Below are 67,167 nucleotides of genomic sequence, written 5' to 3'. Positions count from 1 at the left end.
CAGAGGATTTGCTGGCAACTTTATACAGGTCCTAGAAGTTGGATTGAAGATGGTTGAGTTCAACTTTCTCACAGCTGTAGCTAGTACTGTTATTTATTATTTAACTGGAGGATAGGATTGTGATGTGACATTGTAGGGTGACAAGGTACCTCTCAGCATAATGAATTTGGGCGTAGCTATTTTGACGCGCGTGTGACGAGCCTTGACGCGGCACTGACGCGCTATTCCTACAGTACACTATCTTAACGCTGGGGCCCCCTTCACCCTTATGCACTACTATGAGTGGGCAACCCCACAGCTGATTCTCCACAGAAGTGCTGTTGGCAGGCCAGCCAGTCGTCAGCTCATGCAAAGAAAGAGTGGCAACACTTTACTGTAAGAAGGATAGTCAAACCTTTAATTTCTAAATCTTCAAACTAACTTTTCCATTCATGTCAATATGCCATTCCCTTCCGTGTTGATGACGATGTGTTTTCCACGAATTCGTCCACATAATTTGTCTCTGATGCCATCCCGTTACGTGTCATCTCCTCATCTGCTCGACAACGAAGCTGTTCGTGTCCAACAACCTAGAATCTGGTACCGAGATTGACTTCCTGTCATAATGTGTCGATCTGGAAAGTGTATAATGCCAGCTCATTGGCATAGGATAGCAGGGTCCCTGATCCATCATGATCTGGTGGCACGTCTAGGTCTCCGAGGTCCACAGGCTGTATGTTGCAAATGCTTCAAAGTCTCGTCGTGCCTGTCCGTTCCGTTCCATATCCAAGTGATCTCTCTTCTTCTGTACGTTATCATGACGGGCAAAAAATATTTTCCTCAGTACTCTCTTGTCGATGGAGCCGATGACGAGGTTGCAAAACTTCTCCATAGGAGTAAAGAAACAAGGCCTCATCCAAAATCTCGCTTCCTTCACGTATCTCTGTGGCTCATACATGGTGTGCTGATATTCATAACGCTACTCTTCTTCACGCTATGGGCATGGGCACCTTCGAAGGACGACATACTCCTGTATTGTAGGTGGACAGACGGCATGACAGAAATACCTTTCTGACCCATCACAGCTCCAGCAAACGAAGCTATTGAATCTATAGGCATTGTGAGATTCAACGGAACTTGGGATCGTCCTTCGCCGTATCGCGGCAGTCCGTCTCCAGATGTCGAAGCAGCTTGGGATAGAGTAACTGCCGATGGTTAGCACATTGTACTTTCAAGCTACTCCTATCAAGGTAATTACTGACTGACAACCTTTTCAGGGCGCCTAATGTCTATAACGCCCGAACAACTACTCGCAATAGGTGAAGAACCCGCCCCATTCATGGCTATGTGTCCGGAAGAGTACGGCGGAAATTATCTGGCGACAGTAGAGGTCATTCACCAGCTCCATTGCATAGTCAGTCGTAACAGGAGGCTACTCGATCTTCACTCACCCCTTATAGAACATGGTTCGCCAATCCACTTGGGGTGACCATTACACAGCAAACGATTCTGACTTCATCAAAAATCCTAGCAGATGGCTCATCCATCTTGGTTAGCATACTGTTACATATCTTCCTGCATCCTACCTGCTAATGTTGTACATCAGATCACTGCATCGAAATTCTCAGACAGGTCATCATGTGCCACTCTGATGTAACAATGGTTACTTATGATTGGGTTGAGGGACTCGATGATCCTTACCCAAACTTCAGTGTCCCTCATCAATGTAGGGACGTCGAGAAGATCTTGGATTGGATAGATGTACATCGTGTTCACCTCCCCTCGTCCAAGTTGGTCCGCCTAGAGGGTAATGTTGACCTCCCTTCCCCCCCTTAATTGTATTCTCGACCATAGAGGATCCACAGGGGGGGCATGATATCACATCACGAATGTAACTATAAGAACGTATAACTTTGCTATGAACTGAGTTCCATAGTACTTGAACGCTGTCACACAATAAACTCCCTTCGATATATATTGTAAACTCGAAAGCAGTCGCGACTTCTACTAAAAAAGGTAGTTTGATGATTGTCGGGAGAACGGGCGTAATTAATAAAAATGTCTGCTAACATAGTTTACGCAGTAGCTAGCCTGATGCATACGGTACGGTGTACATTGATCTCTGTCCTACATATTTCCTTGCATAGTATCCGTGGTACCAGAGAGAACTTGGACACATCCCTCAATGCGCTGCTCTTCTATAAGTTTGTGTTTTCTGTCGTGCAGAGGTAGCAAGAACAAAAGGAAAAGAAATGTTTGCTTTATCGAAGCAATTAGCTTTCGGGTGGAATTCACCAAAGGGCGATCCGGCCTAGATACGGTTCCAAAATTGTACAAGACTCAGAGAGAGCCAAGATGAGCTGCAAATCCTATGGCATTAGTAGGAGCGAGAGCAACGCAGCGAAGTGAGCCCAAATTTCTGACATCATGGCCAGACATCACGTTACCCTGGGAATCCGCTCAGTATCCAAATTCAAACCCAGTACAACTACCACTGGCAGTTCCGCGACGGCTTGCCAGTCTACAAAGTAGCGGCCCATAAAGTGAACAGCACCATAGAAGGAGCACACTTTACAGCTGGGACTGATGAATTTGCTTATGACTTGACGACAAGACCGACCATTTGTGGCCCAATTTGAACACTCCTACCCATCCACTCGAAGCTCGCCGATATCCTCCATGGCTAGTACTACTGTTGCATGCGGCAGCCATGTAGCTATAGCTAACGCCCATAATCTAGAGAGGGGTTTGAACGTCAAATCCCGCATTCCAAGCCTAGCTGTATATCCGGCATATTGCCATTCCGCCGTCATGTAATCAAAACACAGTGATAATCTATAAGGTTCGTGTGTTATTTTCATGATCTCTTTTTCTCCCCTTGCTCTTTCAATGTGCAAACGTGGCGAGCCAGAGTGGAGTACCAATACTATTAGCACTCCACCTTATCATTCGGCCCGTCCCAGACAGCTGGCACCCTAACTCATGACGAGAAAGAGTGATCTGACGACGGGATCCGAGATCTGAGGATGACAATGTGGACCTTGCTTAATTAAGCATTGCTGCATGAAGCGTTCGGGTCAAGGTCTAAAACCCCACAGTCAATTGATTGCATCATTTATCATAATACTCGTCAGACAGTGCTGCTACAGCCTCTGCCGTGATGCACCCACAAGTCACGAGCTGGCAACCCATGATGTGGCGTATGTTTCATGAATCGAAGTCCAAGTCATTCATGACAAAAAAACCCATTTTCAGAGCTTTGGATAGTACAATGCACAGTTATCATCATATCGTGCCACGTCGTAAACCAGCTGGTTTAGCGAACCTACGACAAGGTATAAGAAGGATCCCTGATTTTCGAGGTATGCAGTGACAAAGATCTAAACTTTACTCCTCTCAACTTCAAACATGCAGCGTTTCTTCCTGCTTAACGCACTTGCCTCCATGGTGGCTCTGGCAGTCGCATACCCCATGTCAGGAGAGATTATGGGACCTTGTGAGTATTCATGATGTCAGTAGCATTATAGTTATTAACATAACATGCAGCCGTAGCCAAGCGCGAGGATGTGGCCCGTGGCAAGTATTATTAACCGTCAGTTGATACCATGATGCTGACATACCTATTTAGCCGAAGACGAGGCTGCTGGGGTCTATTTCCCTATTAGCTACGACGACGACGACAAGAAACGCGGCAAGTATTATTGACCGTCAGTTAAAACTACAATGCTGACATGCCTATTTAGCCGAAGACGAGGCTGCTGGGGTCTATTTCCCTATTAGCTACGACGACGACGACAAGAAACGCGGCAAGTATTATTGACCGTCAGTTAAAACTACAATGCTGACATGCCTATTTAGCCGAAGACGAGGCTGCTGGGGTCTATTTCCCTATTAGCTACGACGACGACGACAAGAAACGCGGCAAGTATTATTGACCGTCAGTTAAAACTACAATGCTGACATGCCTATTTAGCCGAAGACGAGGCTGCTGGGGTCTATTTCCCTATTAGCTACGACGACGACGACAAGAAACGCGGCAAGTATTATTGACCGTCAGTTAAAACTACAATGCTGACATGCCTATTAAGCCGAAGACGAGGCTGCTGGGGTCTATTTCCCTATTAGCTACGACGACGACGACAAGAAACGCGGCAAGTATTATTGACCGTCAGTTAAAACTACAATGCTGACATACCTATTTAGCCGAACATCAGTAAACGCTTGAGTTCTTGATTTTGTAGCCGTGGGAGTTATATGAGGGCCTAATTATTTTTCTGCCAAAGATGAGTATGTATAGTGCGAGAAATTTGATTTGTTCATGGCTTGTCATGTATACTTGCCAATATAAGTCCAGTAAGAGGAGTTCACGACAAAGTCGTAACATGCCGCCATCACTACTAGCAAGGGATGAGAGTGCCATCGTGTTCATGCTGTTGAGCAATCTCACTTGATGTCGTTTATGCTTGGTATTAGAATGTCATTCAAGGCTTTCCCAACTTAAGGACAGACACTCTAGCACTGGTGAAGAAATATATATTTGCCTGGTAATTGGTGACAAAATTGAGACTCGCAGCCAGCAATAGACAGGACCGCACTCGTGTTGATGCTGTTGAGCTTTTCCAGTCACTATCACTTATTCTTGAATTACAATGCTATTTAAGACATTCCAACGGGCAGTCATCAGGAAAACCCTCCCCCTCCAAATCATGATAATCTCCTCTAAACTAGAATAATTCTCGATAATTATCTCAAATCATCGGCTTTAGAACGACTAGGAAGATTATCTTGTTTAGAAGTACTTTCTTACTGCCTTATTTTTAAAGAATAATTATCACAAATTATGGGGAGGGGCAGCCATGTCAAAAAAAGTGTGACATTATGTAAGCGAATATCGTCCGAATACATGGTCAACAAAATCACAGGAGGGTAAAGGTATATACGACGGTGATATACAAAGCACAATAGGTGCGCGGAAGTACCAAGATTATGTTTTGGAACATTGTAAGCATTATATGAGTATTGAAAGTCCAGAATGACCTTACTACAAGCCTTCTTCGTCATCAGAGTAGTGATGCGGAGGTTCGGTTCTGAACCGCGGTTCGAACCGGACCTTTCGTGGACTGGACCACGGTCCAGTTCAACGTTCAGAGTATAGGCTGAACTGGACCGATGGTCCAGTTCAGCGTTCAGCATTCCTTGAACACGTTGAACGTGTCCGAACCTTTTTGAACTGCTTCCATTTTAGGCTACTCACACATACGAGATGACATCACCCACACATGCAATACACTGAACATGACATGATTACTCGCGACTTTTTCGCTTGGAATCCGATTCACAAGGACCATGCCACACTGGCAAGGTCCGTGAAGGTTTGTTTGCCTACCACTAACCCAAACATCACAAAGGAAGAACCTGATAAGGTATGGAGACTTTGATTAATTTGGTTTAGTGCTAATGTATTTGTTAACAGGTCATTTTTTTTCTAGGGTAGCTACATGAATTGTTCGGCACTCATGAACTCGATGGAAGTTAAAATGGATCAAATTCAAGGTAAGCTCAACTCTGTTCAAGCTTTCCCCCTCACAACATGGCTGACCAGTGTGGTCTGGGTGCAGATGGAACTCTCCTCGACACCAGTCAAATCCGATGGTACAACGATCCCGACGACGATACTCCACTGCCTGTGCTTCCCGCTCAGGCACGTCGCTCGACTCGTATCCCACGCCCTGCACCCAAGCTTGTTGACCCCAACAACGCTGTCTTGCGCAAATGCAAGGCTAGCAGGTCAGTGGCTACGAGTGAGGGCTCTGAGGAGGAAAGTGAAGGAGACCAGGATAATGGGGTAACTACAGATGCAGCTACTGACATGGATCATGAGACAGATATCGACGGCATCATCCCCTCCGAGTCTGAGTCAACATATCAAAAAACGAAAGAAATGGGTAATGCGGACCACCAGGTAAGCTAAAGTCTAAGTGTTGTCTTTCATCTGTTAAGCTAATTATTTCTGCAGGGTGCAAAGCGGCACAAAAGCGATTTGACTGCAGATGCCCGGACCATATTCACTCGTGAGGCCAAGGCCATAAATCCTGATACTGGCAAGGAAGAGACTGGCCATTGGTGTGAGGTTTGCAAAGCGAAAGGAGTAACACACAAATTCTGTTTTTTAAAGGGCAGTGTTACTTCACTGCGTGCTCATATACGCAGGTAAGTAATCTTTTGTCCACCTGTTTTCATAGCTTGATTCATATTATCTTCAATCTAGACACAAGGACCATGTCAGGATTTACAAAGAACGCTGCAGCAAGCGTGGTATCAAGCCACACGACCAAGCCCTCCCTTCGGATGACCTAGTACAGTATGTCTTTTAATATATTTTGCATTGCATGCCACTCAGCCGAGTTCCAACCCCCTAGCTCAAATCAGACAACCTTAGACCATACCATTGCATGAGAGCAGCGTACACCGACATTCACGACTGCCGGGCTTCTAGACTACATCGTTGAACTTATTGTCGCAGAAGATGAAGTCTTCTTACTGGTGGACAAGGGTACATTCCGGCGTCTTCTCACTTATGCTCGTCCAGGCCTGTCTGACAAAGATATTCCCCATCGTGATAAAGTGCGGGAGGAGATTCTTAGGCGGGCTAAAATGGTGGAGTCACATATTTGTGAACGTTTGAAAGACATCAATGGGCACATTTCCTTTATGTTTGACACGTGGATGTCAGAAGCCAGTGACCCATACTTGTCAGTCACTGGATACTACATCTCAGCACCAGCCAATGCCCCACATGAGTGGGAGCTTCAGAGCGAGCAGCTTGCATTTACTGCTATTGAAGGGAATCATTCTGGGCGAAATATTGGCAGCATACTTACTCAAGTTGTGGACCATTATGATTTACGCAACAAGGTAAGCAAATACTACAGCCCGTGCTGCCTCACACTTGCCCAATTTGGACTTAGATTGGGTGGTTCACAGCCGATAATGCAACAAACAACGATACAGCCATTGAATTGCTTGCAGAAGCCATTCCTGAAGCCAAGATCGATGACTATCATGAGCGTAGGGTCTGGTGAGTTGTATTTTCTATGGAAAACATATTTTTACTTAACTTTACTATACAGGTGCATGGAACACGCTATTAATTTGGCAGCGGCCCATTTCGCAAAGGCCATTACCTCAACGACAAGCTCACAAGTTGACGAAGACTTGGAAGATGACATTTCTAACACGTCAGATGCACTCAGTAAGGCCCTGGCACTCATTTCACAGGTATGTAAGCTTGTAGTAATATCTAAGCACCGAAGTTGATGTTTATTTATTAGGTTCGAAAATCGCCTCAAGCCCGGGCCTTTTTTGTAGATCCTGCGCAGAGACCAATGTACCAGTCCTTGAGCTGGTTCAGTGGGTCCGCACCCACTGGGCATCACTCTTCACATGTCTCGATCATCTGCTTCTATTACAGAAGGTGAGTATAATCTAGTTTGTGGTTATGATTCTGCGGGTTGCTGATGACGAGCAGGGAGTCAACCGGTTTGTCCGCCTTGCAGATGACAGTGATGAAGTGCCCAAGCTGCACAAGCAGCAGTATGCAGACTTCAAGCTGACTAACAGCGACTGGCTGCAGTTGTCACTTATACACGAAGCTCTTCAAGTGTGTAGGAGCTACCCATTATCTTACTTACTTCTATCTCATGACAACTCGTAGGAACCTGCAGACGCAACTCAAAGTTTTTCAAGCTCAAAGCACCCGACATTTGGCGAGTGATTCCCGTCTTGGAGTTCCTCCAGCAAAGCTGGAAAAATATGGTTGCCAACGAGAAGTTCTTGAGCATATCTGATGCACTAGAAGCAGGCCTTGAGAATTTAGATAAGTGGATGCAGAAAACCGATGACACGGACACATATTTCATTTGCTTGGGTACGTGACTCCTACGTCTCGCTGATTTTTCTTTTTTCTAATTTTGCTTGCCATCAGTCCTTGACCCGAATTACAAACTTGAGTATGCACGATCCCAATGGAATGATGATGCCTTCAATGAAGGTGTCAGAAAACTCGAAGCCAGTGTAAGTTCATGCCACATAGGCCTGCATGCATCATGATTGCCGCTAACACTAATCTAGTTTGACAAATATTACATTCCTGTTGTGGATGCATGTCAGCCAACACCTACAACATCATCCTCTAAGTCCAGGCCTACACAATACAGCCACTCGTGGATGCGCTCAACAATTCTCGCTCGTCGATCATCCGAACACTGCATTGCGAATCCTCGTCAAGAACTCGCCACATATTTGATGGCTCCATTGGAAGATGTGGGAGATGTTGTCCGTTGGTGGGGGGTAAGTTATATCTATTGCATCGACTGGTAGTTATTTACTGACACACCTACCAGCATCATTCTGTGGTGTACCCAACACTCTCCCGCATGGCAAGAGATTTTCTTGCGATTCAAGGTTCCGCCACTCCATCAGAATGGGCCTTTTCAAGCGGCAGCATCACAGATCAGAGTCGACGCAACCGGCTCACGCCTGATATCTTCGAGGCGCTCCAACTGTTGAAGAGTGCTTATCACAACAGGCATATCCAGGCTGCAGCTGAGGCCGCCGCTTGTATTGAGCCCCTCGCTCATGTAACTGAAAATGACCTTTCTGTTGTCCTTACTGATCTTTAGTCTTGCCTTACATTAATTTCACTTGGCCTTGCTTCACAGTAGTGTACCAGTACTCCTTACTACTAGCTATAGTACAATCGAGTATATTTACAATGCGTTCGATGTTCAAATGCTGAACCAGACGTGAACCGGACGCCATGAACACGTTCATGGCGTCTGGTTCAGCATTCAGAAAAATGATTGAACCGGACGTGAGGTCCGGTTCAGCGTTCGCAAAATTTGTTGCTGAACCGGACCAAACCGGACTTCCGCAACACTACATCAGAGTCCCCCATTGCACACTGTGCATCCTCCTGTTGCCCATCCATCACATTCTTGTCCTGGATCTTGGGTCTGACCCCACCACAGACATACCGGCCCACAGCAGCTGTCAAAATAGCCTTCTTTTGCGGTCCGTTCTTCCCTTTCAGATGCTTGGCTGCAGGCACTTCCACGTCAAACTGACGATGCCACCGAATCTGCAAGTCGATGTCGACAACACGCATCTTCGCAATTTCATCTGGCGTTACACAAGGTACAACAGCCGCAAGTTTGGCTGATGATGCTTCACAATGTTTCTTCCTCTTCACATCAATCTCGTGGTTCTGGTGTACCACCTAGTTATCATATTTCACCTGTGCAAGTCAGCGTTTCTTCTTGAACACTTGACACAGGTACATCGTGTTTTGCCACCAGCTTGCAAACCATGTCACAGACCTCGTCCATAATCACGTTCTTTTCCTTCAGTGAGAAGGTATCCCTCTGCTTTGATTGTACAGCAGTGCGTGCGAGGGCTTTGTCCACGGCATGTGCTTTTTGCAGAGGGGCTCGAGATGCCCGCATAGCAAGAGCACAATTGTGCCTGGTGAGCACCTCGTTGCGTGCTTGCAAGTGTCTCATCTCATGCTGTGTAGTGGCGAGAGCATTTTGAGTTGTCTGCATTTGCAAGGATGCTTCAGTCATGGATGCTCGTGCTTCATCCAAATGTGACTGGAGTTTGTTGGTGTGAGATTTTGTATGTTCGTGACATCGTTTCTTGTTCCTATAGTGGCTCTGGTAGGTATTCTTGTGCTTCTTCTCTCGTTCGAGCTGTGTATTTGATATTGCAGATGCAGAGGAAGAAGTTGTCGCCAGAGGAGCAATATTCTCCTTGTTTTGTGCATGTTGGTAAGTTGTGTGGGACTTCATCAGTGCAGTGACTTGCATCTGAGCTGCGGAGCGCTTCTTGGATGGTTTCCAACAATTGTACTTAAAGCATTTTGACATTACTGGCCTACAGGGTGTCTTGGAGTTTGCAATGTGATGTGTTGTGTCGCATCAACATCGCTTACTAATCACATTCTCCGTGCACTCAAAGACTTTCTACCAGCATCATACCACATCACACGGTAAAGGAGGTTATCATCGGGATGACAATTAAGCGACTTGCTGGTTGTATTCTAGGTAGAGTTTAATGAAAATTCCTGTGTCCAAATGCTTCTATCGAGAGTGTGAGCTATCAGAAGCGCGTCCTTTTAAAATCAGTTACCAAGAATACAATCAACCAGTCAATCCACACCTATGTCTTGTCATGACCCTTGTCTCAAAATCCTGTTTTCAAGCTGCAACGTGTGATATATTTCTTGACCGTTTGTTATGGCACACACCCACAACAGGTAATCACAGTCGGAGCTTGAATTTGACTGAGCATTGCCCCTCCCCACAAATTAGTTGATATTAGACTCCAATATTGAGAATCTCAGAGAGTATATTGTAAATTTCAGAGACTATATTTTGAATTTTGCATAGTGTCATGCACATCAGACAGTGTTTGTAACAAGAAAAATGGACTAATATTTAATCAGAAAATATAAGTACATAACACTAGTAACTACTGTTATGCTACAAATGACCACAAATACCGAATTCCTGGCTTGGATAAATGGAGCCCATAAAAATTGTACCCCTTACAGCAATAATGAGTGCAGACATTTAAGAACGAGCATGGAGAAGTACATACAAGTGTGAACATGTGTAGATGAGCATGAACAAGCGCAAATATACAGATCTAGAAAGAAAAAAACTAGAATGACTAAACATATAAATATTAAGTTAGTAATTATAAAAAAACAATTGTGAAAAAGGATAAACTCACCAAGACACTGCGAACAGTGGGCAACGACTTCGATCAGCATGGCTCGACCTTGAAGGATCGACACGCTGTGGATGGCAGACAACGACTTGATCAGCATGGCTCAGGCTCAAAGGAGGACAGACACACTCACACTGCAAACAATGGGCAACACCTTGGAATCCAGCATGGCTTGAGTCTGAATGAGGATTGGCACTCACATCCTGCAAACAGTGGACAATGCATGGGCTCGAGCTCAAACAAGGTAGAACACACTCACTTCCTGTGAACGGTGGGCAACACATTGGGCATGGCTCGAGCTCGAATGAGGTTTGACACACTCACATTCTGCGAATGGTAGGCAACACCTTTGATCAGCATGGCTCAAGCTCGAAGGAGGATCAACACACTCACAAGACTCAAACATGATGTGGTGGTGGTGGAAGAATGCGAGTGAAAAAAAATTGGAACCGAGTGATAAACAAGCGTGAGAGTAAATAAGCACAAATATTAAATGAGGCTCTTTGTTTATTTGTTTACACATGTTGTCCTTGTTCATCAGATATCACCAAGTCTGTCTCTTCTTCTCTGTGCCCATCTTCTTTGCCTGTCGCTCTCTTGTTTTTTTGCACCCACCCACCTCCCTTTCTACTACTTCTAGCGTGTTTTGGTCTGTATCAGTGTTTCCTTTTGGACCCTCCGGTCTACACCACTTTTTGGACTCAACTTTTGCCACCAACAGTCCAGGTCTCGCAATCATTCTGTGGTGGTAAAAAATTGACAAGTATTGTGCGTAGTGTCCATCTGATACTGACTTTTGGTGCTGTCGTCCCACGAGAATGGACGAGTGATACGGTTCTGGATGATTGTAACACTTTTTGGTTGAACTTGTATTTAGATAGATACACTTTTTGTATATTCAAGTAGTTCTCGATATTTTGTGATATTCACATTGTACATTATCATCTTCTAGTGATTTTATTCCTAATTCTTGTAATTAGATAGAATTATCTGAATCAGAACTTTTTGTGAAAATTATAACATTTTTCCCTGGGAGGGTTTTCCTGATGGTCGCTTTGGCAGTGGTGACAATGTATAGCTTTGCTTGGCAATTGCTGACAAATTTGCGACTTACAGCCATTGTAACTAGCAATGGACATGAACGCACTCGTGCCAATGCCATTTAGCTTTCTCAATCACTATCACTTATTTTTTAATTACAAGGACATTCCAACATGTAGTAGCTTTAGCACTGGTGAACAAATATACATTTGTTCTGCATGTTCATAATAAATTTGTGACATGATGCTGTCACAATGATTTGTTAACGCTTGCCATAATGCATGTGATCGTGTATATGCTGACTAATTTACTCAATACAGAGAAATGCCTTGATGAGGACTGGCAGCAGGCAGAAAATTTAGTAAAAGCACAGAGTAGCATATAGTACCCTAGTCGCTGTTGCATTCTGAAAACTCTATATAATATTGCCACATCTCTGGATGCTCCAAGTCCCATTCTAAGTTGGCAAGGTGGGCCACTATGGAAGACAACAAGTCGAGAGGCAACTTGACATCTAATGATGGCTGGATTTGCATGGATGGCGGGACAGCAACAACGGCTAGAACAGCTGTGGGGACAGTTGTGGCGATAGCGAGAGTAGTGGTGAAGGTGGTGGTGGTGGTGGTAGCAGTGGTGATGGTGGTGGTGGTGGTAGTGGTGGCGGAGGAGGAGGAGGAGGAGGAGGAGGAGGAGGAGGAAGAGGAGCGAATGGTTGTGTTGACTGTGGGGCATCCACTGGACGTGGCATGTATAAAATTGTCCTACAACCCTGACCAATCCCATTTTCATCCACACTGATCACTCACCTGGGTTCATTGCGATGGTTAGGGATCTGCAGGGGTAAACCCATAGGTGTCCAAAGGACAACCTGTACCCGTACCCCTCAAGTACCTGTACCTGCACACCCATGGGTAGCCAGGGGTATGGGTGTCTGTGCGGATCTGCTCAGGGTCAAGGGTATCGTGGGTAGAGGTATACCCGCAATGCAATTCATATGGGCAGCTTATGGACAATAGAGTAATGGCAATACCTAGTCTAATTTAATGCAGTCCCACCCATCATCAAGTTCATTATCCTCGCCGTTGACATCAGGAAGGCTTGCAACAGACTGGTTGTCCTTGTCCCTGACTAAACCCAACTGGCTCCACAGGCTGACACACAGCAATGCACATGTAATCTGTGCAGTAAGCTTGTTTCGAACATGAGAAAGTAATAAGTGTCCACAGCTGAAGATGTGTTCCACATCAATGGATGTTGCTGTAGTATACAATATTAAAAATATTCTAGTGCCATTCTTGACAGTCATGGATACGTCTTGCGGTGCCCATGCCACCATGCAATAGCATCCATAACATTCTCAACATCAGCATTGAGATACACATCAAGTTCACTGAATGAGGATCGAGCACCAGGGTTGAGTTCTGCGAGAGCAGGTAGGTGGTCAAATATGTTGCCAGAGTCATCACCCTGAGTGTTTAAAGCTAGTGTCAGTGGTAAAAACATTTATGATGATGTACTTTACGCACCTCATCAATACTATCTTGACTTCCTGGGGGACTTGTGTTGACCATGACTGAGCGGGAGGCATATGAGCGCTGAAATTCATCTTGGGCAAGTTTTTTAGCAGTTTCAATCCACTCCGGCTCCCAGCCTACAGATCTAAAGTAAGAGAGTTTGTGATGAGGGTGAAGAACTAAGTAAAAATGAGTATGGCATAGTAAAAGTAAGGAGAAAAGACCCACCCATAGCAATATGATAAACCTCAGATCTATTGGTCATTGAGTAGTACCGATTAAGTGTGCATTTTGCAAGTCCAAGTGCAGTGCGTATGGCAGGTTCTAGCATCTGCTTTTTGACGATACCGTTAGCAAAGACTTGGTTGATGTGATCGATTGCAGGGATGACCATAGCTAAGTTTGGTGTCAAACATGAGAAGTATAAAGTTGCATCCTTGAGAATCTGTGTTTTGTTAGTGTTGTCACATCACATATGTCACTTCTTACCTTCAACACATCTCGCAACTGTCCAACCAGAGCCCACCCATCCTTGGTCAGCTCATAGTCACCAAGCCCCAATTTCCACATGTCTGTGATCTTGTCAATTGCTGCTTGGTATTCCAATGCAAAATTGAGCATATTGAAGGTTGAATTCCACCTGGTGGATATGTCACGTGGCATGATTCACACATGGAGATCCAAGTCCTTGATGATCTGTTTCCACGCAGGCAGAACAATAGTTGTTGAATGGATGATTTTGAATGCAAGTTTCCGTAGCTGTGATCTGTTTTAGTTTGTGCAGGTGAGTTTCACTTATTAACACTGTTACCTTCACTAAGACAAGCTTCACTGGACGGATACTGTCCATTAGTTCCTCGCACTCAGCCTCTTCCAACAGCTGTAATTCATCAACACAACCCTCATCATTATCTTTGCTTTCCTGGTCCTTGTTTGGATCTTCGTCTGCTGTTTGAGTGTCCTCAATCTCTATATCCCTGTTAAGTTTATCTAGTTCTGTATCTGTGCTACTGCCTGATTTTGTGTCAAACTCGTGAATTAAAGATTTTGCCATGAGGTTCACGATGTGCAAAAAGCATTGAGTTCGGTTTGTCTTGCCAGCAAAATGCGCCACTCGATCTGCAAGCTCTGCGACAAGTGTATCATTGGATGCTGCATTATCTGCTGTGACACTCAATATCTGCCCCAGTCAGGTAAGGGTTTTATGGAGTGACTAAACTTAAGTACCTTATCTGATATGCCGAAGTCTTTTAGAATATCTGCAGATGTGTCTGGAAGATTTGCGCCACTGTGAGACTGCAATATGTCAGCATGTGTGCTGTCTTGTTTGAACTTTGGGTGAGTGTATTTATTTACCTTCACTACCTCAACTATGTCTAGTATCATTGAGAATGGCTGACCCTCATGCTCTAGATGCATGGAGATGGCTACATAAGCCCTGTGATTGGGCAATGTCCAGGCATCTGTTCTGAAATTTAGTTTGCCATCATAATTCTAGTAATTGCTTTAGTTTGCTGATCTTCTGCACTACATTTGGCTTACTTGTAGCATCTGTGCTATTTGTTCGCAAGTCTTGACAAAGACTTGCTTTACATCACGAGCAACTGTTGAGGGTGAAGGTATGTAATATTCCAGGTGCCCTGTCTTCATCAAATTCTGAAACCCTCAATTATTCACAGTTTTGAATGGTCTTAGACTCTCCGACACCCAACACACAATCCCCGCCCTAGGTCCTATCAGTAGTGACATTATTAAGTGGACAGAAAACAAACCTTGTCTCTGTGTAAGTATGCTGTCTGTGCAAGTAGGTGATTTTGCCTTTACCTTTTCGCTCGAATGAGCTTTTGATAGTTCCTGTCTTAAGCAGATCCTTGACAACTCCATCTCGTGCAGCAGCAGTGTCCCTGTGCTCCATTGCCATTTGCAAGGCTGCCTCGCCCCAATAACTTTTTACATGCTTTCACATGTTTCTGGTAGACTTCGCATCTTTCTTATCGAGGTATCACTGAACCTTGTGTTTGCAGCCCCGTGCTGCACATTTGAACATGTGACAACAACGGTTGTCCTGATATTCAATTTCTGAAGTAGGTTCGAAGAAAGCATATATAGGTGATGTGATGTCCAATCCTTCATCAGACTGTCTACAATCTTGCAAACTAAGCTTTTAATGTTGTCTGAGCAGGTAACTACCTAGTTCTGCATCAGAAGATTCTTTAACTTTGATATTGTTCTTTTCAGATCCATCACTGTTGGACTTGACAACAATGGCATCTGAATAAGTAGCTTCTTCTTCTTCTTCAGTTCAAACTGTAGCTCGATATATGGATGGTGTAGTAGTATTGTTGGATTGTTCAATATCAACAGGTGTCATTGCTTTTGTATGTTTTGATGTCTCCATGGGGGTAGAAGGTTTATCAATAGCCTTCCGCTTGGCTCGGCTGCCTTCTGCAGCCATTGCAAGGACCTTTTCAGTGGGCCATGTGGTCTGTTTAGGTAATATGATGAGATAGCACAGAGGAATGGTTGTGAAAAGTTTTATCAGTTTGCACTGGTGATATAAGTTACAGACAAACAAGGTCCATTATTTAGTCCAGGGGTACCACCTGTAGTCCATGGGTCCATGGGTTATGAAATCCCTACCCATACCCTTACCCCTGGGTACCCCTACCCATACCCCTGCTGATCCCTAGCGATGGTCAACGTGATGTTGTCTCATCGAATGATTTGATCCATCGAAATTGACATTGACGAAACTATATTGTTTCAGTGCTATGAATTCATGTGAATGCAATTTTGATTGACGAAAAAAAAACACATACTCTTCGGCATATCGTTGCACAAATCTGCTACCTTGTGATGGATTGGCAAGAGCTTTCTGAGGTTTAATATTTAAATTTAAATGTGAGTGGTGGCAATCACGTTAGGCTGCACATAATCTTATGTCATGATACTAGATGGTCTGAGTCTGAAGGTCAACATCATCATTCTGGTATATTTTCAAGCCAGTAATACCATTCTTCATTCTGCTTTGAAGTTCACCTGGCCTCTTGTAAGCTGCAATGATTGTTGAAAGAAATTTGAGTGAAATATAGTGCGACTAACCTTGATTGCAAGATGTTGATATTTATCCACCAATAGGGCTTCAAGACAGGCTCAACGGTGTTGCATGATTTACTGCAAGAACACCTTGACTTCAGTCACTGGTCGACTTAAAATCAATACGGGCACGTACCTGTCAATGGGGATCTGCATGGCATTATCCTTGGTCTCAACAAACAGGTCTGTGAGTTTCTTTATGACCTTGCGCTGAGAGTAGAAGCCTCTAGATGATGCATTTCATTCAGGTGTTGTACACAGATGCACCTTGAATACTCTCCAGCATTTTCATTTAACGTTCCCACTGGGTCCTTGGTACCATGACTATAAACATGTCATTTCAATCTTAATATCTTCATCAATTATAAATATTACCTTGCACTGCGTGTTATCAAAGATTTCAGCCATATGAAACGAGGGCAGAACCTGACCCTAGGGTTAGGTTTCAGCCACATCAGCAACTTCATTGGACACCGGCGTCGACATGGCGGTTTTGTCGCATTCTCTCCATGTAGGAGTCAAGGTTTTGCCCTCTCGTCAACACCAGCTGAAACAATGGCCTATCCTCGATAGGGTGCGACCTCTCGAGCTGTTAATAATATTAATGTCATATTATATATATACCTATATATATATAATGATTATTATACAGCGCCTCGCGATCATGCACCTGTGGCCGCAATCGATATTCAGCTAGCCAGGTAAATATTAATACTAGATAAATCAATGCTATTTTATACTCGTGCCCACTGGTCAGCTGCAGTGCTAGATATCGATACAGGCACAGCTATATAGATTGTAACAGACTCGTATACTTGTGAAATCCCATCAGCAGTGGTGCGCAGACACCAACCCATACCCATATCCCCAGCTCTAAATCGCAGTATCTGATTCGTTGGCGACATTCTTGTCAAGTCTTTTGCCTATACAGAGTGGGTGAGTTTTGGGTGACGAAGCGGTAGGAACGACTCACAGAAACTCTTCGTGTCTGACTAATGGACGATGAAATCGGCGCGACCTTTGAGACTATATGGGAAACAGTGTCACCGTGGTCTCTCTGATCGAGAATCATCTGCCACATTCAGATTAGCTTGCAAAATGTAGGGATAGGTCGACAAGTGTACCTTTGACGCCCAAGTGAAGACACATAATGCCACCTTTGCATACGGATGGAGCTCTGCACGAAGGTCAGCCAGGCACAAAATAAAGATTGAAGCACGTACATTTGCAAGCTCCTTAGTGATGAATTTGAACACCTTCAAGAGTCCAAGGATGGTGGGGAACATGTCGATTGTATTGGACCGGATTGTGCGTTGTTGATTGCTTGAGGCTTCAGACTGATAACAGAGATTAGAGCACTATCCGGGGGAGATAAGAATGTTTTGAACTGCAAGTTAGACTTACTGTTGCAATAGCCGAATTGGAAGACCGGTCGGTATTTGGTTCAGGAGTGGGAGTTGCTGAATGAGGTTCTGAATGATGCAGATTCAGTTTCAATCCCCCAGTGCTTCTTCCAGGTGGGATTGTCAGTCATTGAATATGTTGAAAGGACAGTTGAGGACACTCACTTTGTAGCTGCGCTGTACGTTGCCAGAATGCAGATGTGACTCGTCATCGCGTGGAAGTCAGGAGCGAAGGTAGTTTCAAACTCCGTGTGTATGTGATTCTCAATTAAGCTTGTAGTACTACTGACTATACCGCACTTCAGTCTGGACTCTAAAGCGCATACATTCAACTCACAGGGTGCATCAAAGCGTTGCGAACATCCTTGTTGAGTTTGGTAAGTGATTGTATCAGGACCTGCTCATATACTAAACACACCAATTGATTCCCTTCGTGTAGACTTTTCTGTGCTAAACAGGACATTGATTGCAATCAGCGTTCACTACTGTACAAGTGAGTTGCTTTAATTTGCATGTTGTATCAAGGACTGAATGTACCAATAATCAGTGCGTCTTGGTGACATTTTGAATGCTGCCCCTCATGTGGAGCCGCAATATGTCTTTCCACCTGATATGACAACCGGTACTACTTCAGATGAAGCTGGCGCATCAAGCTTCACTTCACCTGTTACCCCTCACTCTGATTTGGAGCACGAACAGTTCCCTCATCTTTCCAACCAGTCACTCAATTATCAACATCAGTATGAGCCAGATTATTCTATAGACCCTTCTCTGCACTCCGATTCTCAGGATCCGGATGATGTCTCTTCAAAGAAGCGAAAGCTCGAGGCACTGAACACATACCCAGAGGCATCCACATTGCCTCTCTCTTCTCATGTCCATATCAAAGACTGTGGCCACTCTCAGTTTCGTTCACGATCACCTGTAATGTCAAAAAAGTCGAGACGATCAGACGAGTCATGCACAAATCAACCATCAGTGAAGTAAGCTTAAGGTTTGTATCATCTGTACTACTACTTATCGTGCAATTGCAGCAAGAAATCTCAAGTCCTTCAAAGGTTAAGGCAGATGCAATGCTCCAGGTATGCCTCAGTATATTTTTGATCACATTTCACTAATTAAATCTTATAGAACCCCAGCAATGCAAAATCCTACAGCAAGCACATGTCCCAGTTCCGTGATGCCGCCCCCATCGGGGCATCAGACTTTCTCATCTAAGTCGACTTCATATTTGAAACCAACTGCACCCTTGGCATCCTCGCTCTGCTCCAGCAGCTACAGTGGCAGGCCGCATTGCTGCACCAAAACCAGTCCCTTCAGTGTGTCCTTTCCTCACAGAGAAAGGCCTGCCCTCAAAGGCTTCAAAGTCGAAGCCAATGAATGGCGCTACCAACCCGATGCAGCCTGTTGGGTTTGCAACACCCCACAACACAAATTCTACAACATCTTTGCAGCACATGACACGCACCCCCCCTGCTCATGAGGATAACACTGACGATGACTTGCTCAAGTCACGTACCCTGCTTGGACCAGCAAAGGGACCAAGCCAGAAGGAACAAGTGTCTGCTCATTCGAAGACTCAGCTCCAAGCAAGTCGCCAACACAATTATATTGAGAGCTCACAGACAGAGATATTAAGACTTCGCAAAGAGCAAGCCAGGCTCTCGGATCACCATGCTGCAACGACAACACGGCTCGAGGGAGAGATCGAAAGCCTCATCAAGCGCATTGAGGCCCTTGAGGTACACGAACCAGCAGCACTTGTTGCCACTGGTGTTCGGAACAACGCAATGAATGTAAGTTATTTTATCCTCATCAGCTGCTATCTCTCTTACTGTGCTTTTAGAGTGCCATCCGTCAAGTGCTGTTCAAGATGATGGGCATTGAGTTTAACGAAGCTCTTCCTGACGCTCTGGATGGAAAGGACAACTACTGGACAGAAATTGATTTCCTTGATGTCGATGGCGCAACAACAGCAACATCTGTTCTTCGACCAAAATGGGCCGACTCATGGACCCATAATTCTAAGTGGCACAAGTCATTCTTTGAGCGGTTCCGCCGAGATGCGAGCAACTACGAACCAACTCTCTCACAGGATGCAGTCAAAGGCATGCCTGATAAGACATTGCGGAGTGTTGCTGGTAAAGTATTCCAGACATTAAAGGAGGGTTATAAGGAGGGAAACAGGCCAATTGGACTTCAGTCTTTGAATGTTGCCATTGCTTGTCGTGAGAAGCGCCAAATTGATGTGAGCACGAGTATATTGACATACATACACTAACAGACTGTTGATACAGAAATCTAAACTCACTATTGAGGCTCGCAAAAATATCCCAGACCTCAAGGACCAGGTGTACGACTTTGCTTTCGCATCAAAATGGCAGTCAACGGATTATAGTGCCTCCGATGCTTCACACCAGAGTTCAAGTGACGAGGTTGATGTTGTCGTTAACAAGAGACGCAAAGCTTACAAGAAGCCAAAGAAGGAGGACATCTTCACAACCCATCCTCCAGCATGGCGTTCAAAAGATGTAGGCTGTATTGTGATTGTATCTTTGATTATTTTCTCACCTCCGCCAATGTAGTATTGTGCTCTTTCTCAGGTTATCAAGGATGAAGTTGAGAAGATTGTCGCAGAGAGGGAGACTGACAAGAAGAACTGGATGAAGAAACGAGTACCACAGATTCAAGGACGACCTCGGCCAGCAGACTCCTTGCCACAACACAACACCCTCAAGACTCCACGATGGGCAGTCTCAACACGATGGCTCAAGAGTCTGATGCAAGAAGACCGTGAGCAGCAGGAGGCGCTTATGACCAATGATCATGATGCAGACATGTCGTACTCGGAAAGCTCATCATCCGAGTCAGGTTAGGTTACTCACACTCACATCAATCGCATGTTTGGACTCGGAATTGCTCGTTATCATTATACTACCATAGATTCTTTGTAACAGCATCCAGTAATTGTAATACAAGCTCGAGTCTGCTACTTCCGCAACACTGAAAATCTTCAACTCTCATGAGGCTCGTTGTCACTGCCATCAGGTTCTTGAGTGGTCTATCTGAAGTTCAGCTGATTTGACAGAGGTTATTCAACTCGTGCACTCACAGTGTCCAAGGAGAATGTGACCCAGAAATGACCAGCATGAGGAACATGGATTCGTGCAAATGCAAACTGACCTGTAAAGTCCTCGAGACGACAAGCTTCAAGGTTGCTGAGTTCATTGTATTTCCAAGTCGCAATTCCAAGATCAGTTGCCCACAAAGACCATGGATGTTCGACGTCTAAAATAGGCTCTTGAAACCGTCGGATAAGGGCCAAATTGACAATTACAGGAGGATTTTGATGAGGGATATTGACGGACAGGATGTAATCGACTCGAGCTGCATGTCTGCCATTGATGTAACCATAGCAGAATCCCTTGCCACGATGATGAAGTGATGATCCATACTTTGTGGCCCCAATGTTCACCATAGCGTATGATTTGGCACCGCGGGATTCAAATAAAATCCCATGTGATGCTTCTCCAGCGTCCGAGATTAAATTCAGGTGAGGGAACTGCAGCCGAAGAAAATGCAGGACAACGGGATAGATGTTGAGAGGTCGCAAGGCAATTATCTTGAATTGATTAGGGAGCGTGATCTTGACTAGTAACTCTCAACTTAATATATGTCCACAATTGATAACAAACCCACGAACCTGAGTCCTCTGGTGCGGATAGAAGGGCAAGGTAATTCAGGAGTGTTCCTCTCTGGCGATCGAGCTCTGCACCACCTTTGACTGCTTTCAACAGTAACTGAACAATTTCCTCATCTTCATCTGTTTGATTAGGCCACACCTGTAGATGCATCAACTAAGGGACAATCAGCAAAGACACAGTGAATTACTAGACACTGCCTACGAGCTCCTGGATCAAAATACTCTTCCACCAAGCCCTCATGAATGTCCCCTCAACTTCACCACCTCCATGTCCATTGTGGTTAGCCTTTCCAAGGACACCAATGGCTCGTTCATATGGAAACACCCACCAGGCGTATGCTGGACCATAGGTATTGATGTACTCAAGGACATGGCCAGCAATGTGAAAGTTTGGTGTGAGGTGGCAGTTCATCGCAGCCCATGACTGTGACGCTTCAGACATGAAATCTGAAGCACAAGTTGCCTCTTGAGGTGTGATGGATCGAGAGGCAAAAATCAGTGTTGCAGTACAGTAGCACAGCACATTTTGATAGTGATCATGATAGTTGCGACTTGCCTCAATGTCTTCAAGAGCAATGTAATCATCACCCTGTGCATCTTCCTCACGAGCAAGATTTTTGATGCGACGCTTATGCAGCAATTCTTTCGATTTAATGACAGCTTGATGTACCTTAGTACGCTTGCGCAGAGCAGGTGCATCTTCATTCTGTTGACGTGTCCACATCTGCCAAGCAACTGCAAGTGCAACTGGATAAACTCGGATAAAATTGCACCATTCATCTGCTTTTGGACGCTCTCCTCCACTAGCAATCTTGCCGTCATAATTTAGCAAAATTGGTTGTAGGTTTGAAGCTCATATCAAGCTTACCTTGATTTGGAATCGTCCAGAATTGTTCGGCCACCACAGTGATTCCAGAAACTCAGTAAGTCGATCCATGGGTGTGTTTTCGCCCCGTTTTCCAGTCCCTGTGAACATGGAACCTTCGATGAGGATGACTTTGTGAATCTGACCAGAAGCACCTGTAAAAGAGTTCTAACCATGCTCACAACCAACCGGAAAGGTTCAAAACGCACCTGGGCCCCAGAAAAGGTGCATAATTTCTGACGGAATGCTCAGTGCTCCATTCCAGGTCGGAAGTCTGTCGAGAATTGAAGTACGGACACCCTTCTTCTCCGCAATGTTCTTTCGAGTGTCAGCATCGTCAGAATCTCTGTATATAAACTTCCATTTAAGCTGCTTCTCTGAGTTCCGATAGCAGAATTCTGCAAAAGCATGAGAACTCAGTACATATGAAAAAAAAAATACCTACTTGAGCGATCAAAGCAAACTGGATCAACCAATGAGGAGAATGGTGCATCGCAACATGGACACATATGCTCCTCTGAGTTTTGTGAGACAAATCCAGCTGTTTTGAGACGAGCGGGTGTATCCATAGTTCCAAATGGAAGCGCGACATGAATTTGTTCAGGATCTTGATGTCCTGAAAACCTTGAAGAACTCTCCTGTTATTCCAGTTATCAATGTCAATAGGCTGCTAAGTGTTGTAATGTACATACCTTCACTGAGATCTTCGAGATCTCGAACAAATGGCTCAAGAAGGCCATTCAACTGCTCTGTATTTGGCTCTGTCGGGCCAGGAATGATGAGTAGAAGGAATGTATTTTCACGAAGAAATTGGATTGATCGTGGAAGATTGTCAATGGTGAGCCAAAGTGTCCCAGAAGAGTAGTTGGCGCGTTTCAAAGCTCGAAACCTAGAGCCAACATTAACGGAAGCTAGAGCTAGTAGAGAGTTTGAACGTTACCAGTCAATGTTAATGTGCACCATAATACCACACTTTAGCGACACAAATCTTTGATGCAAATTTTTGACTGTCAACATCTTTAACCTTTCGTCTCCTCTCGTCCCACTCGCGTGTCATGCCCGTCCGAACAGAACGCCACATCCAACCATCATAAATGTCGCAGAGTGGTTCGTCAAGTGCCTTTGTTGCATACCATTCTTCGCGTGTGATGGGTGGTGCTGGCTCATTATCTCCTTCTTTTCGCCAGTGTTGAAGCTCATCCCACTTCCCTGGACGCATAAGGAGCCTCGCAAGCGCAGTTTTCAATGACACGACCGGCATGACCTTGAAAGGAATTTTTTTAATGCCCTCAGATGTTGTGCGTTTGGCTTGAAACAGTGTCGCAGAGCAATCTGCTTCTGTGCAGGTTGGATTGCGTAAGGTGCGAAAGTCAGAGGGATGGTACATTTTCCAGCATGATGGACAAAGAATATAAGTCGTGATAATTTTGCTGGTGTCAACACCAAGGCGTTTTTCCACAGTACGAAGAGTGCGAGCCATATTATCTAGCTCGAGTTCTGGCGGAACTCCATCAAGGTCCTGATAACATGTTTTGATTGTACTGCAAAGGAGGGTGAGTGTTGCCTCCGAGTCCGCATGTGTTGCATGTCGGTATGCAGCATTGATGAACACGGTCAAGTAGCCATTGAGAAGAGCTGGATGCTCTGATAATGCATGCGGGAGGACATCCTCTGGCTCGCTCTGGTCTTCTTGTGCAAGGCCATCCTCAAGGACAGCATCATTTGATAAGTATTCAGGATCCACCTCCGGGTCCCAAACTTGCTCATCACCTCCCTCAATATCTTCACCTGTACTAACCCATTCACAATGCTCGTCATGTGTGATAGCAGGAGTGCCAAGATCGAGAGAAAGTACACTTTGATTGTTGAGAGACTCGTCATCGGATGCTGGAAAATACAGAGGAGGGGAATTGGGTTGGGAAGGGTATTTTCCATCGCTTTGTTGCATGCTAAAATTCTGTCGAAGGATAGGGTCTCCGTCAACACAAACATCCTCAGCAATATAGAAGTTTCCATCAACAGGACCCTCATCTATCCCCATGTTGATATCAGTGTCTGCCTCGTGATCAAAGTACTCATTTTCCCCCAGGGTAGGTAAGGGTGGACATTCATACTCGGCAGCAGGTTGTGAGCTTTTGAATTCCTGATCTAAGTCATCTTCGAACGCAAGCTTGTTGGGACCTGGCTGATGACGAGCATATCCATTTCTCCTGATATGGAGTCTGATTATTCAACTCGTTTGAAACAGACCCACTGGTGTACACACAGTGCAAGGACACAAGCGGCGCTATGAATCAGATCCAACAGACGATTAAAAAACAGTCTTTGAAATAATACGAGGTATATTACAAGCCGTACATTAGTCTTCATACTTGTAATTATCCTCGAGTCGACGGCTGCGATAGATGTTCAAATGACAGGCAGGCAAGGCTTGCACAATTTGCCTGTGCTATGGTCCTGGCCCAGGTGGAATAGATCAAAAGACTGATAAGGTAATATCAGTGAGAAGTACCCTGCAGTATTGAAGGTAAGTACTTACATAGGAGAGCTTGAGTGCAGTGATGTGGTGTCGGTTGTGTTGGTTAGAGACAAACAGTGCTAGCAGAACCAATGATGCTGGAGTTGCCTTTTTTCGTCGAATAAACCCTAGCTATGGGTTAACATTATATGTGCTAATGTGGTAGGTCTGCAGCTGGGTATGTGTTGAGGCGTGTTGAAGGGCTGAGTCGACGCCGCATATACCGAGCAGAAATCAAGGTGAGGTGGCTTAATGGTATCCGCCATCGTTGCGTGGAGCGTCGACTTAGAGTATCAAGTTTATGACTTAGTACCGGCTGGCTGATATTTGGTGGCAGTGACGTGGCTGAAACCTGGGGGACCCCCCAGAATCTCCGCCAACTCTCAGCCGTCGGAATTTTTGGACAACACGCAGTGCTCGTATTCCTACCTAGATGCAACTACTAATTTATGAAATGTCCAGGTTATTGCCATACTGAAGTTTTGAATAAAAGACATGGATGGAAAAAGGGTGTGACAGGGTAAACACAATTAACACCAAACTGGCGCCAAGTTAAATTTACACAAATAAAGCACGCATAACCATCAGTATCACATCTCAATAAGTCATGCCATGCATGATGTTGCTATTTCACAGTACAGAACAGATGACGGTGCGAATATACTCGCAGGTACTTTATGCACATGCTAGTTAGTATATACAAATGCTACCAAAAAGCACAACAATGAAGGTAGTCAGAATAAAAAGCAACAATGAATGATGATTTCTAAGTTATGACAGAAAACAGACCAACAAAAAACTGAAATAGGGAGTGTGAACAGCGCATTTCATAGTACGAGTGAGGACGAGAGGGTGTGCTGTCGCGCAAATGACCAAAAGGATGACATAAACACAATGAATCATCAGCAAATACAAGGTGAGAGACATGTGAGACATACAGTTGACAATTAGAAAACAAAAAACAGGTCAGGAATGAAGAGATAGATGGGACACATGATGGATGCAATGGAGTTGATGCTGGAGTTCAACGTTCAGTATTGAGGGGCTACACACGAGGTTGCAGCAGATGGGCAGACATGGAGAAAGCAGGTTTATAAAGTGAGATGGCTGTTACAGCACACTCGGAAGGGACTTGAAGATTGATGACTGTAGGTAGCATGAGGATTATAAAACAGATACGGAAGGAATATGGAGGGACTCACTTTAAAATCTGATATATTGGCTTTCTGAGCAACAAGGTATGATGGTGGGATAGAGTAAAATGATAGGGTCAAGGATGAGCTGAATGATGGATGGAACAAATGGCTGAAGGGTACATACCAGTGAAGGTGGCATGCAAAGCCAAATGGTTCTATCCAATTGAACTGCGTGGAGTTCACAGCCACAGGAGAAAGGCCAGCCAGCATATAAACCTGTGGGGAAAGGAGGACACCCATGAAATTATAAAACAAGTAAGGATGCAGAAGTGATGTGAGCCCCTTCAGTGACAAATTCCATATTATACGGGTCACCCGACCTACATAATATGCTGTATAAGATGGCCCAGCAGACTATGGGCCAATGTGATGTATATCCCCGATGTTGACGGATGGGCTGGGGGGAATATTATTTCCGATAGAGACAGGTGGGCCCATCTATGCCAATGTTATATATATGCTCGATGATGTTGGATGGGCCGAAATGAATATTTTTACTGATGGAGATGGGTGGGCCCATCCAGGGAATATGTACAGTAAGATGGACATGTATATTATAGACAGCTAGGCTGAAGGGAGATGAGAGGCAATCATTATTATATAGATGGGTGGGCCGATGTAAAGGTACATTGTATAGACGGGTGGGTCGATGTATAGGAATCATTTTGTAGACGGGTGGGCTGATGTAAAGGTACATTGTATAGATGGGTGGGCTGATGTACAGGAATAATTTTGTAGATGGGTGGGCTGAGAAAGTGGTGGAATATTTATTATATAGACGGGTGGGCTGAGGACATTGTGAATTGTACAGACGGGTGGGCCGAGCGAGCAGTAAAACATTTATTATATCGACGGGTGGGCCGAGAGTGCAGGAAATTATTTATGATATAGACTGGTGGGCCGATGGAGGGGAATGTAATATAGATGGGTGGGCCAAGGTAGGGAGATATTGTGTAGACATATAGGCCAAGGTATTGGTTTACTATATAGATATATAAAGCACTTGTCTGACATGCACAGATCACTGAGTCCCAACGCCCGAAAATTGAATCCCATGGTACAACATCCATTTTTCAATGAGAAATCACTGTCTCAAATTCCGGACGCCCGATGACCAGAAGCTCCAGACTGGAAACTAGATACTCGCAGGAATGTGTGAAATATCAATGTCCTGAGACATATCACTGAGTGCTGAGAGCCAAACTGCAAAACAGAAAGTGTTACCACTGACTGATTGAATCACCTAGTGCCGAGTGCCAAAGCCTGAAACCTGAGCCATGAAACCCGAGGCTGGAAGTGATACACAATATGGAATTTCTTACAAAATTCACCGCGTGCCAATCCTAAAACCCTGGAATTCAGCATTGACTTATTGATTCACTGAGTGCCAAGACCCGAGACCCGAGACCCGAGTGCCAAGTGCCGAGACCCAAGGCCTGAAACCTGCAACTCGAAATGAGTGGAAGACTAAATGCTGCAAAATTGTTGACATGAAAGTGTTACTCCCAGAACACCGAAATCCGAAACTCAATGGTTGAATCACTGAGTACTGAGTACCGAGTGCCGAGTGCCCATGCCCAAAACCCAAGGCTCAAAACACAACACTGGACACAATACACCATATGATATTTCTTACAAATTTCATGGAGGTCCCATTGCAAAGCCACAAAACTTATCAGTGACTTATTGATTCACCGAGTGCTGAGGCTCAAAATCCGAAACATGAAATGAGTGGAAACCCACATTTCACAACATTGTTAACATGGAAATGTTAGATTGTCTTCAACAGTTTGCTGGAAGTCATTTTCCGATCCCTGAGCCCCAAACCCAAAACCCGAAAACCTGTAATGAGTTCTACAGGTTTCAGGTTTCGGGCTCGGGGATCAGAGCATGACTTCCGGCAAACTGTTGAAGACAATCTAACATTTCCATGTTAACAATGTTGTGAAATGTGGGTTTCCACTCATTTCATGTTTCGGATTTTGAGCCTCGGCACTCGGCATTCGGGTCTTGGGTCTCAGCACTCAGTGAATCAATAAATTACTGATAAGTTTCGTGGCTTTGCGATGGGACCTCCGTGAAATTTGTAAGAAATACCATATGGTGTATTGTGTCCAGTGTTGTGTTTTGAGCCTCGGGTTTTGGGCATGGGCACTTGGCACTTGGCACTCGGTACTCGGTACTCAGTGATTCAACCATTGAGTTTCAGATTTCGGTGTTCTGGGAGTAACACTTTCATGTCAACAATTTTGCAACATTTAGTCTTCCACTCATTTCGAGTTGCAGGTTTCAGGCCTCAGGTCTCGGCACTTGGTGAATCGATAAGTCACTGATAACAAAGGTAACATTGATTGAAAACATTGCATATACATCTATGACTATTTAATTATGTAGTCATGTCAACATCCTCACCAGAAGGTTCACCCTTCACTTGAACATCCATCTCTTCAATTGAATCATACTCTGGGAAAAGATTGCCTGGATCATCTGGTTTCACAATTTCGCCGGGCGTCTGTGAAACCTCAGGATGAATTTGGTTGAGCTCAAATATGAGTCCGTCGATGGCAGACTCATCCTGGAGGTTGGGGGGGTTGGGCTCCATCCCTTCCATAGACAGGTCAATGAGAGGAGGAAGTGCGGATGTGGGGGTTGACATCGCCAGAGGGACAGGTTGATGAAGCAAAAATGATGTTGCATCACCTTGGGCGTCTGGAAGTGGAAATGTTGGGTGCCGGAGGATGATTTCGCGTCGAAGGACTTCATGAAGGCATTTCAGGGTGTCAATCTTAGCATCCTGCTCAACAACACGCTCCTCGAGAGCGGCGATTCGAGCTGCACCCTCCTGAATCACCATTGCCATGGCATGCAAATCCAGCATTGGCACATCGAGTGCCAAACGAGGAACTCCAGAGGTCGAAGATGGGACTGCTACAGGTGGAACATTATGTCAGATGGACATAGAAAATTTGGGTGACTTACGAGCTGGTGCAGGTGTAGGTTTCTTGGCAGCAGTGACAGTCTTGCTGCAACCATGTGTTTGCACCTTTGGTGTTTGGGCACCAGATGGACCAGGAGTGACGGAAGAGACCCGAGATTGACTCCGCATCCGGCCGGTGGATTGTGAGGTGGCCAGAGCTTTGGAGGGAGCTTTGGAAGGGGTCCTAGATCTGGTCCTCCTGGTGGTCCAGGTGACAGATTGACCTCAAACACGTTTTGGCAGGGGTTCCCATACTCACGGAGATGCACTTGATCTTCTTGGTGGTGCAGTAGACGCAGGACATGCACAGGGCGCCAGTCCTCTTGTCAAACCGAGTTGCAGCAGGGCCATTCCATCTTGTGGCAAGCCTGGCAAGGGTTGTTCTGTGCAATCTGTCAGTTCATAGACACACCAAGTCTCAATAGTGTACTTACAGGTCCGGGAATGAGTATATCACCTGCGTTGATGACTGGGGGCGCCTCTACCGGAGGTTTGGGAGTGGCCTGAGGGGGCTTGATGACCTCCGGACATTTGCCGGCAATTGCCTGGCACATTATAAGGACCCATCTGAGTGCCGGATGCAAAAGTGCGACTTACCATAGCAGGCCCAAAGGGTTTCTTCTTCAGGCTCCAGGGTGACTGAGGTAATCTGGACATCCTTGCAACATCTGGGGAGAGCCGGGGGAGGACGACCTCTGGCACTCCACACAAAATTGGCTACAAAATGAGTAAGACAATGAAACAATGAACCAGAGGACATACCTGAGTGACCAAGTCCTCCTCATCTTCCGACTCAACACACACCTTGAATTTGGCAAGGCCGGTGGCCTTCGCCTGCTTCCAAGTCTTCATAGCAGACTCCGGGGGTTGGGAGGGAAGTGTCGGAATCATTGGAGACTTCCTCTTCCAACTCCCTTCCACTTCCGGTTCTGGGTCTGGGACAACTGCCTTACCTTTTCCCTTCTCCCGGGACTCGGAGGCAGGGTTGGTAGAAGGCCCAGCAATGACAGGCGAGGGTGGAAGATCCACAGGAATTGGACCTATTGAAGGACCGGCCATGACTGGGAGATCAAAGGTGTTACAAGAACATCTAGACGCTTGGGCACCTACTATTTTTCTCCTTATCCTCCTTGTCTCTGCCCTTGCATCACACCCTTACCCTGACCTTGCTCTTGTTATCCTCATCATCCTCGCATTCCCCTTCGCTCTCTACCTGTCGCTCCAGCAGAGCCAGTACATCTGGCTGGACCCTTTCTCTGACGAAGCATACCCATGCTCCGTTCCACCCCCTGACTAATCCTGTGGACAGTCCCCTTTGCCCTTACTGTCTGGACGGTAACCTATGATACGATGCACGCTGCATCCCCTTTACCCTGTTCCCTTTCTTGATCTATGACTTGGTGTGCAGTTGCACATGTGTACTTATATTTAGCTCTGCAGTTGCACGGCTGTGCCCCTGCGCGTTTCACTTCCTGTTTCTATCTTTGACTCGTTTCTTACTTGCACGTTCTGGTTCACCTATGACTCACCTCAAACATGCCTTCCTTTTCTAGTATTACCCTTTGACCAGTTCCCTTTCCGGTAGTATGAGTTATCATCCACTAATATGCATCCTCTCCTCTATATAAACTCGCTACCATGTATCCTATTCCTTAACTTGAATCTACTTGGTTCTTGACCTCCTACTTCTAACAAGAGTGATCCTTTCTGCTTAGCCAGCAGTCTATATTCTATCTTCTTATCTGCTCATCGTGGATAAGTCCTTAGTCTCGATCTTTACTCATCGACTTTGTTGACGAGCAAAGCCTCTGTTAACTAGTTGGACTTCTGTCCTTCTAATTAACACAGATCTTACAATTAACCTTTGGGTGTTGTAAGCCTTGGCAGATATGCTTATCGTCGAGCCCCGCTTGATGTAAGCAACCCGATTTGGACATAGGCATTAAATCTTACTTGCCAAAGCCTCGCCAAGTAAGACCCCTAACCTTGAGCTAGCTCAAGGACGTTTTTGACTGTTGACGACACATGCTCTGTTTGAGCGTCGCCAACAGATACTATCCAAGTCGTAACACTCTCCAATCTTCCTGCATTTCACAGGTGGCTGAAGCTCAACAGGCACTGATGTTGCCCTCATGCTAGTCACGTCCTGGCCAAAGTCATATGGAATCTGCATGTGGTGAGTGTGTAGTCAAAAAAATTGAGCTGGGCGTACTCACAACAACATCATCATGATTGTCAGAACTCTTTCGCTTCGAACGACGTGCATCAACATTATAGTGATCGCCATCTTGAGCTTCCAGCTGCTGAAATTAGACCTGTTACTAACAATCTCCACCTATAATCCACAGACACAAACTGGCTTTGGTTGTTCCGCTTCAAATTCATCTGCAAGCTGAAATGCCTGCTCGTTGTCAGGAGGTGAAGGTGAATGTTTGGACCTTTCAAGTATATCATACTTATAGCATCCACAGAAATGTACAGGGGCGCCTTGGCCATCAGCATACCTGGGGCATCCAAAATGACTTTCTGCCGTAGGCCTCCTGGAGCCCTCAAACTCGAAGTTAGCACACACTAAGATTTCATCAGCCCCATCGTTGAAGTCAGAAGAGCGAGAGTCATTGGTGTCACAGTTGGATGACTCGGACATGTTTCTTGCTTCAAGCTCCGTCGAGTGTAAGGGTTTTTGAAACTTTTTATTGTACTATGATTCTGACTACATTTGGTGCACATTGGCAACTTTTCTGAATCTATGCTCTCCGACGCAAGCCAACAGACTCGGTAATTGACTTCCTAAATGGTTGCTTGGTCAAGCTGACAAGCTAGGGGAACAATACAATATTCCTATACTGGCTAATACCCTTGTTCAGGATGCTGTTGTGATGGGCACACGTAAATTGAGTGCTTGCAGTCTCGAGGGAAATTACAAGTATGTATGTCCTTGTGAGCTCTGATCATGTTTAATATAAATATATTACAGCTACTTTGTGTTAAGATTCTCCAATGCCTGACACATCCTAGAAAGAATTACATTGTGCCTTTCAAGAGCTGTCTCAATGCCAGATAGTGTCTGGACCAAAGTCTTCGATGGGCTCTTTGCGTGTGGATTGGACTTGAACAGTGCCCATAGCTTCCTATGCTTTATTGGTGTGGTAGGATTTGTGGATGACACCTGTCGTGGAAAGTTGATTAAATTATGGCCGAAGCGGCATGGACTCTGTTGGAAAAATTATTCATGGAAGAAGAACTCTTGAAGGCTCACTCACAGCCTGGATATCTCCACTGTCTGAGCATGGCTGCTTTTTCTTCCTGAGAGACAAAATTTTGTATCATCTTCAACCTGGGCATTCCAGTCATCGACGTCCTTGAAACAAAAGTGGTGAGATCAGATTGTATTCGATAAATGTCTGAATGGCACATTACCCGCTTGAGTTGCTGATAATGCTCCTCTTCAAGCTTCTTGACGAGCTTGATAGCATGGTCTACATCTGAATCTGAGGTGTCTCTATACCCCAAATGGCCTGCCCCAGGTGTACAGTCTCTGCTGACATCATGGAGACTTTGTAGGCCATCAAACAGGTTATCTGCAGCAGGGCTACTAGTATTATCATATCCCAAAAAAATTTCAGCTGCATCATTACGGTCAGATAAGTTATTGCTGTAGTGGCAGCATTGGGAACATGCCATTGTGACTCAGGACAAGTGGGTCAATCATTTTTCCAACAGTTTAAACATGATTTAAATCTGTATTTCATATCAATGCTAGATCTGAGATAATCTTGTGCTACTCACCGGCTCGTCAGTGAGCTTCACGTTGGTGGTACAGGCCGGATCATGTCACAATTGACAGGGTGCCAAGCATTTCAGTGTCCTGTAAGTTCTCTGCATGCCAGAAAAGTTCAAGATGGGGAGTTTCGTGACGTTAAATTAGAGCTGCAGATGCTTACCCTGAATAATTGCCCCTAGATGATTACATCAATGGATGCAGCGCCAAATATGAATTTGCTGTTGACAAACCTTATCAGAACATTGCTGCTCTTAAAGAGGTCTGGTCGCTCCTGCCAGTATTAGGTTAGAGTCATTCAAGATCCGAGTATCTGAACTTCAAGTTTAGGTTAGTAAACACTGTCATCACATCTCCTGCCTCTTACAGTATAGTGCGACATTGCAGAAAGCGAATTACATTGATGTCACCGGGAGTGACGCAGATAGGAAAGCTAATCCTGACTCTCAAAGGAGATGCACATTTAGTGTAAACAACCGCTAGAAAGTTTTTTTTTTTAGCTTAGATAATGTTGAACCCAATTTGGGTCTCAGTTTTCGGGTTTGGAGTTCAACGGACTCAGTCATGCCAATGCCAGCACTTCCCCTCAAACTCCAGAGAGAGATTGTTATCCTTGCTATTGATTGTATGCAGCAAGCTTATTCCCTCTTGTTTGTTTTGCAGGGGGTACATTACTGGTACGCAATTCTGAAAGGTTGAGGCAGAGCACAATGCTATGTTACTGACTACTGCTGCAGGATTGAAAGGTTGCTTTATCGAAAAATCATTTTAACAAATGAAAGTATTGCTATATCCTTTCTTTCATCACTTTGTATTTGGTGCCAATGCTGTAGTGATTTTGCTCGAGGCGTTGTGAAATCATTGTGCATTGAGGGCAATGTACTTCTGAGTACAACCACAGAAATCCTTTCGCTATGCACCGGCACCACCAATCTTGCATTATGGATGGCACAATCGGACTTCAATGGAATGACGAATCCTCTGCTGCAGCCTTTGAATAACCTCCCCCTAATGTCATTGTCACTTAGTATATCCTCAATTTTTTGCCACACTGAATTTGTCTCCCTTTCTGCTTTCAAGGCTTTCAGTACAGTAACACATCTTGAAATTCTCAATGGCTGGGTGCTATGTAACTCTACTGTTGGTCTGGAGTATCTTGATTGATTGACACATTTATGTCTACATATCCATACGTGGAGGACCAAGCCAGAGTTAGTAGTGTCCCTTCTGGCTCCCTCGCACCTCCAAGTACTTGTTTTTCATATCTCAGAAGATATCAATGCAGTCCAAACATTTAATTCTCTTAGTGACTCTCGCATCATGCTGGTATCTCAAGTTCCCACCGCCTGGAGTGAATTTGGAGGTGGCAACATGTCTCTCTGGAAGGGTGCTGATCGGGTAGTAGATTGGAGGCACACTAATACCCAAGGCATGTCTCTCTCTCTTGCAGGCGCGCTATGACCAACTGATGCTTTCAACAGGAGGGCCTTTCAGTGTACCATCATCCAATTTCTGACCTTCCAGTCATCTCATATCGTGATATACTTTGTGGCTAGTAATCATCTTCGATCAGAGCAATGTAGAGACTTCGAGTGCTACCATATGTATTGTGCTTTTTACCATCAGACGCAGATGCTTTAGGAACTTCAAGGACACAGAGAAATTTCCCTCCCCCTAACCAGTCATCCCCGCCCACTGTAAACTTGGACCTTCAGCAAGCTGAGTTGCTAATGATCTCTATCACTTCCTTGAGTTGCCTTATGATGTCCTCTAGCAAGAATACTGACTATGCATGATTCACAATCTGATACCTGCCATTAAAGCAATATCTTTGTGGCGCAGACATCTTAGTTTCTTCAAGTGCTTACCCTGTGCTTTTCACCTTCCATACAGTGACTATAGGCCTTCATCTAGCAGTCCAAACAGTCAGCCTCACATGCAGTGGTCCACCCAGCAATCATGTCCAGGATCAGAAGACGATGACTGGAGAATTGTGAGTACTATGGCTCAAGGTCTCGGTACAAATGGTGCTAAACTACATATTGCAGTTAACAACACACTTCGCGGATTGTGTCAAGGAGCTGGGGGATTTATATACATGATAATGACTGAAGGATTGCATTCTCCTATCCCTCGAAAACATCTACTCTGGCATGTAGATGTACCATGATGGATAGTAGGGCTGCGGTAGTGGTAATGAAGGTTTGCTTTCTACTGGACAGGCATCGCGCAACACTACATGCTCACCTATTGTTTCCAGCAGCTTTCCACATTATGGCCCAGAGCTAGTATTCTGATTTGAATGGCCAGTTTCATTGAGGTAAGTGATGATATGGACAAAGAAATCCATGACCATGAGAGGACAGAGGCGGTGAAAAACAGTAAGACATTCAGGTGAAATGATTTCAATGTCATCCACTGTCCTGACCCCCAGTAAATTCAGTGGACGGAGAAACTTTTCAATCCACCTGCACCATGGCTCCGCCTTTTCGAGTTCGGCCAGAAAATCATTGATGGAAGGATAAGACATGTTGGGGTCAGTCTCGAGTTCCAAGTTGGTAAGTATAGATGACATGGACTTTGTGTTTTGGGAGTTATATGTGGGCCTATGGCCTGAGGGGTATTGTTACTTCGTCTCAATTCAATCCAATGACATTCTGATACTTGTTGTAAAGGATTTCAAATTTGATTTTCCTGCTGGCACGTGATAACATACGGATATCCGGGCATAGCTTTGGTTTAGAGTTCCTATTCCACTTCATTCAGGTGATTATCCCTTGGATTAGTGTCTCCACTTCTGATGGGTTTAGAGTTCCCGGCCTTCCATTTCATTCAAGGGTTGACCACAAGGTTTTATTTAATCACCATCAGTTCACGCACGTTAAATTGGCCCATCTTGGATCTAATCACATTGATCAACAGAATCTTTTTATTTCTTTGGTTTAATGTCTCTGCTTCTGATTTGGTTGAGAGTCCTCATCTTCACTCAAGAAATTAGGTTTCCTTGTTCCGCCCTTACTCAAGTTGACCACAAGCATTTATGTAATCACAATCATCCCAGAGCCAACTCTACTGATTATTAATCGACTCTATCACCTGTTCGGTCAATACGTATGTGACGTACTGTCCATGCAGGTTTGAAGAATGTACAACCCGATATTCCAAAGGTGCCAGACCTTCATTGGTACCATACCAAGGATCCCTGAGAAATTGAGTTGTTTTAATTTCAAGGTCTGTGCTTCCCTTACGCTATGTTGACTCAGTTAAATTGATTGTCATTTCAAATTCCCACTTGATACTCTCATCCATGAGCAATGGCAACATTATCCCCATCTCCACCTGAATCGGACAACAACAAAATTCACCCTGTGGTCACTCTTAAAAGATGAATAGCTGAAGTCAAGGAAGAAAATACAAATCTCCAAGTCCATGGGCTCCCTGCAAAGAAAAGGTATGTCTAGTGTTTAAAAGTTCAGTACAATGAGTCAATAAATAATTCAAGCAATGACTCAAATATATTCTATGGACGATCAATTCGAAGGCTCATGTGCTTGACTGAGCGCTGTAGAAAGCTGATTCCCGCTGGGCTCAGCAGAAATTGTACTACCTAGACAACAAATATTTAGGTAGATCTTTAGCACGGCCTAGTCTGCTATACTTGCAGAGCAAGTGCATTTGATCCTATAGGGGTAGCTGTTTGGTATTAGTTTAGATAGTTAGTTATCAAGAATAGGAAGATAATCCGAAGCTAGGAACTACTTGTCCGAAGGGAAACTGTCAGGGTCCGAAATTATCGGAGTCGGGTCAGGCATCGGACTATGTGTTGGGCTGTTGGGAATGTGTCGTATGGTAAAGGAATGCGTCGGAAGTATGTTGGATTGTCGGTCAAATGAGTGTTGGATGTGTCGGAATGTTTCGGAGAAAAAGAGCGGATAGATATTTCGCAATACAATAAAGTACTACTAATATCTAATGACTTCCATCCTACTACTGAGTAGGGAAAAGTAAGTAATGCAATAGGTAGGAAGTACTAGATATTAAATAGTGTCTATGTAGGATTTCGGAGTGCATTAGGCGAAAACAGTAGCGCAAAATCGGGTCCGAATGTATGTAAAAGAGCATGTGTACTGCACCTTTTTGTAGATAACATGTAATAACGCTGTCTGTAATGTTCAGTAATGCGAAACAAGTAAATACGCACCAGTGGGGGTAGATACAACTGGACAGGACATAGGGAGGACAAGTCCGATGCAAAAATGTCGGGTCCAAAACTTTCAGGGTCGGGGTCGGGCGTCGGGATCGGGATCAGAATGTCGGGGATGTGTCGGATGAATACTGTTTAACATGAGTATCAAAAACACAGGGTTTTAAGCCCAGCGCCATGACTATCGTTACAGCACATTGAAGATCTGGTAGCAGAATTTAACAGGCACATTGGACTGGGCACTGCCAATGAATCCGATGTGGACCTAATGGATTCGGACAACCCAGAGTAAGTGCATTTTTGCAAATGTTACTGGTCAACCCTCATGTCATGTTCTAGTGAAAATAGGCGGTATTGTTCCTTCAAGAAACTTATGGTGTGGTGCCCCTCAGCTCGTAAATTGCTATGGTCATCTGCCTGAGCACAAAACTCTTGCTTTTGCATACAGCAAGGTGAGATGTATCTCGCATCCAGCTGAATGAAAGCTGTGAGGGGGCCAGAGGAGACAACTGTGCTGGTCTTAAGTGCTCTGTCGCTGAATGGCTAATGGAATGTACTCCCTGCACCGAATCCTGCCACTCACAAACAAGACAAATCTGGTCAGGGTTTTTACCATGACGTGACAGGTGGACTTCTGTGCCCAGTTGATTACGATTGGAGCAATCCCATGTAAGGACTCTTTTATAAGCTGCACCATGACTAACTTATATCTTTGAAATATTTGAGCCTCCATTTGAGACTACCATCCTGATTATCACATCACCGCTTGTTCCTGGCCTTCATTCTTGTATGAGGATGGAGGCTCTGACCCTCAGAATCCTACAAAGGGTCTACTTAAAGGCAAGCTACTCATAAAGGTAGGATTAATGTGTGTGGCAGAAGCATACTGAATGCTGTCTCCAGGCATTTGAACACATATTTACCTCTCTGACTTCCACAGATGAGGAACAGCCTGTCGACTCGGTGGCTCATTCTGCACACAATAGGAACAGTGGTGAGCTGTCGCACTTGGCACGATGTTGCAATGCTACTCAATATGTGATCTGTCCAACCTTGAGCCATAGCTTATGTGGCTGTTCAGGTACAGACTATTTAACATATATTTGCGTACTTTGCTGATTAGAGAGCCCAGCTGAGATTTGCATTGTCAAGCTCAGGATCTTGGCGCATCATTGATGACAAATTCAACAATCAAGAATTTTACGACAACATAGTCAACTATCTGGAGCTTCCTACAATGCCAGAAGCAGCGAGAGAAATCGATGATCTCTTACTTTGGTGGAATCAGTAAGTAGCTTTAGTGTCTCTACACTGTCTTTGATTGAGTCATCGGGTTTTCATTTTTTAGAAAAGTTTTCGGTCGAAGAGTTGTTTCCAATTATCGCCCACAAGCAGGCGAACAAGATGTCGGTCGCCATGACTTTGGCCAAAAGGCAAAACCGCTAGCTTAGTTGGGTTGGAACGTACTAGTATATAATTGGGAGCTGCATGTACCTTTATGTTGTGTAATTTTCAGTATAATAAATCAATTATTGATTAAATTTTGTGGCCCACAACGTCATGCATTGCCAAGTGAGATCCAAGCAGTACAATTGATGATGACATCAAGACCCTTCTCTGCGCAAATGTCGAACAATAGATAATTTGTTGAAATGTTCTGTGCCACCATATGGTTGATACGGATGACCCACCTTCGTCGTGCATTTAGAATCTGACAGCCAACACGAATATGATACTTATTCGACTTCAAGTAGTGAGTTACATATTGCGTTGCAGTATTGAATGTTTGCTGTGCTTGCATCAAGGACAGCGTTACGAGTGATCAGAGACATGTCCACCTATCTTATACATGTGAGCTACCCGCACCATACCGACGATTCCATCCCAAAGTACCTCATTCTGCAATGAAAGTCACATCAATATCCTATAACTTTAGAATGCTATACCGTGTCACTCATGCCAATACTGCAAGTGTGCACCTACAATGTAGGTTAGTGAAAATAGTATACAGCTTAGGTTCTCCTCGCTGCAAATCTAATTACTAGTCAAACAAGCCTCTTCAATATACCAATTACTACTTCTTGATGTTTGACTTCTTGTCACTTGTTATACAGGTATTGTACTGTGATGCATTCCTTATGATTCATACTATACTTAAGAGTCCCAGCACATGCATGTAATCATTGTGTAGATCGGCCACAATGGCTACGTATTTAAAGCCATATTATGATGTCCAATAATAGCTAGGTAATCACCTTCGGTATATTTCTGTGGCTGTTGCTCGATGTCTGACTTCCTGTTGCATAGTTATAAGGTAGTGTATTGTGCAAAAAGAATTAGAATTTCTTTGCTTGCATGCCATACTTGGTGGTAGTGATGCCAGAGTCCAGTTCAGAACTTCGGTTCGAACGCGAACCCTTCCGAACTGGACTGTCCGTTCGGTCCGAGGTTCAGCCTACGGTAAGAACTGAACCTATTATTAGGTTCAGCGTTCGGCTGATGCCTCAGATTTGTGAACCCGTCTGGACCCGTTCGAATGCATTCGAACGGTTCTTTCCTTCTGTCTATGATCCGCTTGAGGTCCTCAGCTTATTGCTATCCATCTATCCTAATATTTTTTCTGATCACCTGGCAACAAACTCATATGGCCATTGGCAGTTCTGGGAGCATTGATCTCCAGAATGGCTCGTACTTCACGACCAAAAGACTGAATGCATTTCTGTTAGTGATGTCTGACTTCCTCTGTGATCTATTCAATGTTTTGGTAAGCCCTATGTTAATCGTTATTAGGATTATAATTTAATCTATGTTCAGAACATATCTTTGGGATGCTCGTTCAGGTACTTGCTTTTGCTTCAACATCAATCAACTGTTGCAGTCATTGCATGGCAACAATATGTTCAAGGTGCGTCGCATTTTTCTAATCTCTAACCACAAATTTTGGTATAAATGAGCTACTACAGGTACAATATTCACCCTTCTGGCTGCGAGAATGTCTTGCGCACTTGGATCCAATGGCCAACTCAAAGACGCTAGCGCCATCGATTGGTACAATGATCCCGACGATGACACCCCCATGCTTGCTCCACCTCCGCCTCCTGCATCCAATGGCAAGCTAACTGCCTTCGTGTCTCGCTCAGGCCGAGCCATTAAACCGACAGAAACGGCATCACTGGGACCACACGCCATAATCGGTTGTTGCCAACAACATTTGAGGCCCTACAGCTGTTGAAAAGTGGGTACCGTCAAGGCCATATTTCTGCAACGGTTCAAGCTGAGTTTGCTGCTGCTCACGAACACTCTGCCATGGACGAAATTTAGCTACTCATTTACTGTTCATGTATTTCTTGCAATTTTTGTCAATTTATATGTAGCGTTCGAGCGTTCGAACGCGTTCTGAACTCGAACCGAACGCTTGTGAACGCGTTCATCAGCGTCCGGTCCAGCATTCGTCCTCCTTGCCTGAACGCGACCGATGGTCCAGTTCGGCGTTCGCATTTAGAGGCCTAAGAACCGAACCGAACCGGACTTCGGCACCACTACTTGGTGGTCCGACAAATACATATCGTGATTATTTACATTGGCCAGGGAGGCTAGGTGTTTAAAGGTATATAAGACGTTATCACACCACTTGCCATATTTCATCTGATTGTACATATTATGACCATTATAAGGGGGATATAATGGTTTATAGCGGGTCTTGATTTTCAGTGATGGGGCAGTTCGAGCTCTTCTGAGTGATGTTGAGACATGGTGACACCATGAACTGTAATGTATTTACGTGTCAGTGTCAATGTTTAAATTGAATCAGGGGGTTCAAGTTAGTTTGTTTCTGTGCCGGCCAAGTGTTTCAATTCTCAATCACTTGGTCTGAACCCAAATTTTCTATCATGTCCAAGTCCTTACTACATGCCTTCAAAGGTGCTGATTTATACTTTGCCAAGTCAAAACACATCAGTGTCGAGGCTGCAGAAGAGGATCAGACTGAGGAGGAGGAATCTCTCCTCAACAGCTTTGATGTTGATGACCGTGAAGCTGCCGGCACCCTTCAGTTCAGTACTACGAACACTGTCAGTAGCGAGGATGACATGAAAAAGAAGAAGCCTAAACACAGCAACAACCAGTTAGCATCTAGTTTTCAGGCAGCATCAGAGGGAGTGGTTATTGGTACAACACTCTCTGACTACCAGAGGTATGGCATGGGACCAGTGAAAACATCTCATCTCACGTGTGTGATCTGTCCAGATACTGGAATCAGTTTAAAGAGTTTTGTGTCACCATCAACAAAGCACAAGTTGCAAGTGAGATTGACAATCTTTTTCCGAACCTTCCAGCTGAATTTCCAACATGGATCTCACTATGGATCATGGATAAGTAAGTGCATCAGATGTTGTGTTTATTTTGTGCTAAGCTATGAAATTGAGATGCAACAAAAACGATATATGGACCGGGAAAGCAAAGGATCCCAGTGTTCCATGAGCAACATATGGCACGGCACAGAAGATGCGTGCTGCCATAAGCCACAAATTCAGCAGAGACTACCAGCTTGGAACACAGCCATGGTTGGAGCACCCAGCCACGCCAGGCAGATTCGTCAGAAACCCATCACTTTCAGTGACCATTTCACAGTATATGGTCAGTCTTCGTCGGCGGAAGGTATTGTTGGACTTTAGCATCATGAAAATTGGCATCGGTGCTGATTTCACACTATAGATCCGAGCAGGTGAAGCAGTAATGAGTGCTCGCGCCATGGACGAACCTACCATGAAGAGGCTCTGGGAATCTGCATGGTCCATGGACCGAAAAGAATTTGGCCCAATCTCGCGCAAACGAAAGGCAGAAAATCCATCTGAATGGGCTGGATTTTTGCTCCGCCAGATGCTTTATTTACTCTACCTTCTCTCCATGCTTTGCCTGCTCCGCTACGACGAAGCATTGCGGATCACCTGGGCCGATGTCACATTCCAGGTTCAGGACTTACTGATAAAAAAACCACCGGCTCGATGCGACTCCTGAACTTTTCACGTCACAGGTCAGCTACCAACCTGCACAGTTCCGAGTGAAGCTAGAATTACCCTTTCGAAAGACACATCAGTATGGAGGTCAGTGACTGTATGGGCTGTTGCCCACCTTATGGCTAACCTCGAACCCACAGGCATAGCCCCATTCTATATATACACTGATCCTGACCGGCCGTGGATGTGCTTGCTGCAAGTGTTTGCTATCTGGTGGCTGTTAGCTCGCGAGATACACAGAGACCTCAATGGGTTCATCTTTCGCAAAAAGATTGGTGTAGACAGCATTAGTGTGAGCCTGACGGACTGCATGGTGAGCTCGAGGTTAGTAGTCATCAAGAGAATAAAGTTGATATGCTATACTCAGACCTCGGACTCCTTCCTCGAATGCTTCCGAAATAATCTCCTCGACATTAGTGTTGATCCGCGCCCATATGGTACCCACTCGTTTCGTCGCGGCGGTTGTCAGTTTCTGCACACGGTGCGAGGCTGGTCGTTTCGGAAGATCTGCGACTGGGGTGGGTGGGCTGAGAATTTCGACAACCCTGGTACCATATTCAAGTACCTCTTGTCTTGGAATGACAATCCAGCAGAGGCTCGCGAACATTACATGAACCCAAACAGGCCAGGCTGTGACCCTTGCTATAGCTGCGGAAGGACTTGCCATTGTGGTTAAATAAGTACTTGCAATACATGTCTCGTCGTGTCTCAACTAGTGAATAAGTGGTGATAGAAAAAATGCCGCGCATTGGGGGCAGACCCATCTATTCGTGGTTTATCCGACAGCCGCGGCCCATCGGAGATGCCCGTCACACGAAGATATCGTTTGACAAACGAGTTCGAGATGGCCGTGGCCCTGTTGGAGATCCCCGGTATCGGGGTGATTGACAAACGAGTTCAAGATGGAGTTCTGGATGCTTGCAATTCCCTATAATTCGATAGTGAGTGAAAATTGAGAAAACTCGTCCAATAGAAGTTCATACCTAAAGTTGATTGGATCAGCGGCGATTTTCTTCAGGGAAACTACCAGGACGCCGCGCGTTGGGGCAGACCCATCTACTCGTGGTTTATCCGACATCCGTGGCCCATTGTCTGTCAGGGCGCACAGGTGCGCACGGATTTATCGTTTTGACAAACGAGTTCAAGATGGCCATGGCCCCATTGGAGATCCCCGGTATCGGGGTGCACCTGCCTTAACACTGCGACAGAGGTTAGACCCGCGACGAAGAAGTAGGAGGACGTACCAATGCGCTCGAAGATGTCGTTGACAAACGAGTTCAAGATGGCCGCGGTCCCATTGGAGATGGGCGCATATCAGGGTGCACCTGCCTCAAACACTGCAGCCAAATTAGACCTGCGACAAAGTAAGTTAGTAAGTTGACGGAGAGGTAGGACGTACCGACGCGTTCGAAGATATCATTGACAAATGAGTTCAGGATGGCCATCATTGGCCTTGTTGGAGATCCCCGTATCAGGGTCCACCTGCTTCTTCAAAGTCAGTGGTCTTTGCAGGTGCCTTTGAGGCAGAAAACGACGTTCCATTTCTCGGGCTGGTTTTCGATCCGCGAGACGTCGGATGACGGTGTCGATCGATCGTCGGTGGTCGAGGTCCAGGTGCACGTGGAGCGTATTGACAAAACGAGCCCCAAGAAAGGAAGCGAGCGCTGTGACTGAGTTGTCGCGTGTCGAGTTTGCAGTCTTAGCGAGGACTGCAAACGCCAGCCGCAGGACCGTCAATTTTTCACACAAATTGAGTTGATTCCTACAGTACTAGGTACACAGTAGGAATACCATGTAATGTAGGCCGCCTACTAATCGCACTTAGAGTTCAATGTAGAATTTGCGTGCGATTTTGTAACAAAATCGGGTGGTCTTGCATCACGCAGCGTGTCTTCGTCGAACCGAACGTCATTGAACTCGTCGTGGGTTTCTCGCCGCGTCGCTTCTCCGTCCGTACAACTGCAAATAAAACTTGTTCCACCTCCGTCATGACGTGTTTCGGCTGCTTCTGACACCTCTTTTTTTCGACCAATGGAGAGCATCTGCGAGCTGCCTGACGGCTTGACTGCAGCTTTGCTGAAGGTGGCCAGAGGCTCGGGGATTGCATTCTGGATCGCGCAGGCCAACGCTGCTGCAGAGGCTGGCAGAGTATTATGGTCTCGAGCTCATGGATGGTGTTGTCAGTGTGACCGGCCCCGTTTCCGTCGCCCCAAAGATACAAGAAGACATCAAAGAACGCCAGTTTGGCTGGCTTCGGGAGCTCGGCAACGAGTGAAGCAGGACTGCTGCTGAGGGAAAGGAGTTAGTGCTGTGTGACAGCCTGAGGTCTTGAGTGAAGACAATTAGCATAGTGTAGAGGAATTTCCCTGGGGAGGTTTTTCCTGATAAGTTGTTGTGCATCAAGTCCGAGTCCGTGACTTCGACTAACGATACAGCTTAGGTCATGACTTTGTTACAAAGTTCCACACTATTCTACATTCGGTGACGAGTACTGACAGTACCTCCCACGAGAATGTCTTGGATGAGGTCATAAAAACGATGCTCAAAATGATTGCCACCAGTATGATACCACTCCTCATCGACTGCAATGCAGAAATGGCATTGTGTTGTCGTGCCTTGCTCTGGATTCAGGCATGTATCTACAACTCAGATTTTTGACGCTATTTAAGATGATCGTATTTAGCAGGAGCAGGATTATATTTTTCTACAGTTGAGGCGCCGGGCCACTTCGCACGGGCACAATATCAAGGTCTCATCAATTGAGTCACTGATGCCACTGAGTACTAGTTACATGAATCCGCATGACCAACATTCTTCTCTTCCATCAGCATATCTGACCCTCAAGTCAATTATTATTACCGCTTTAACAGTCTTATCTCGCTGTTAATATCAGTCACGGTCTTCTATCTGTAAGTTGTGTGTCTTATCTACTGTGAAGTGTTTGACCTCCGCCATCTCTCGTCCTTAACTCACTATCCATATGCCGCATTGGACTGCTCTAGTCGCAGAGAAGAAACAGAGGCAGCTCAAGTCCATTCCACAGGAGTGGCTTGTGACTCCGCCTCCACCCTCTACTCTGGATGTGACTGGTTTTCCAGAGTCGTGTGGCCTTCTGAATGCCCGAGAAATTAAAATCACCAATACTTCGGTGGATGTTTTATTGAAGAAACTTGCAACTGCAGAATGGACAGCCGTAGAAGTGACCACCGCATTTTCCAAGAGGGCCATTGTTGCCCATCAGCTTGTAAGCCGAGTTGTCAGGCATTTGTTCGACGATGTGGTATTAACTGGCTGGCGAGGTCAATTGCTTGACGGAAATCTTCATTGATCGTGCACTGGCCCGAGCGGCTGAACTCGACGATTATCTGAAGAAAACAGGGAAGGTGGTTGGTCCCCTTCACGGGCTGCCCATCTCTCTAAAGGACCAACTATGCATCAAAGGACTAGAAACCACTATGGGTAAGTCTAATCCTGGCCTAGACCTAATGTCTTGTGATTCACTGTGTTTGAGGTTATGTCTCGTGGATCGGGCAGTATGAGGAGAAAAATGCAGTGTTGGTCGATATCCTGATTGAGTGCGGAGCCGTGCCGTTCGTCCGCACCAACGTTCCGCAGACACTTATGGTGGGCGCGCCCTGAAAACGAATCCTACTCGTGTGCTAAAGTATCTTCAGTGGCCAGAAACCTTGAATAGTATCTTCGGCCGGACAACTAACCCATATAACGTCTCCCTGACCCCAGGTGGGTCATCAGGAGGAGAGGGTGCATTGATTGCCCTAAAGGGAAGTCCATTGGGAGTCGGTTCTGATATCGGAGGGTATAGTCAATAATTTAGAAGTATCATTGGTAGTAGCCTTCTGACGGCCTTCTGACAGCTCTATTCGTGCTCCCTCTGCATTCTGCGGAATATACGGTCTGAGGCCATCATATGGGCGTGTACCGTACTGTGGTGCTCGCAACTCACTTGAGGGCGAAGACTCTATTCTCTCCGTGTTCGGTCCTATGTCAAACAGTCTCCGCGGGCTCAGGATCTTTATGAAAGCTGTCGCTAACTCTAAACCGTGGCTCAAGGACCCTCTTGCAGTTCGAAAGAAATGGGATGAAGACGAGTATGAACTCGCGGACCACGGTTCTGGCAAGTATTTGTGCTTTGCGATCATGTGGGACGATGGCGTTGTTGTTCCCCACCCACCTATCAAGAGGTCTCTGGAAATCACCAAAGCGGCTCTCCAGAAGGCTGGCCACAAAGGTTTTTCTCGTCTACTTAATCCCTCTGCTAACTTGTACTCATTGAGTGGCAGTTGTTGACTGGAAACCCATCAAGCACAAATTGCTCGAAGAGATCGCGGTAAGTAGGTGTGTCCTTTACTTTGCTGATCTATTGATCTATTAGCACCGTGCAGGGGAACATCTGGAATGCCGGCTCTGCCGAGGACTTCATGATCACGACCTCTAGCACAGGGGAGCCAATAATTTCCACCATGGAGCTGGAAGACGCACATGCTATGACGCCATCCTTCCGTCCGAAAAATGGTAGGTATCACCGCATATCAGCTCTGGCAAGTGCAAAAGCTGCGTCAGACTATACGGAAAGAATATATAGACCACTGGAACGCAACTGCTTCTGAGACTGGGACAGGACGTGCCGTCGATGCTATCATTTGTCCAGCCGCACCGTTTGCTGCAACTCCCCATGGGAAATTCACGCGAGTGTTTTTGTAATTTCAGAGTCACGCACTCTCAATGAGACGGTGTACAGGTACTGCAACTATACTACCGTTTGGAATGCACTCGACTATCCTGCTGCGATTTTCCCTGTGACTACCGTCGACCCCACTCTTGATGGGAAGAAACCTCCTCATAGTTTCTATGATGACTTCGACAAGGACATTTATGAAATGTGTGAGTGGTGCCAGCACTGAACATCAGCTGATCGGTGATTTTCTGATGCCAATAATTAATTCAGATGACCCAGAGAAATTCAAGAACGCTCCTGTCTGTTTGCAACTTGTCGGTCGGACTCTGGAGGAGGAAGCGGTCATCAAAATGACAGAAATTGTGGATGCGGCGCTGGCCGCGGCCCAATAAGTTCGAGATATACTTTTCGAGACTTGTTCGAGACAGCGCTATGAATATGTACAATACACCCACACCTCGATCAAGTACAAACAATTCCGGAACTCATGACTTCGCTTCAACAAAATGGTTGTGCCTCGTTTACGAAGATGCCTGCTGCGCTCATACTACTGCCGACGCAGATACTTGTGCACAACAACTTTTTGTCTCTCAGGTGGAGTTCTGCGAGGCCAATGACAACTTCACGAAGCCCAGCTAATAATTGGTAGATGAGTAATCAAAGCTTCAAGATGACAATGAGACATTCACTCATTCACAAAGGGTGCGTCACAGGCTATTGTCCCCACCTACTGCGAACAAAGTATCAGAACAGAAGTACTCAAGCTGGAGTGACTTGATTGAACACTTCGGGTTAATGATCGTCTATGTTACGACGTAGTACAACTGAAATTCTTCTTTGCTCTACAGGTACTGAGGAAGTGCAGTTGCTGAGTCGATCGAGATTACTCTGGTCATATAAGCTATTAGGACATCTCTCGCTGAGATTCCCTGCAGTTTGACATTCTGCCGGGCTCTGTCATCTGCCGGGCAGAACCAGTTCTGCCAAACCGACTGGCAAAATGGCATATTGACATTCCGCGGTCATGTAATCAAAATATTAAAAGGTTCGTGTGTCGATCTCTTTCCCCCTTTGTACTGCTTCGATGTGCAAGCAAATGGTGCCTGCAAACGTGGAGGGCCAGAGTGGAGTACCACTACTAGTGGTACTCCACCTTAGCAGCTGGCACCCTATCCCATGACGAGAAAGAGTGATCTGTGACAGAATCCGAGATCTGAGGCCTGAGGTGACAAATTGACAATGTGAAACTTTCTCAATTAAGCATCGTCACATGAGGCGTCCGCGTCAAGGTTCAAAGCCCCTCAGCCAATTGATTGCATCACTTATCATATTACTCGTCAGACAATGCTGTTACAGCTTCGGCCGTCATGCACCCACAACGAGCTGTTGCCCATGAGGTGGCGTATGTTTCATAATCGAAGTCCAAGTCGTTCATGACAGAAACCCATTTTCAGAGCTTTGGATACAATGCACAATTATCATCATCATATCGTGCCACGTCGTATTCCAGCAAGGTCCGGCTGGTTAAGTGAACCTACGACAAGGTATAAGAAGGACCCCTGATTTTCGAGGTATGCACCGACAAAGCTTCAAAATTTACTCCTCTCAACTTTAAGCATGCAACGTTTCTTCCTGTTTAATGCACTCGCCTCCATGGTGGTTCTGGTAGTCGCATACCCCATGTCAGGAGAGATTATGGGACCCTGTGAGTATTCATGATGTCAGTAGCATCACAGTCATTAACGTAACATGCAGCCGTAGCCAAGCGCGAGGATGTGGCGCGTAGCAAGTATCATTGACCGTCAGTTGAAACTACGATGCTGACACACCTATTTGGCCGCAGAAGAGGCTTCTTCGGAGTACCGCTATTAGACCTACAATGAAGACAAGAAGCGCGGCAAGTATCATTGACCGTCGTCAGTTTAAACTACCATGCTGACATACCTATTTAGCCGAAGACGGAGTTACCGTCTACTTTGATATTATTACCTACAATGATGACAAGAAACGCGGCAAGTATCATTGACCGTCAGTTGACACCACGAGGCTGCTGGGGTCTACTTCACTATCAGCTACGACGACGACTACAGGAAGTAGCGCTACGAGCATCTTGCACGTATTCATGTAGTTGTCAACAATTAGCGGCATACCAATGCAGTGAATAGTAAACCCGCTTTCGAGACTTGGTGATGCAATAATAGTACAAGTTGGGGAGATCTTGAAGATATCCACTATTGTTGAGAACGTTTCAGCAAAAATTTACTGCGTTGAGTTTGACAATACGTTGAGCATCATGCATCAAGATACGGTCTGTTTCGTTCTGAAAACGAGACATTTTTGAGTGCGGGAAGAAAGCATTCCTAATACTGAGCTGTACGTAGGGCTCGCCCCTCATACCCAATGGAGTGTCTTTCGCACATTCGCCAGGTATCCAAGAGCACGGCACCTTTGAACATTGTCGAGTGAGTCACACAAACCACTATTTCTTCCCTTCAATTGGCTTTCAGAATTGGAGCAGGGAGACACGTGCCTTGTTGGCTCACTCTGAGTGGGCTACAAGCATCGGCACGCTGAGAGCTATCGAACCTAGCGACGGCATGCGTGATGGCAACCCACGAGGTGGCGCATGTTTCATGAATCCAAGTCCAAGTCATTCACGACAAAAACTCATTTGGATACAATGCATTGTCATCATCATATCGTGCCACGTCGTATTCTAACAAGGTCTGATTAGTTAAGCGAACCTACAACAAGGTATAAGGACCCCTGATTTTCGAGGTATGTACTGACAAAGCTCTAAACTTTACTCCTCTCAACTTCAAACATGCAGCGTTTCTTCCTGCTTAACGCACTTGCCTCCATGGTGGCTCTGGCAGTCGCATACCCCATGTCAGGAGATATTATGGGACGCTGCGAGTATTCATGATGTCAGTAGCATTATAGTTATTAACATAACATGCAGCCGTAGCCAAGCGCGAGGATGTGGCCCGTGGCAAGTATCATTGACCGTCACTTGACACTACGATGCTGACACACCTATTTGGCCGCAGAAGAGGCTTCTTCGAGCTACGGCGAGGAGTGGTACGATGTGGACAAGAAGAAGCGTGGCAAGTATTATTGACCATCAGTTGACACCACGATGCTGACATACCAATGCAATGAACAGTAAACCTGCCTTGAAGACTTAGCGATGCAATAATAGTACAAGTTGAGGAGATCTTGAAAATATCCACTATTGTTGAGAATGTTTGAGAGAAAATTTACTGCGTTGAGTTTGAAGATACGTTGAGCATCATGCATCAAAAAGGTTATGTTTCGTTCTGAAGATGAGACATTTTTCACCATGGCCAGGATCGTGCCATAGTGCTCGTGGCTGGGCACCTAGTGCTTCCTGAACAGCTCCTCTCACAATACGTACATCGCCTAACGAGTCGAATTACAGGTATCTGAGGCCTCAATTGAGAGACTCCCCAGTGGCATCGTGGTTGGTGCTGAGTTTGCTTGACTCGAAGATATTCGTAATACGGTAACGGAGTTTACTGTAGAGTTATGTCAGACGTCTCAGAATCGAGGCGCGACTCAAACAGAGACCTGGATACTGAAAGAATTAATCATTTAGCGAGTACTAACACATATCCGACGCCAAAGAATACCTAAAAGAATTAACCAGCACGACGTTAGAGAAAAAGGAGTAAAACCGATTCTGCAAATAGCAAACGAGCGAGCTAGAACAAACACTGTATTTCGTGACCGAAACGGACAATGCATGACTCTCAAAAGGCTGCGTCTCCGACGCAGGCTTGGAAGAATGCGCCAAAAGACACCACGAACCCAAGAAAACTGTATGTCAATCATGAAGTCCTGTCCTCGTATCTGAAATAGGTCGCACAAGGAGAGCAAGAGGTCGTTATGATAGACAATCCCCCTGCATCTACGAATTTTGCGTAACTGATGTCCGTCTTATCTTGGCTACTGAGGGTTTCGATGTAGTCAATAGGGAGCCGTTCTTGTATCAGCGAGCGAGAAAATAAGTCTAGTCCTTCCAGTGATTCTTCCCGCACAGTTTGGATGACCGAGTTCACGTCCATTGGAGTTGTAGAGTAAATACAGACGCGACCGCGTTTGACTCGCGTCATCGACAAAATTTTAGTTTTCGGATTGGCTGCGGGTCACGTTACAGCGCGCACTATCCAAATTCAAACCCAGATTTACCAGTCCGTCTATCGACGGCTTGGTCACACAAGCACAGTGTATTCAGGACTGGTTGAGTTTGAATTTGGATCGTTAGTACCCCTAGCGCGTGATTCTGCGCTGAGTAGAAATAGTTCTGCCCACAACACTAGGACCCGCCGGGTCCCCGAAGGCGACTTGCATGCTATGCATATAAATATCGTCTCTGCATTGGTTCCCCATCCATGATCGTATCTCTGCGATTCGCTTTAGCTTCCTCTACGTCAAGTTTAAAGCACGTACGCACCATGACGACAAAGGTGCACCTTGTTGCACAGACAGGATTCGGCACTGGGACGAACGAACTATATGATCGGTGAGTTGACTATCATCCGCGTGATCCACATATGCTAATACAACGTAGGGCTCGCCCCTCATACCCAATGGAGTGTCTTTCGTACATTCGCCAGGTATCCAAGAGCACGGCACCTTTGAACATTGTCGAGTGAGTCGCACACACTACTATTTCTTCCTTCAATTGGTTTTCAGAATTGGGGCAGGGACTGGTATTTTCACACGTGCCTTGTTGGCTCACTCTGAGTGGGCTACAAGCATTGGTGCGCTGAGAGCCATCGAACCTAGCGACGGCATGCGTGATGTGTGGATGAAGACTGTCGACGACGATCGCAGCTCTATTGTCAAAGGGACATTCGATGCCACCGGTGTGGAAGACGGGTGGGCAGACCTTGTCATTATCGCACAGGTAAGTAGTACTGTCGATACAAGGGTTGTTTACCGCATCGGACTTCTAGGCATTCCATTGGTGCCCCGACTATGGGAAAGCATCGGCTGAATTCGGCCGTATCTTGAAGAAGGACGGCGCAGTTGTGTTTATCTGGAACCTTGAAGACAGGTTTGCTCCTGTTATTTCTTTGCATCATTCTTCTGACGCTGTTGAAGGGATGGTGCAGGTTGGGTTGCACAACTCCGTGACTGCATCGAAGTTCATGAGAAAGGGACGCCCCAATTTCGTCTGGGTCTCTGGAGAAAGACGTTCTCTACACCTGAGTATACTTCCTTGTTCCATCCTCAGGAGGAGGAAGAGTGGGCATATCATCTTCTTGCTAGCGAACAGATTGTTACGGATCGCGCTCAAAGCAAGAGTTACATCGCCGTTCTTCCTCCAGATGAAAAGGCCAAGGTACTAGAGGACGTCAAGGGTATCCTTGAGCGGGGAGATGGCAGAGTTTGGATTAACAAGGAGGAGGGCACGTATCAATATCCATACAAGACTTACATAGTGGTATCTAGAAAGAAGTAGACCTAGAGGAAACAGTCGAACAGTCGTAACTTTCACAATAAACGTCATACAAAATCATCTTGTACTCTCAGCTCGCGAGAAAGACTGCCGTGGCAGAGTCACGAGTACATCAAATCTCTCAGTTGACATCGATCGAGCTGTCCTCCAAAAGCCTGACAGCTTCTTCCAAAGCATCATCTAACTCGGTCAGCCATGCCCACTCCCAATTTTTGGTGATCGTATCACCGAGCTCGTGCAAAGGGACATCCTCTTGAAACGCACATAGCTGGCCACTACGCATTGCACGCAGAGCCACTTCCGATGAAAATGGCCTTCTCAACTTGTCGTAGATGGCGAGGGCCCTAGGTACCGTTTCTATGGTTGTAGACTTGTGACCAAGAACAGTCATGAGCAAGTAAGCATCCTATCAAATCAAATCAACACGTGTAAATTTCCCGGAGTGCAGTTGTACACAACTGACCTCGATACTCTGACCAGCACCGGAGCCTTGGAACGGCACCATTGCATGCGCAGCATCTCCCATGATCGCGACTCGCCTGAAATTGATGGATGGTAAAGTTTTCACCGTATGTACGGCCCAAAGCGTGCCCTTTTCTACACACTGCGGAAATCGTCAGTAATGAACAGTAACTCAGATACGAACGACAAACCTCGAGAATCTGCTGTGCATCCTCTTCGAAGTCTTTGAAAGGCTCGACAAACTGCTGGGCAGTGAGTTCGCTAACCCACTCGTCGTCTGTTTTCCCTTTGAAAGACGGACGAGGTATTTCTGTGTCAGCGTCATACGCAGAGTCAACAAGATCACGTTCGAGCGTGAAACCCGCAAAATTGATATATTGCCCAAGAAAGAGGGGGTATGCAAGGAAGTACTACGATGCATCAGCCTTAACACAGTGCACATTGTTGATTAAAAAGTCTCACGGCATCTTTTCCCATGTACTGTGAATGAAAGCGCCTCGCCAGATCAATGGTATGAAATGAAACTGGAATTAAGCTTACCTGGGTAAACTCCTTTAAGATGCGATGGTCAGGGAAACGCGCGCGCAGCTTCTCTGCGGAAATTAGCGTTCTGTATGCAGCGACGCCGCTCCAGATTGGGTTCATGCAAGATAGCACAGACTTCTTTTTATCGGGATCCAAGCCCTCAGCCAGTTCACGCAACATGCAAGGTCGGACTGTAGATTTGATCCCGTCAGCACCAATCAAAACATCGCATGTTGCAGTCGATCCATCCTTGAATGTTAGCGTAATTGGTGAATTTCCTGAACAGTCTTCCAAGGGCTGGGTATATGATGTTAATCGCTTGGCATTGTGCGTCGTGCAGGACGGTGGAAGAAATGAGAGTAGTACTCCATGGAAGTCGGCTCGATGGAAACGCATAAGTTTGCCTGTCCCACCAGCGGTGTTCAGTCTGAGATGCATCTGAATGCAGAGGAAAGTTGACCTTTCGTCATCAAGTCGAACAGCTCAATGCCAATGGGTTGATCGCTTTTACGGCTCCTAACAGCTGCGACTAGAATTCTCTCAGCGGATTTGGACATTTATCGTATACGATTTCCACTGACCATATTCTTCTGTGTATTCGTAACCGCAGCGTTCAAGCAGTTGCTGTTCGAAGTCGGGTCCAAATTTTCGCAGGACCTGGATGATTGTCTGGGGCTAGCGTGCCTTTGATTTTCTGAGATCCGTACCCTGAATGCCCTAGGCCAGACACCAACACCAGCCCCAATCTCACAAAAGCTCCGGGCGGCTTCATATACGTCGACTGTAATATCCTGATGCCGGGATAAAGCAACAGCTAAAGTCAAACCACCTACCCCTCCTCCGCTAGAATAGTATTGTAATGAACTTGACTAGGGCCAGACAGACACCTTACTTACCAGATAGCGATCCTAAATTTCGGGTTAGACATTGTATCTGGGGAACTGTGGCTCGATAAGCCCTCAGTGACAGTTGATTAGTGGGAGACTGACATTCGAGAAAGGCCGCTCACGGCAGAGCCTGCTGCGGCCTGTCCCATTATATACCGGAAAAACAAAAGCATATCATGCTACAAGGCTATGCTGTTATCAATACTAACTCAGACAAGTCGCGAGTGCTACAAATACAAGTGACACTCAAGTATTTGAATCACGGAAACATCAATATGATCAGGTGCGCAGCTCTCAATCCATTTCTTGGTAGGACCGAGATCGAAAATACACGTACCGCCAGGCTGAAAATTCCAACTATGACCGCCAGATAAGTCGAGCTACGTCCGTTTCCGATGGTCTTACCCATCGAACTTCGGGTTCACAAATGCTAACCAATCACGGCCGAGCTCGACGTCAGATAGACGGGTCGAAAGGTCTGCCATGAATTGTACCAAATCATCGACGGTAGGAACACGAACCGGCCCAAGAGTGGACTCCACAGCTGTCCCGTTACGATCGGCGACAGTTCGAGGCAACACATAAAAGATAACAACAGGGATAAAGATCCGAGGACTTTGATATATATAAGGGGACATAGACATAGTAATTTATGTAACGATATGCGAGAACCGTGCGAAGATATGACAAACGCGTTTAGGGCCGGATTTCTGCCAAAAGTTGATGCATAGCTCTTTCTATGTCCGATTGAACCGGGGTCCATATTGAAAATCTGCACATGAAATACAGTGCAAAACAGATAGCATAGGCCTCTCTGTTGCAAACTCGATTGTGGTGTGATAAGGAAAATTTTGACATTTTTGGCGTGCAACTGGGTCAAAAGATCATGAATCTGCAATAAAAAAAATTGGCGTAGATTATGTAAGCAGTCCCAATTTTTCACAAAAAAAACAATATGTTCGTGCGCCAATCTCCCGTCTAAACATGCCCCGGAAAAACAAGAAGGCTCGGCGGGCCCAGGCTCAGCGAGCTCCCGGCAGCAAATTCTTCAGTAAAGATTATATTGACAATGTCGAGGACCCAGATGACATGGACTATATCAACGAAGAAGATTCAGGTTCAGACGCGGATGGTGAAGGCTGGATTGTCAGCTTACTAGAGCATGACATCACAGACCTTGGTGCCATCTCTGACTTCGAGGATCCTATTGTCAATGACAACTTGGATCATGGTGATGGTGGCAAGAAACGAAAGGCTGCTGGTGATACCCAAAGTTGCGAGGCATCTGATGAGGAGGGTACCGAAGAATTCGAAGCTCACCAGATACTAGCCGCTGCTGAAGAATTCTGGCAGAAAATATTTACCAAACCTGTCAACCATCTCGATGCTGCCCCTCTTAAAGCCAAGGGCAGCTACACTGGTACGAGCCGAAGCAGTTTCTACCGAAAGCAAAGCAAACTTTGCAAAGCAGCAGTTGGGACAGCAAAACTCAGCAATTACTTTCGGTCCTCCGCTTCGGTAGTACCACATACTTCCCAGCCTATTATCGAGGTTCGGCAGTCAGATAGCATATCCTCTGAGTCAGACTCGGACACACCTTCTGACATGGAAAACTCGGACCAATGGGTCAATCTCTTGGAGCCACCCGCACCACCAACACAATCTTGCAACACAGCCCCTGAGCTGCTGTCAGACACCACTACATCTAACAATAACACAGAGCCAGTGCCGGAGGCTGCCTCATTCCTCGATCCTACTGCAGACGATGAGCTGGATCCTCTCGATGTTCCAATAGGCAAGGTCATCGAAGGATTAATCAAAGATGCTACGAAGCACAAGTCTTTCAGTGCACAATTCAAGCTCCATGCTGTCAGAAATTACCTGGAGTTGCTCGAGCGCTATCGGCGAATCCCCAACATCAAAAATCCTGCAACACGAGCCAGCCTTGCTATTGCAAAGTCTGTGGGTAAGGGGCCTTACCTTGCTCGCATGATTCGTCGCCTTGTCATCTACATCTGTAGATTCCGAACCCTCCCACCATCTCAAGCTGGAAAACACCATGCACACCCATCACTGTTGAATAACGAGCGAGTGCACCAATCCGTTCGTCGTTTCTTGACTGTACAAGAGGCTGGAAAAGTTAGTAGTGCACCCAATCATAAAGAATGATAGAGAATTGATGTTACTTACTAGATCACGCCACGCAAACTTCAGCACGAAGTCAATGAAACAATCATTCCTGCTCTGGGTCTCAACCTGGGGAAAAACACAATCTCCGAAAATTGTGCGAGACGTTGGTTGAAGAAATTAGGCTATGAGCTCACCAGTGTAAAGAAGGGGATATATGTTGATGGCCACGAGCGTGCTGATGTCGTGGAATACCGAAAAGCATTTTTAGCCCAAGTGGCTGAGAACGAACACCTACGGAACACGTATGATGACAAAACCTTAGACGTCATAGAGCCAACCTTGCTTCCTGGTGAGCGAAAACATGTTCCGGTGCATCATGACGAGAGTATATTCAGGTCCAATGAACTGCAGCAAAGGGTTTGGACAAAGGAGGGGAAAATGCCACTGCGAAAGAAGGGTCAAGGGAAAGCAATTCATGTGTCGGACTTCATAACAGAAGAGACAGGTCGATTGAGTCTGTCGGAAGAACAGGTTTTTCCAGCTCTCACGTTTGTGGTTCTTTGACTAATGTTGTCACTTAGATAGCCGAGGACACCACATTGCCCGTGAACGAACACCTCAAATGTTATGATTCTCGCAAGATAATTTTTCCAGGAAAGAATGCAGATGGTTGGTGGACGGCTGAGATGCTTGTTCAACAGGTACGAAGCAATATTTGCATTACACTGTCACGATGATGTGTGCTAATTAATGTTAGGTTGAACAAGTTATTCCGCTCTTCGAGTGGACTTATCCCGATGCCGTCGCTGAGTTTTTCTTTGATCAATCTGCTGCTCACGGTGCTTTCACGGTGAACACATTAAATGCGAACGAGATGAACGTCAAACCTGGTGGCAAGCAGCGTCACATGCATTCCACCACTATTCCTGCTGACAATCCAAACCCTGCTCTTCGTGGAGTGGCTCAGGATATGTGTTTTGCGGAGAATTTACCATCCGACCATCCATTCTACGAATTCCGTGACCAACCGAAAGGGATGAAGGTCGTGCTTGAAGAGCGCGGCCTTTGGGACAGGTTGTGTGCTGGAAACAATGGGAAAGCCCTTATTGGTGACTGCGCATCATGCAAGATGTCACAAAAGGCCCATGACGCGCTCGCTCGAAGTGCTGCTGCGCAGTCACTATTTGATGATGCCGAGGACGAAAATGCAGCTCCTGAAGACAATCTTCGTCCGAATGAGTCGACAACATGCTGCATGCGCAAGGTGCTCTCACTCCAGGCCGATTTTCTTGCAGAGAAGCCTCAGTTGCAGCTTGTCATCGAGGCTGCTGGGCACAAGTGCTATTTTCTGCCGAAGTTCCATTGTGAGCTAAATCCAATTGAGATGTATTGGGGATGGGTCAAAATCCGTGAGTTGAACAGTCCTGTGCCATCTAGTGATATTCTGACGAGTCCGGCAGGCTTACGAGTGCTTGCAGATGGCACTTTTCCAACTGCGAGGAGACTTGTTCCTGAGATACTGGGTGCATGCCCTACCAAAGTTATCCGGGCCTTTACCGCAAAACATGGCGCTATATGGACGCCTATGGGTGAGCATTTCAATGCTATAGTTCGCCTCCGGTCTCTCAGCACCCGCGTTCGTGCAGGAAGGGTCTTGATGCTAAGCAAGCTGAATATGCTGTGAAGAAATACCGCTCGCATCGCAAAGTTGGTGCGGGAATCATGGCCGAAATGGATACATTGAACTACGCTGAATAAGTACATGTATTTCGTACACTTACAACGGTCCAGCAGAGGCCACAAACATGTTTTTTCTTCGCTGCAAGCAATGGGGAGGAGGAGCGACTACCAAATAAGGAAGGTGGCGGTGCTGGTGGCGTGGGAAGTCTTAATTTGAGACCGTCATTTTTTTAAATTTAAGAATTTCAAGAAAGTAATCAGATAGGTTTGTCACTAGGCTCGAACAGAGGTGTTTCCACTAGTTTTGGTGGAAATCGGACGGAATGGGGCGATGTAGAAAGGGATCTGTGTTGGTGCTGTGGCGGAGGTCGGTTTTTCCCGTTTTGCACTATACCAACGAGGAAAGGCGTTGACGGAATAGTCTGTTAAGCTGGGAAACATAATATAATTCTTATTTTGGAAAAAAATAATTAATGGACTTGTCCTAACATGACGTGCTCCTGGACACGACCTGCTCGTCGGTTCCTTTCAACATCCCCTTTCAACCTGGAGGCTCTCGATGCATGGATAGCATCTCCCAAATCACTTGTCCTCACTGATACCTTTCATTCTAATCACCTTTCAGACCTCTACATCACTCTACCTACTCGCGACGGCACGCGTGGTCGCCCATTTACATCCCCTGTAGAAGGTACACCTCTCGGATACGGACACCATCTTGCCTTCTTCCATCCACGTAATCCAGAGGCACTACTGCGCAAAGATGGGACCGACGCTGACTTCTGTCCGCCTAAACCATTCACACGCCGGATGTGGGCGGGTGGCACCATGATATGGAACAAGGAAAGAGAATTGAAAGTAGGAGAGAAGGCCACTGCCGTGTCTACTGTAGCCAAGGTCGAGAAGAAAGGATTTGATGGCGGGAAGCCGATGATATTTGTGAAACAGAGAATTGAACTGACCGTGGAAGGACGAAGTGAACCTGGGATAGTGGAGGAACGAGCACATGTCTATCAGCCACCTGTAGCTAGTGTAGGGAGCCGCATACCCCGTCAAGGCGAGTCCTCATATCAACCAATGGTTTACCTGGGTGCTGATGCCGACACCTCTAATCAGTGAACGATCTCCCAAAGTCTGAGTTTTCGTTGTCGTACACTCCGACATTGACGACGTTATTCCGTTTTTCTGCTCTTACATTCAACGGACATCACATACATTTGGACAAGGATTACGCGCAGAAAGTTGAAGGATATCCAGGTGAGTCCAAGCTTTACTTCTCAGATAATATCAAGTAAATTCTATCCCTAGAAAGACTTGTTCACGGGCCCCTGACAGCCCTTATGCTTCTAGAGTGTCTCATTTACCACCGCCCAGGGGCCAAACTGCGCACCTTCAGCTATCGCGCGCACAACCCAATTCTTGTGAATCGTGCCGCGACGATACATGGTGCCATTGTGGCAAAGGACAAAGCAGAATTGTGGTGCGAAAACGATGAAGGGGTTGTTGGCATGACTGGCGCTATCCAGTTTGGGGAATAAATCTATGGCCTCGTCATATCAAACCTCTGTTCGCAGCCTTCTCAGGCACATCGACGACGTCAAACTCGTACAGCGCCAACAATGATAGCTGTTTGTACAGACAATGACGTTGGAATAGAAGCTCAGATGATGTCAGATGTCTCATGTCTTTGTGTTGGCTCGATGGTGCATACTCCTGCCCTACGGACGCAATCACATATCACGCCTACATGCATCGCTGACAACGATAATAAACTTTTGAAGAACATCTCATGCCTCCCTTAGTGCGTACCTGAAGCAAGTAAGCACAGGATAAGAGTTCAGCCAGGGAAAACGTACATTTTTTACAGGATACAGCCTTGGGGAAGCCCGTGTTGAATTTCTCTTGGATGATTTGAGACCAGCATCCGGAAAATATTTTGAATGCGAGGTCTGACCTACAAAGCAAGTCAAGACTTTGTAATACAAAATCGCTTCTTACAAACCGAGTGGAAAGTAGAATCTTGCTCATCAAAAACGGTTAGCGGCTCATTTTGCTCGCCGCATATATTCTCCTTCACTACGATGAGACTTCTCGTATCACGTAGAGCCTTCTTGCTCCTCTGCAGGAACTGCGCAAGGTCATCATCTTTCAAGTGACCGAGACACCATTGGCACCATATCACATCGAATCCTGTTTCCGTTTCATCATCACCATCTTGCGGTAGATAACCGACACGATCCAGAGGTGTCCCTGGTGCGATCGGATCAAAAGATTGCAAGGCACCTTTGAAGAACGTGACGCTCTTCGATCGATCAGCGATACCCTTCCATAAAACCCTATACCCGCTGTCGTTAATTTCTGAACCGGATTCGCTGGCTTTTCCACGGGATCGGGCTTCGTTGATGAAAGGCTCTACAGGCTCGAGCAAGACAACATCTGAAACGAGATGAAGGAGAACGTCTGATGTGACGCGCCCGACACCTGCGCCGACATCAAGAGCTCTCACACGCTGGGTTTTGGACGGCGGGCCGGAGAGACTCTGGAACGGTGATGGGACTGTGGATAGTTCAGGGAGTAGATCAAGGAGGAAGCGACGTGATCCAAGAGAATCGACACGAGGAAGTGACTGTCATCAATAATTCAGTACAAATGTTTGTCGGCGAGGAGTGAGATCTCAGTCACCCCCGTTCCGAATCCACCTGGATGTGATGTTAGCCGATGTTCGATGGTAAAGTGGTTAGCAATGAAGCAGACCGAGCACGCCGTCGTAGTTTGCAGGCTGAGTGGCCCAGTATTGGATACCTGCTTCAAGATCTGGAACTGGGTTGGTCAAAGACATTGTGATCACTGATCATGATTCATGATGCGGCATCCTAGATCTGATTATCAATGATTAGGTCACGTGATTCCAGCTGATGTTCGAGGAGTATGTCCACATTGGCTGGAATCGGAAGACGAACGTGATGAACGAAGAAGTTCGTTATATTCAACGATAAAAATATTATAAATATGGCATTCGCTCATGTGTACGCACCATCCGAATCTATGCAGCATATATATCATCAAAGTCTTGGTCATTTGTCCCGAGGGACATGTTAGCGTTCTTTTCCAAAGGCGTGCTCAACACGGATGACACAGGAAGTTGTTTCGATGCCGTATACTCTTCTCTCTCCAATTCTCGCACCATATCCCACATTTCCTCGCCCTGGTCATCGACTAAGAGGCTTGGTTTACTAGTCGGAGGCGGAGCAGGGGTAGGGATTGTGTCATCAAATATCTCGAGGTCATTCCACATCGCCTCTTCGTCGATGTCCATCCCATCTACAACTTCGGGTGGCAAAACTTTGTATTTGGCTTTTGATGCGGGAGGTGCCGGGGAAACAGACCGTTGTACTCTGAACGCAGCAAGGCGTTTCTCCTCCTCTCTAACGACAGCATCGATATCAAAGTCATCGTCTTCAGCCTCTGACGATGAGGGTGGAAGAGACGGGGCATGTAAAGAAGACGAATCGTCATTCACGTCTGCGCCCTCAAAATTTGGATCGGTGAGGTCGATAACGTTGTCGCTACCGTTTTCTCCTAGCTCCTTGCCATTGACAAGGCCTTTCGCCTCATCACGCCATACGCTTAATCGGACCTTCATTCATGTGTGATTGTGATATGCGAACGTGATCGATATTCGCTCGTACCTGCATTCGTTTTGAGTGGCATAATTTTTCAACACGCTCAATGGTGTCCTTGAACGGAGTTTTGGGATATAATCTATGAGACCAAAACTGGTATACTTGGAGAATGCGTTGGAGGTCTGAATGCTAAACAGATATCCAGGCATCTGCATCAGCGCACAAGTCCGAAGTCAGTGTAACTCACCTCATGACCTTTCCCTTTAACCTTGAAGTCCTTAATATTCTGAATGAGCTGTGGAAACCCCGATGCTCCAATTAAACTTGTTTCATCGAGTAATGCAACTTTCTTTCTCTCTTTTTTTCCTTCGTTCTCCTTTCCCTTGTCATCCTTTTCCCCTTTATCGTCTTCGTCAGGACCTAGATCTCTTGGTGGAGAACTACTAGGCAAGATTTGATGGGGTGTCAACGCGTGTTTTGCCTCGGCCTGTTTGCGGAGTGCCTCGAGGTCAAGGGCAGGTGCAAGGGGTTTATATCTCAGGTCATCATCCTCCCCTACGTCATCATTATCGATGTCAGCAAAGAGCGCGTCTACGTCTGGTCTTGGTATCGAGCTAGTAGGTCTCTTCGGCGCTGGTTGGTCATCCTCGTTGTCTGAGTCAGAAAGAAATAGGGTCTGTCTTGGACGCTTCTGAGAGCTAACTGTATCAGAGTGTGGCGTAGTAGCGTGAGCGGGGGAAATTGGTGCGTCCCAGATGTCGTCGAGAGACATGATTAATGTTCAGGTGCAAGGACGCGTTATTTTGCTTTATTTACATGATATCCGACGCGCATCATTCTTTCTTTGATTTTCGATTATTACGACTCTTTACCAAAGATTCTTCCGCTGCCTGCAAGCTTGCAGCGGCCAGCACGAAATCTTTCTCTTCTGAAGCCAGTGCCACCGCGTATGCCGTGCCTTCCTCCGAACCACATGCTTCATTCCTCAACCACACGATAGTTCAAGGACAATCATTTCATGCTGGAGCTGCAGAGCTTGAATATGTGATGATTATCCATGCCAGTGAGCATGGGGCAAGGGCAAGTCGCTGCCACACCTGGGAACATGTAAGAGCCTTACCAAGGCTTCGACGATTACGAGGGTTTAACATTTAACATTCAATACTCAGCAATCGCCATTCACTGTTTGAGAAGGTCAGCCTTTCAAACCAGCACCCCAAAACGTCGATTGATATATCTCCTACTGCAACAATGTAAAAATGCAAATTATATTGTTTTGATAGAACTGATTGCCCAATGGTAGCCGGTAGCAAATGAAAGTGGTTAAGTATATTATATTAGGTATATAATGGCTAATACATATTATATATACAAGCCTATTACACAGGAGGGAGGGGAAGGCTTAGGGAGGCTGGCAAACATTGATATTATGAGACTCCCTAATCGAGTAATGTTTTGGGCGGTAGTACTCAGCCACTACCGCTTTGGGGCGATCCGAAGAGAATTCACATTGTTTCCCAACTGGGCAATCCTGGACAAGTCAGTCTTGGTCACACACGGGTTTTTCGGTCCTGGCAATGTCGGAAATTTGCGAAAGCAGTTGCAATGACCCCTCCCCGACTCTACGAAGTAGAGAGAGGGTTATGTCAGATGAAAATGTCCAGGCACCTACAAGAAAATCTGCAAGCGCGTGAACTTAATTCCTCTTTTACTCCGCCGGCTCAATCCCTTTCCTATTTCGTTCTTCCCACACATCACTACCTTCCTTGCCTTTAAATTTTGAATGGCCAATGTCATCCTGTTCTTTATTCAGGTCGTGCACCGCATCGCAAAGTACTCATTCTGGCCCTTTTGGGGTGCACTGTTCCCGCGCAGCATGCCAAATGGCCTGTTCCTGGCCGGTGTGTTCTGCAATGAAGAAACACGCATGTGGTTGTACATTTGAATCGTGAACATTGTTTGACTTTACAGACCGCAAGTATAGAGGTCAGTGTTGAATTATGATACTATGATTCAAACCCGTATCAAGTAGTCTCTTGAAACACTGCAAGTTCATCAGTTTTTAGCGCCAACACCTAGTACCCTAAGGCTGCTGTTCATTTCTATGCTAACATGCCATAATGTAATGCACTGCTCTAACAGGAATACTTTGTCTTCAGAAAGCATGCACAATGTTTTGCCTCATCTATCACCTTAGCCTACTTCAACTCATGCTTGCCTGTTATTGGTTTGTTCCAAGGCACGTTCACCTGACTACACCGAATTGTGCCGTAATATATCTTTGATCGTCAGCCCTTCAGCAGATGCATACACAGCACCCTCTTGCTTCCTAGCTTCAGCCACCAGGAAGTTGGCCAGCTCAACCGATTCCGCATATACACAATCCACTGAGATCTTGGGCCATCGACCTGACCATGCCTGCAGTGAGTGGATTAACCTGCTGCACGACCATATGTCCTCACACACATACTTGCCAGCATCAGCGGATTGTGGTAGAGATTGTTGACTGCTACCAAAACAGACGAATGTCCTGTCATCTTGCCTCCAGCCAAAGCCTTCACAACAGCGCTGCTCTTCATGTCAAAAGATGGTTTGCCACGATTCTGATGTTCTACTGTATCAAGCTTGTCAATTGTAAGTCAGGACAGAGTGCAGATACATACTAAAGATCACAGCACCCTCGCCGTCATATAAGTTGATGAGGTCTAACACTGCAGCAGACATGAAGAGGAGGAAAGAATGGTAGGTTGTGATCATTCTCATTCGAACAAAGTACACTGATCGACAGCGAGACCGACTGAATGTCCGATCTTCTGGACAAGAAGGGTTTTGTCCGAACTCAAAATTCATTTCAAGCCATGGAATAGGAGATTCGGGCTTTGTACTCGATCAGTCGTGTTATACATTGATGTCAACTTACCCATGTTTCAGTCTGTTGTCCTGTCGCTCCAATCACATCAATGTTCCTGTCTGCACGCTCTATACATCTGATTCTTTTGTGCAATACACCTGGATCCTAGTTGCCAGTATCCTGGCCACCGTCACGTACTCCTGTCAGCAGTCCAATGTGTCAATCACGATCTCACTTGCAACACATCTGAAACACCTGCGTTAAATGGCATCTATGCACGTATGTGTCCTGCAGATTCATGTGATTCTCTCATGTGATCGCTGATTATTACTGTTAGATCCTACCTGCGAAGATCTCTGCTGCTCTAGTGGACTGCCACATTTTGCAATTCGGTTAATCAGGACTACGACTCTGTGTTTGCGTGAGTGATGGTTAGTGACTTCATCTCGACCTTTTCACCTGATCCCATACAACCAATTTCCAGACAATTGTACACTATGTGTGATGCCATGCAGTCCTTGTTGAACATCTTTGATGGCTGTGCCGCCTTCATTCTCAGTATGCCAGTTGTTGTATCCGCTGTCACCCTACTCATTCTTGCATACCCTAGTTGATCGTGTTAGTTGCAGCTACCCTGAGTTCCATGTGGTACCAAGTGCCCATATACGAGAATCACAATCTCTTCTGAGCCTGCCATGAGCGTCTTGGTGGTTACCCGAGAAATTTTTTCTCAACCTGCTTCGCTTGCAAGTAAGTCGTAACCATAGTCCTGGTCCATGTTTCTGATTTTCACAGGTGTTATTCATTCTATCGCTCATGACCCTTCAATTCATACTGTATGTGTAGAAGGTGTCGCTCTTGCAGAATTGTTGGCTGCTGATGCAAGGGTCCAACATTCTTTATCTTGTCTTTTTTTCTAACTTGATGTCAAGAACCGTCCCACTACTGTACTCTGAGATATGCTCGTGCCACCAATCACTACTTAACACTTTGTTTACCAAGCCGTTGAGGTCAGTCGACGCACCTACCAGAAAATCTGCAACCACAGGAACATATTTCCTCTATCGCTTTCCAGTCGTTCTCACTGCATCTCACTGCAATAAGCTATTTTTTGAGTAATTTTGGTGGCTGGCTCTTTAACTCATTTGATGTTGTCTTCAGCTTGGTCCTAATGGCTTGTGAGCAGACTTGAGAAACTGATTGAAATGTTGTCCCAGGTCGATAATTCTCATAACAGGTCGAGTCTTCAAACATTGTTGGTGACGTAAGCAATCCCCTTGTACTGAACTGTCAAATTTCAAACACTGCCACTGCATTCGTCTCAGATCCATTTCTAGGCCGATCTGTCATATAACTTGAAGAGCGATGCTCGGTCCTCAATTAATCCTCCTTTGCCTTCCAATTTCCCTCTCGTTGTCTTCCATCTGCCGTGCTTCTCTTGCCTGCCTCCTCTGGCTGCATTGGTATGTGGTTCCATTTCTCACTTTCATTCACTTCTCAATGTTTGGCATTACAGTCTGGCGAGATGTTTATCAACAAACTTGCCAGCACGTGACCTTGCATACTCAATTTGGATGATTGCCCCCTCCATAATGAATTACACGCAGTGACCACATATCCTATGTTTTATGACCCATTATACTATCCGGAGTACCATCCCGACATTTTTGGCACGAGTTCTGCTTTCTGTGCCTGGTTAGAGTTCTCTCTTGACTTTCACAGCAGGTCTTGTGTTCAATGCAGCACTTGCGCACATGCTGTATCCATTCTCTTTGATGGCATAAGCTTTAGCATTCGTATCGACGCCGTCACCTTGTCATATTCTCGCACTTATTTTGAGAGTGCACTGTACCATCTGTTACGACTTGGATGGTATCTGTTGGCGACGCTCAAACAGAGCGTGTGTCGTCAATGGTCGAGGACGTCCTTGGGCTAGCCCAAGGTTAGGGGTCGTACTTGGTGTGTCTTCGGCAAGTACGATTTAATGCCTATGTCCAAATCGGGTAGCTTATGTCATGCGGGTGCGAGACGATAAGCTATATCGGCCTAGGCTTACGACACCCAAAGGTTAATCGTAAGGATCGTCGTTAATTAGAAGGACAGAAGTCCAACTAGTTAACAGGGGCTTTGCTCGTCGATGAAGTCGATGAGTAAAGGTCGAGACTATAGGCTTATCCGTGAAGAGCAGATAAGAAGATAGAATATAGACTGCTGGCGAGGCAGAAGGATCACTCTGGTGAGAGTAGGAGGTCAAGAACCAAGTAGATTCAAGTTAAGGAATAGGTTACATGGTAGCGAGTTTATATAGAGGACAGGAAGCGTATTAGTGGATGATAACTCGTACTACCAAGAGAAGTAAACAGGAAAGGGTATGACCATAAAAGGAAGGCACGTTCGAGGCAAGACACGGGCGAGCTCTGAACGTGCAGATAAGAATAGTGAGTCAAAGATCGGAATAAGAAGTGAAACATGCAGGGGCACGATCGTGCAGCTGCGGATCTAAGTATAAGTCGCATGTGCGACTGCGCACCGAGTCAGAGATCAAGAAAGGTAATCAGGGCAAAGGGGATGCATCATGCATCGTATCATAGGTTACCGTCCAGACGGTAAGGGCAAGGGGACTGTCCACAGGATCAGTCAGGTGGTGAAACGGAGCATGGGTATGCTTCGTCAGCGAAAGGGTCCGGCCAGATGTACTGGCTCTGCTGAAGCGACAAGTAGAGAGCGAAAGGGAATGCGAGG

The 67,167-nt window shown here is 45.8% G+C and overlaps 19 protein-coding genes across 19 annotated transcripts; 11 read left to right on the top strand and 8 right to left on the bottom strand.

Moving 5' to 3' along the window:
* Window positions 1-796: 796 nt before the first annotated feature.
* EDB93DRAFT_1254523 (uncharacterized protein) lies at window positions 797-1,815 on the top strand (the record flags this gene model as incomplete). The annotated part of the gene is made up of 5 exons (XM_041453629.1): window positions 797-1,016; window positions 1,065-1,193; window positions 1,257-1,393; window positions 1,440-1,530; window positions 1,586-1,815. 5 exons carry the CDS (start codon window positions 797-799, stop codon window positions 1,813-1,815), a joined length of 807 nt encoding a protein of 268 aa, XP_041303445.1.
* A 1,572-nt stretch (window positions 1,816-3,387) lies between these two features.
* Window positions 3,388-3,684, top strand: EDB93DRAFT_1254522 (uncharacterized protein; the record flags this gene model as incomplete). Its single annotated transcript, XM_041453628.1, has 3 exons — window positions 3,388-3,475; window positions 3,526-3,552; window positions 3,608-3,684. 3 exons carry the CDS (start codon window positions 3,388-3,390, stop codon window positions 3,682-3,684), a joined length of 192 nt encoding a protein of 63 aa, XP_041303444.1.
* Window positions 3,685-5,258: 1,574 nt separating this feature from the next.
* EDB93DRAFT_1107318 (uncharacterized protein) lies at window positions 5,259-6,336 on the top strand (the record flags this gene model as incomplete). Its single annotated transcript, XM_041447713.1, has 6 exons — window positions 5,259-5,402; window positions 5,469-5,532; window positions 5,598-5,941; window positions 5,996-6,102; window positions 6,155-6,189; window positions 6,248-6,336. 6 exons carry the CDS (start codon window positions 5,259-5,261, stop codon window positions 6,334-6,336), a joined length of 783 nt encoding a protein of 260 aa, XP_041303443.1.
* Window positions 6,337-8,863: 2,527 nt separating this feature from the next.
* Window positions 8,864-9,905, bottom strand: EDB93DRAFT_1092757 (uncharacterized protein; the record flags this gene model as incomplete). Its single annotated transcript, XM_041446457.1, has 2 exons — window positions 8,864-9,256; window positions 9,372-9,905. The coding sequence occupies 2 exons, from the start codon at window positions 9,903-9,905 to the stop codon at window positions 8,864-8,866; spliced, it is 927 nt and encodes a 308-aa protein (XP_041303442.1).
* A 2,386-nt stretch (window positions 9,906-12,291) lies between these two features.
* EDB93DRAFT_1107316 (uncharacterized protein) lies at window positions 12,292-12,609 on the top strand (the record flags this gene model as incomplete). The annotated part of the gene is made up of 1 exon (XM_041447712.1): window positions 12,292-12,609. One exon carries the CDS (start codon window positions 12,292-12,294, stop codon window positions 12,607-12,609), a length of 318 nt encoding a protein of 105 aa, XP_041303441.1.
* Window positions 12,610-16,360: 3,751 nt separating this feature from the next.
* On the bottom strand, window positions 16,361-17,063 carry EDB93DRAFT_1306075 (uncharacterized protein; the record flags this gene model as incomplete). Its single annotated transcript, XM_041454753.1, has 5 exons — window positions 16,797-17,063; window positions 16,689-16,745; window positions 16,558-16,647; window positions 16,428-16,499; window positions 16,361-16,379 (listed from the first exon to the last, which is right to left on the bottom strand). The coding sequence occupies exons 1-5, from the start codon at window positions 16,886-16,888 to the stop codon at window positions 16,361-16,363; spliced, it is 330 nt and encodes a 109-aa protein (XP_041303440.1). The 5' UTR covers window positions 16,889-17,063.
* Window positions 17,064-17,155: 92 nt separating this feature from the next.
* Window positions 17,156-18,036, bottom strand: EDB93DRAFT_1254517 (uncharacterized protein; the record flags this gene model as incomplete). The annotated part of the gene is made up of 5 exons (XM_041453627.1): window positions 17,156-17,344; window positions 17,395-17,493; window positions 17,546-17,758; window positions 17,826-17,931; window positions 17,990-18,036. 5 exons carry the CDS (start codon window positions 18,034-18,036, stop codon window positions 17,156-17,158), a joined length of 654 nt encoding a protein of 217 aa, XP_041303439.1.
* A 1,164-nt stretch (window positions 18,037-19,200) lies between these two features.
* On the top strand, window positions 19,201-20,700 carry EDB93DRAFT_1254515 (uncharacterized protein; the record flags this gene model as incomplete). Its single annotated transcript, XM_041453626.1, has 4 exons — window positions 19,201-19,620; window positions 19,671-20,072; window positions 20,122-20,355; window positions 20,428-20,700. The coding sequence occupies 4 exons, from the start codon at window positions 19,201-19,203 to the stop codon at window positions 20,698-20,700; spliced, it is 1,329 nt and encodes a 442-aa protein (XP_041303438.1).
* A 7,792-nt stretch (window positions 20,701-28,492) lies between these two features.
* On the bottom strand, window positions 28,493-30,142 carry EDB93DRAFT_1107312 (uncharacterized protein; the record flags this gene model as incomplete). The annotated part of the gene is made up of 6 exons (XM_041447711.1): window positions 28,493-29,034; window positions 29,086-29,282; window positions 29,343-29,466; window positions 29,496-29,628; window positions 29,681-29,800; window positions 29,846-30,142. The coding sequence occupies 6 exons, from the start codon at window positions 30,140-30,142 to the stop codon at window positions 28,493-28,495; spliced, it is 1,413 nt and encodes a 470-aa protein (XP_041303437.1).
* Window positions 30,143-33,599: 3,457 nt separating this feature from the next.
* Window positions 33,600-34,028, top strand: EDB93DRAFT_1092801 (uncharacterized protein; the record flags this gene model as incomplete). Its single annotated transcript, XM_041446461.1, has 1 exon — window positions 33,600-34,028. A coding segment is annotated over one exon (429 nt), but the record flags the coding sequence as incomplete, so codon positions are not given.
* A 4,169-nt stretch (window positions 34,029-38,197) lies between these two features.
* Window positions 38,198-38,459, top strand: EDB93DRAFT_1054043 (uncharacterized protein; the record flags this gene model as incomplete). The annotated part of the gene is made up of 2 exons (XM_041444726.1): window positions 38,198-38,355; window positions 38,417-38,459. Coding segments are annotated over 2 exons (201 nt in total), but the record flags the coding sequence as incomplete, so codon positions are not given.
* A 3,091-nt stretch (window positions 38,460-41,550) lies between these two features.
* Window positions 41,551-42,759, top strand: EDB93DRAFT_1092783 (uncharacterized protein; the record flags this gene model as incomplete). Its single annotated transcript, XM_041446459.1, has 5 exons — window positions 41,551-41,724; window positions 41,782-42,036; window positions 42,101-42,170; window positions 42,224-42,396; window positions 42,451-42,759. Coding segments are annotated over 5 exons (981 nt in total), but the record flags the coding sequence as incomplete, so codon positions are not given.
* A 2,304-nt stretch (window positions 42,760-45,063) lies between these two features.
* Window positions 45,064-47,171, top strand: EDB93DRAFT_1254510 (general amidase; the record flags this gene model as incomplete). Its single annotated transcript, XM_041453625.1, has 10 exons — window positions 45,064-45,327; window positions 45,383-45,542; window positions 45,595-45,707; window positions 45,758-45,900; window positions 45,959-46,332; window positions 46,385-46,431; window positions 46,487-46,616; window positions 46,687-46,801; window positions 46,843-46,985; window positions 47,050-47,171. The coding sequence occupies 10 exons, from the start codon at window positions 45,064-45,066 to the stop codon at window positions 47,169-47,171; spliced, it is 1,611 nt and encodes a 536-aa protein (XP_041303433.1).
* Window positions 47,172-51,147: 3,976 nt separating this feature from the next.
* On the top strand, window positions 51,148-52,329 carry EDB93DRAFT_844504 (S-adenosyl-L-methionine-dependent methyltransferase). The gene is made up of 5 exons (XM_041457668.1): window positions 51,148-51,325; window positions 51,374-51,454; window positions 51,499-51,712; window positions 51,762-51,862; window positions 51,910-52,329. The coding sequence occupies exons 1-5, from the start codon at window positions 51,195-51,197 to the stop codon at window positions 52,268-52,270; spliced, it is 888 nt and encodes a 295-aa protein (XP_041303432.1). The 5' UTR covers window positions 51,148-51,194; the 3' UTR covers window positions 52,271-52,329.
* EDB93DRAFT_844558 (uncharacterized protein) lies at window positions 52,273-54,301 on the bottom strand. Its single transcript, XM_041457669.1, has 9 exons — window positions 54,151-54,301; window positions 53,962-54,097; window positions 53,836-53,911; window positions 53,715-53,783; window positions 53,270-53,658; window positions 53,192-53,209; window positions 52,921-53,139; window positions 52,731-52,871; window positions 52,273-52,673 (listed from the first exon to the last, which is right to left on the bottom strand). The coding sequence occupies exons 1-9, from the start codon at window positions 54,180-54,182 to the stop codon at window positions 52,389-52,391; spliced, it is 1,365 nt and encodes a 454-aa protein (XP_041303431.1). The 5' UTR covers window positions 54,183-54,301; the 3' UTR covers window positions 52,273-52,388.
* A 4,134-nt stretch (window positions 54,302-58,435) lies between these two features.
* Window positions 58,436-59,826, top strand: EDB93DRAFT_1172484 (uncharacterized protein). The gene is made up of 3 exons (XM_041450388.1): window positions 58,436-59,008; window positions 59,068-59,208; window positions 59,260-59,826. The coding sequence occupies exons 1-3, from the start codon at window positions 58,441-58,443 to the stop codon at window positions 59,487-59,489; spliced, it is 939 nt and encodes a 312-aa protein (XP_041303430.1). The 5' UTR covers window positions 58,436-58,440; the 3' UTR covers window positions 59,490-59,826.
* On the bottom strand, window positions 59,739-60,790 carry EDB93DRAFT_1242662 (alpha-N-methyltransferase NTM1; the record flags this gene model as incomplete). The annotated part of the gene is made up of 5 exons (XM_041452045.1): window positions 59,739-59,760; window positions 59,804-59,900; window positions 59,950-60,577; window positions 60,634-60,650; window positions 60,706-60,790. The coding sequence occupies 5 exons, from the start codon at window positions 60,788-60,790 to the stop codon at window positions 59,739-59,741; spliced, it is 849 nt and encodes a 282-aa protein (XP_041303429.1).
* Window positions 60,791-60,994: 204 nt separating this feature from the next.
* Window positions 60,995-62,346, bottom strand: EDB93DRAFT_1092803 (Swi3-domain-containing protein; the record flags this gene model as incomplete). Its single annotated transcript, XM_041446462.1, has 3 exons — window positions 60,995-61,588; window positions 61,641-61,763; window positions 61,822-62,346. The coding sequence occupies 3 exons, from the start codon at window positions 62,344-62,346 to the stop codon at window positions 60,995-60,997; spliced, it is 1,242 nt and encodes a 413-aa protein (XP_041303428.1).
* Window positions 62,347-63,411: 1,065 nt separating this feature from the next.
* Window positions 63,412-64,298, bottom strand: EDB93DRAFT_1107302 (uncharacterized protein; the record flags this gene model as incomplete). The annotated part of the gene is made up of 4 exons (XM_041447710.1): window positions 63,412-63,537; window positions 63,834-63,982; window positions 64,045-64,188; window positions 64,238-64,298. 4 exons carry the CDS (start codon window positions 64,296-64,298, stop codon window positions 63,412-63,414), a joined length of 480 nt encoding a protein of 159 aa, XP_041303427.1.
* Window positions 64,299-67,167: the final 2,869 nt, after the last annotated feature.

The sequence above is a fragment of the Suillus bovinus genome, assembly GCF_016758785.1.
Source record: "Suillus bovinus strain UH-Sbo-P2 chromosome Unknown EDB93scaffold_75, whole genome shotgun sequence".
NCBI classification, from domain to species: Eukaryota; Fungi; Basidiomycota; class Agaricomycetes; order Boletales; family Suillaceae; genus Suillus; species Suillus bovinus.
Note: the sequence above shows the minus strand (reverse complement) of the source record. Positions and strands in the feature narration are given on the sequence as shown.

Coding starts and splice junctions, on each gene's coding strand:
- EDB93DRAFT_844504 (XM_041457668.1), top strand. CDS start 51,195: ATGATCGTATCTCTGCGATTCGCTTTAGCTTCCTCTACGTCAAGTTTA. Junction 51,455..51,498: donor GCACCTTTGAACATTGTCGA/GTGAGTCGCACA, acceptor ATTGGTTTTCAG/AATTGGGGCAGGGACTGGTA. Junction 51,713..51,761: donor ACCTTGTCATTATCGCACAG/GTAAGTAGTACT, acceptor TCGGACTTCTAG/GCATTCCATTGGTGCCCCGA.
- EDB93DRAFT_844558 (XM_041457669.1), bottom strand. CDS start 54,182: ATGTCTAACCCGAAATTTAGGATCGCTATCTG. Junction 54,098..54,150: donor AAATTTAGGATCGCTATCTG/GTAAGTAAGGTG, acceptor ATACTATTCTAG/CGGAGGAGGGGTAGGTGGTT. Junction 53,659..53,714: donor GTTCGACTTGATGACGAAAG/GTCAACTTTCCT, acceptor CTGGTGGGACAG/GCAAACTTATGCGTTTCCAT.
- EDB93DRAFT_1172484 (XM_041450388.1), top strand. CDS start 58,441: ATGACGTGCTCCTGGACACGACCTGCTCGTCGGTTCCTTTCAACATCC. Junction 59,009..59,067: donor GAGCCGCATACCCCGTCAAG/GCGAGTCCTCAT, acceptor ACCTCTAATCAG/TGAACGATCTCCCAAAGTCT. Junction 59,209..59,259: donor GAAAGTTGAAGGATATCCAG/GTGAGTCCAAGC, acceptor TTCTATCCCTAG/AAAGACTTGTTCACGGGCCC.